The 67,830-nt window shown below is 56.6% G+C and overlaps 3 protein-coding genes across 3 annotated transcripts; all 3 read right to left on the bottom strand.

The window, feature by feature from the left end:
- Positions 1 to 40,835: 40,835 nt before the first annotated feature.
- Positions 40,836 to 45,735, bottom strand: LOC138100569 (serine/threonine-protein kinase PAK 3-like). The gene is made up of 10 exons (XM_068998436.1): positions 45,731 to 45,735; positions 44,912 to 45,108; positions 44,165 to 44,228; positions 43,522 to 43,570; positions 43,111 to 43,223; positions 42,737 to 42,854; positions 41,888 to 41,987; positions 41,410 to 41,606; positions 41,180 to 41,317; positions 40,836 to 40,937 (listed from the first exon to the last, which is right to left on the bottom strand). The coding sequence occupies exons 1-10, from the start codon at positions 45,733 to 45,735 to the stop codon at positions 40,836 to 40,838; spliced, it is 1,083 nt and encodes a 360-aa protein (XP_068854537.1).
- Positions 45,736 to 45,843: 108 nt separating this feature from the next.
- Positions 45,844 to 54,928, bottom strand: LOC138100567 (serine/threonine-protein kinase PAK 3-like). The gene is made up of 11 exons (XM_068998433.1): positions 54,858 to 54,928; positions 53,922 to 54,118; positions 53,175 to 53,238; positions 52,532 to 52,580; positions 52,121 to 52,233; positions 51,747 to 51,864; positions 50,898 to 50,997; positions 50,420 to 50,616; positions 50,190 to 50,327; positions 46,423 to 46,460; positions 45,844 to 45,970 (listed from the first exon to the last, which is right to left on the bottom strand). The coding sequence occupies exons 1-11, from the start codon at positions 54,926 to 54,928 to the stop codon at positions 45,844 to 45,846; spliced, it is 1,212 nt and encodes a 403-aa protein (XP_068854534.1).
- Positions 54,929 to 58,876: 3,948 nt separating this feature from the next.
- LOC138100568 (serine/threonine-protein kinase PAK 3-like) lies at positions 58,877 to 65,563 on the bottom strand. Its single transcript, XM_068998435.1, has 12 exons — positions 65,485 to 65,563; positions 64,464 to 64,501; positions 63,889 to 64,011; positions 62,953 to 63,100; positions 62,206 to 62,269; positions 61,563 to 61,611; positions 61,152 to 61,264; positions 60,778 to 60,895; positions 59,929 to 60,028; positions 59,451 to 59,647; positions 59,221 to 59,358; positions 58,877 to 58,978 (listed from the first exon to the last, which is right to left on the bottom strand). The coding sequence occupies exons 1-12, from the start codon at positions 65,561 to 65,563 to the stop codon at positions 58,877 to 58,879; spliced, it is 1,269 nt and encodes a 422-aa protein (XP_068854536.1).
- Between the last annotated feature and the right edge of the window lie 2,267 nt (positions 65,564 to 67,830).

Here is a 67,830-nt window from a genome sequence, read left to right as displayed (position 1 = left end):
GGCCACTTGTGTGGCCACTGGTGTCTCTGTGCCAGGCACAGCCGTGGTGTGTAACACCGGCTCTGGGTCCTTTGGCTGTGCAGGTGGCAGTCACGGCCTGGAGCAGGGCTGCTCCCGGGGGACAGCCTGGGGCAGGAGGCTGCTGGAGATTCATTCCCCACACTCCTTGTCATGAGGTGCTCAGAGTGATTGGAAAGGCTGTTGGCAGCAGGCAGTTCTCTGGGTTCAAGCTGTGGAGCTGTCAGCGGGAATGCAAAGGCCAAGCTGGTGAGCCTTTTGTCCTGGTGCCTTTAGTGTGTGAGCAGTCCCTGGTGCCGTTGTCTTTGGATCCTGAGTGTGGGAGAGGCAAGGCTTAGGATGGTGCGTAGAGCTGAGAAGGAAAGTGCCGAGAGCAGCGTGTGTGCTGCTGCTTTGAGGGGTGCAGTTGAAGTTGTAGGCAGCAAGAGCTTTCTCAGCTGGCCCTTTTGTGAGCTCTGCTTTTGCCAGATGACTTCCATCTTACCCTCTTACCATCTTAGCCTCTCATTTTTGCATATCCCAAACCCCCTTCCAAACATCCAGCAGCTGCTTGTAAAGAAGAAGTCCTAGAACAAAAAGCCAGTGCTGCCTTTCATAGCCCCTTTGCTGTCTATGAAGTAGAGGAAAGAAGCTAGTGAGACGCACTTTCTTTCTCAACTCCATAGAGCGCATCCTTCTCTCAAGGTGGCAGAGTCCTTGGCGGAAGTGAAGCATCTGCAGCTGCAGTTCAGACTGAGAGATGTGCCAGGACAGGAAACATTTGCTGACCTTCCCTGTTCCCTGTGCAACATGATTCTCGCATCCCAGTCACTTTCACATACCTTCGGTATCCCTGAGTCCAAGCAGCTAAAGCTCACAGAGACAGAAGTGTCAGGAAGGAAAACGTTCCAAAAGCACCCCCTTCTCTTATCAGCATATAAATTGTGCACAACAGGCTGCGGCACCGAACCTTCCTTCTCAGATAGACATGCCATCACACTTTTCACTCTTGCAGCTCGGTTGAAAAGCTCCAGCAGCTGCTCCCGCAATAGCAAAAGGTTCTAGAAGTGAAAGCCAGTTTGGGGCTGCACCTTCTCCTTGCCGCATGTAAGCCACACCAAACTCCCTGATGCACTCTGTCCTCCCCTTCTCAAAGGAGTAGACGGTGGCATCAGGACACACCTGTGTCCCAGCAGCTGGGTGCCCAGCCGGGAGCAGGAGCAGGGCTGGGGCTGCTCCCAAAGTTGCCCCGCCCCAATGCCAGAGCCGGACATATGCTGAGGGGGGGCTGGATCAGGCTTTATTGTCCAGCTGCATGCCAGGAGTGAGCACAAAATCTACCTGCATTCTCTGCAGCATGCCATCCTGGAGCAGAGCCATTGCCAAAGGAAGCCGTGAGCCCGTGCCAAGCCAGTGCCGGAGTGGGATCCTAGCAGCACCTGTGGAAGCCGGGAGAGAGGAGCCCACCTGGAGCAGGTTCGTGCAGGATTAATCATCCCGTGGCTTCCCACCAGGGTCCTGTTGCTTCCAAAAGGCCCCACAGTGTCACTGTGGCCCCTCGGTTCCACCAGGTTCCATAGCGTCACTGTGGTGCCCAGGGTTCCGTCAGCTTCGCCAGCATCCCCACGGTCTGCAGAGCTCCCCGAGCTTCTGTGGTGTCACAGTGGAGGCAGGGTTGCATCAGGTTCCATAGCATCAGCACGGTCTCCAGGGCTCCCAGAGGTTCTGTGGTGTCACAGTGGAGGCAGGGTTGCATCAGGTTCAATAGCATCACGACAGTCTCCAGGGCTCCCTGAGCTTCTGTGGTGTCACAGTGGAGGCAGGGTTGCATCAGGTTCCATAGCATCAGCACGGTCTCCAGGGCTCCCAGAGGTTCTGTGGTGTCACAGAGGAGGCAGGGTTGCATCAGGTTCCATAGCATCAGCACGGTCTCCAGGGCTCCCCTGAGCTTCTGTGGTGGTGTCACAGAGGAGCCAGGCTTCCTTGTAGTTCCCCAGCATCACAAAGGCTCTCCTGGGAGCCACGGGTCACAAAGCACCGTGGGCTCTGTGCAGCCCCGCTGTGTCACAATGGCCGCTGGCTTCCACGAGCCCCCGCAGTGTCCCAGTGGGCCCCGTGGCTTTAGGAGTGGGTGGCTGGGAGTTGGTGCCAGCGGCTGGGGGAGCAGCAGCAGGGACTGTGTGTGGACAGTGCCATGGCCACTTGTGTGGCCACTGGTGTCTCTGTGCCAGGCACAGCCGTGGTGTGTAACACCGGCTCTGGGTCCTTTGGCTGTGCAGGTGGCAGTCACGGCCTGGAGCAGGGCTGCTCCCGGGGGACAGCCTGGGGCAGGAGGCTGCTGGAGATTCATTCCCCACACTCCTTGTCATGAGGTGCTCAGAGTGATTGGAAAGGCTGTTGGCAGCAGGCAGTTCTCTGGGTTCAAGCTGTGGAGCTGTCAGCGGGAATGCAAAGGCCAAGCTGGTGAGCCTTTTGTCCTGGTGCCTTTAGTGTGTGAGCAGTCCCTGGTGCCGTTGTCTTTGGATCCTGAGTGTGGGAGAGGCAAGGCTTAGGATGGTGCGTAGAGCTGAGAAGGAAAGTGCCGAGAGCAGCGTGTGTGCTGCTGCTTTGAGGGGTGCAGTTGAAGTTGTAGGCAGCAAGAGCTTTCTCAGCTGGCCCTTTTGTGAGCTCTGCTTTTGCCAGATGACTTCCATCTTACCCTCTTACCATCTTAGCCTCTCATTTTTGCATATCCCAAACCCCCTTCCAAACATCCAGCAGCTGCTTGTAAAGAAGAAGTCCTAGAACAAAAAGCCAGTGCTGCCTTTCATAGCCCCTTTGCTGTCTATGAAGTAGAGGAAAGAAGCTAGTGAGACGCACTTTCTTTCTCAACTCCATAGAGCGCATCCTTCTCTCAAGGTGGCAGAGTCCTTGGCGGAAGTGAAGCATCTGCAGCTGCAGTTCAGACTGAGAGATGTGCCAGGACAGGAAACATTTGCTGACCTTCCCTGTTCCCTGTGCAACATGATTCTCGCATCCCAGTCACTTTCACATACCTTCGGTATCCCTGAGTCCAAGCAGCTAAAGCTCACAGAGACAGAAGTGTCAGGAAGGAAAACGTTCCAAAAGCACCCCCTTCTCTTATCAGCATATAAATTGTGCACAACAGGCTGCGGCACCGAACCTTCCTTCTCAGATAGACATGCCATCACACTTTTCACTCTTGCAGCTCGGTTGAAAAGCTCCAGCAGCTGCTCCCGCAATAGCAAAAGGTTCTAGAAGTGAAAGCCAGTTTGGGGCTGCACCTTCTCCTTGCCGCATGTAAGCCACACCAAACTCCCTGATGCACTCTGTCCTCCCCTTCTCAAAGGAGTAGACGGTGGCATCAGGACACACCTGTGTCCCAGCAGCTGGGTGCCCAGCCGGGAGCAGGAGCAGGGCTGGGGCTGCTCCCAAAGTTGCCCCGCCCCAATGCCAGAGCCGGACATATGCTGAGGGGGGGCTGGATCAGGCTTTATTGTCCAGCTGCATGCCAGGAGTGAGCACAAAATCTACCTGCATTCTCTGCAGCATGCCATCCTGGAGCAGAGCCATTGCCAAAGGAAGCCGTGAGCCCGTGCCAAGCCAGTGCCGGAGTGGGATCCTAGCAGCACCTGTGGAAGCTGGGAGAGAGGAGCCCACCTGGAGCAGGTTCGTGCAGGATTAATCATCCCGTGGCTTCCCACCAGGGTCCTGTTGCTTCCAAAAGGCCCCACAGTGTCACTGTGGCCCCTCGGTTCCACCAGGTTCCATAGCGTCACTGTGGTGCCCAGGGTTCCGTCAGCTTCGCCAGCATCCCCACGGTCTGCAGAGCTCCCCGAGCTTCTGTGGTGTCACAGTGGAGGCAGGGTTGCATCAGGTTCCATAGCATCAGCACGGTCTCCAGGGCTCCCAGAGGTTCTGTGGTGTCACAGTGGAGGCAGGGTTGCATCAGGTTCCATAGCATCACCACAGTCTCCAGGGCTCCCTGAGCTTCTGTGGTGTCACAGTGGAGGCAGGGTTGCATCAGGTTCCATAGCATCAGCACGGTCTCCAGGGCTCCGTGAGCTTCTGTGGTGTCACAGTGGAGGCAGGGTTGCATCAGGTTCCATAGCATCAGCACGGTCTCCAGGGCTCCCAGAGGTTCTGTGGTGTCACAGAGGAGGCAGGGTTGCATCAGGTTCCATAGCATCACCACGGTCTCCAGGGCTCCAAGAGCTTCTGTGGTGTCACAGAGGAGGCAGGGTTGCATCAGGTTCAATAGCATCAGCACAGTCTCAAGGGCTCCCCTGAGCTTCTGTGGTGGTGTCACAGAGGAGCCAGGCTTCCTTGTAGTTCCCCAGCATCACAAAGGCTCTCCTGGGAGCCACGGGTCACAAAGCACCGTGGGCTCTGTGCAGCCCCGCTGTGTCACAATGGCCGCTGGCTTCCACGAGCCCCCGCAGTGTCCCAGTGGGCCCCGTGGCTTTAGGAGTGGGTGGCTGGGAGTTGGTGCCAGCGGCTGGGGGAGCAGCAGCAGGGACTGTGTGTGGACAGTGCCATGGCCACTTGTGTGGCCACTGGTGTCTCTGTGCCAGGCACAGCCGTGGTGTGTAACACCGGCTCTGGGTCCTTTGGCTGTGCAGGTGGCAGTCACGGCCTGGAGCAGAGCTGCTCCCGGGGGACAGCCTGGGGCAGGAGGCTGCTGGAGATTCATTCCCCACACTCCTTGTCATGAGGTGCTCAGAGTGATTGGAAAGGCTGTTGGCAGCAGGCAGTTCTCTGGGTTCAAGCTGTGGAGCTGTCAGCGGGAATGCAAAGGCCAAGCTGGTGAGCCTTTTGTCCTGGTGCCTTTAGTGTGTGAGCAGTCCCTGGTGCCGTTGTCTTTGGATCCTGAGTGTGGGAGAGGCAAGGCTTAGGATGGTGCGTAGAGCTGAGAAGGAAAGTGCCGAGAGCAGCGTGTGTGCTGCTGCTTTGAGGGGTGCAGTTGAAGTTGTAGGCAGCAAGAGCTTTCTCAGCTGGCCCTTTTGTGAGCTCTGCTTTTGCCAGATGACTTCCATCTTACCCTCTTACCATCTTAGCCTCTCATTTTTGCATATCCCAAACCCCCTTCCAAACATCCAGCAGCTGCTTGTAAAGAAGAAGTCCTAGAACAAAAAGCCAGTGCTGCCTTTCATAGCCCCTTTGCTGTCTATGAAGTAGAGGAAAGAAGCTAGTGAGACGCACTTTCTTTCTCAACTCCATAGAGCGCATCCTTCTCTCAAGGTGGCAGAGTCCTTGGCGGAAGTGAAGCATCTGCAGCTGCAGTTCAGACTGAGAGATGTGCCAGGACAGGAAACATTTGCTGACCTTCCCTGTTCCCTGTGCAACATGATTCTCGCATCCCAGTCACTTTCACATACCTTCGGTATCCCTGAGTCCAAGCAGCTAAAGCTCACAGAGACAGAAGTGTCAGGAAGGAAAACGTTCCAAAAGCACCCCCTTCTCTTATCAGCATATAAATTGTGCACAACAGGCTGCGGCACCGAACCTTCCTTCTCAGATAGACATGCCATCACACTTTTCACTCTTGCAGCTCGGTTGAAAAGCTCCAGCAGCTGCTCCCGCAATAGCAAAAGGTTCTAGAAGTGAAAGCCAGTTTGGGGCTGCACCTTCTCCTTGCCGCATGTAAGCCACACCAAACTCCCTGATGCACTCTGTCCTCCCCTTCTCAAAGGAGTAGACGGTGGCATCAGGACACACCTGTGTCCCAGCAGCTGGGTGCCCAGCCGGGAGCAGGAGCAGGGCTGGGGCTGCTCCCAAAGTTGCCCCGCCCCAATGCCAGAGCCGGACATATGCTGAGGGGGGGCTGGATCAGGCTTTATTGTCCAGCTGCATGCCAGGAGTGAGCACAAAATCTACCTGCATTCTCTGCAGCATGCCATCCTGGAGCAGAGCCATTGCCAAAGGAAGCCGTGAGCCCGTGCCAAGCCAGTGCCGGAGTGGGATCCTAGCAGCACCTGTGGAAGCCGGGAGAGAGGAGCCCACCTGGAGCAGGTTCGTGCAGGATTAATCATCCCGTGGCTTCCCACCAGGGTCCTGTTGCTTCCAAAAGGCCCCACAGTGTCACTGTGGCCCCTCGGTTCCACCAGGTTCCATAGCGTCACTGTGGTGCCCAGGGTTCCGTCAGCTTCGCCAGCATCCCCACGGTCTGCAGAGCTCCCCGAGCTTCTGTGGTGTCACAGTGGAGGCAGGGTTGCATCAGGTTCCATAGCATCAGCACGGTCTCCAGGGCTCCCAGAGGTTCTGTGGTGTCACAGTGGAGGCAGGGTTGCATCAGGTTCCATAGCATCACCACAGTCTCCAGGGCTCCCTGAGCTTCTGTGGTGTCACAGTGGAGGCAGGGTTGCATCAGGTTCCATAGCATCAGCACGGTCTCCAGGGCTCCCAGAGGTTCTGTGGTGTCACAGAGGAGGCAGGGTTGCATCAGGTTCCATAGCATCACCACGGTCTCCAGGGCTCCAAGAGCTTCTGTGGTGTCACAGAGGAGGCAGGGTTGCATCAGGTTCAATAGCATCAGCACGGTCTCCAGGGCTCCCCTGAGCTTCTGTGGTGGTGTCACAGAGGAGCCAGGCTTCCTTGTAGTTCCCCAGCATCACAAAGGCTCTCCTGGGAGCCACGGGTCACAAAGCACCGTGGGCTCTGTGCAGCCCCGCTGTGTCACAATGGCCGCTGGCTTCCACGAGCCCCCGCAGTGTCCCAGTGGGCCCCGTGGCTTTAGGAGTGGGTGGCTGGGAGTTGGTGCCAGCGGCTGGGGGAGCAGCAGCAGGGACTGTGTGTGGACAGTGCCATGGCCACTTGTGTGGCCACTGGTGTCTCTGTGCCAGGCACAGCCGTGGTGTGTAACACCGGCTCTGGGTCCTTTGGCTGTGCAGGTGGCAGTCACAGCCTGGAGCAGGGCTGCTCCCGGGGGACAGCCTGGGGCAGGAGGCTGCTGGAGATTCATTCCCCACACTCCTTGTCATGAGGTGCTCAGAGTGATTGGAAAGGCTGTTGGCAGCAGGCAGTTCTCTGGGTTCAAGCTGTGGAGCTGTCAGCGGGAATGCAAAGGCCAAGCTGGTGAGCCTTTTGTCCTGGTGCCTTTAGTGTGTGAGCAGTCCCTGGTGCCGTTGTCTTTGGATCCTGAGTGTGGGAGAGGCAAGGCTTAGGATGGTGCGTAGAGCTGAGAAGGAAAGTGCCGAGAGCAGCATGTGTGCTGCTGCTTTGAGGGGTGCAGTTGAAGTTGTAGGCAGCAAGAGCTTTCTCAGCTGGCCCTTTTGTGAGCTCTGCTTTTGCCAGATGACTTCCATCTTACCCTCTTACCATCTTAGCCTCTCATTTTTGCATATCCCAAACCCCCTTCCAAACATCCAGCAGCTGCTTGTAAAGAAGAAGTCCTAGAACAAAAAGCCAGTGCTGCCTTTCATAGCCCCTTTGCTGTCTATGAAGTAGAGGAAAGAAGCTAGTGAGACGCACTTTCTTTCTCAACTCCATAGAGCGCATCCTTCTCTCAAGGTGGCAGAGTCCTTGGCGGAAGTGAAGCATCTGCAGCTGCAGTTCAGACTGAGAGATGTGCCAGGACAGGAAACATTTGCTGACCTTCCCTGTTCCCTGTGCAACATGATTCTCGCATCCCAGTCACTTTCACATACCTTCGGTATCCCTGAGTCCAAGCAGCTAAAGCTCACAGAGACAGAAGTGTCAGGAAGGAAAACGTTCCAAAAGCACCCCCTTCTCTTATCAGCATATAAATTGTGCACAACAGGCTGCGGCACCGAACCTTCCTTCTCAGATAGACATGCCATCACACTTTTCACTCTTGCAGCTCGGTTGAAAAGCTCCAGCAGCTGCTCCCGCAATAGCAAAAGGTTCTAGAAGTGAAAGCCAGTTTGGGGCTGCACCTTCTCCTTGCCGCATGTAAGCCACACCAAACTCCCTGATGCACTCTGTCCTCCCCTTCTCAAAGGAGTAGACGGTGGCATCAGGACACACCTGTGTCCCAGCAGCTGGGTGCCCAGCCGGGAGCAGGAGCAGGGCTGGGGCTGCTCCCAAAGTTGCCCCGCCCCAATGCCAGAGCCGGACATATGCTGAGGGGGGGCTGGATCAGGCTTTATTGTCCAGCTGCATGCCAGGAGTGAGCACAAAATCTACCTGCATTCTCTGCAGCATGCCATCCTGGAGCAGAGCCATTCCCAAATGAGGCTGCTGGGATGTGGGGGAATGCTGAGGGCAGGACAGGGGGCTGACAGTGCCCAGACTTTCTGGGGCTATTCCCAGGAGGCCCCAGGGCCTGAGGACAAGGTGTGTCCTCTAAGCCCTTGGTGGAAGATACGCTGCCATGACCCTGGGCACCAAGTCTTGGCTTCTCCTGGACACTGCCAGCCCTGCCAGGGCCCTTGGCCATGTCCAGCACAGCTTGTCCTGCGCTGTCCCACCGCTGCTGCTGTGTCCCTGCAGGCTGCACACTCCCATCTCACTGCCCCACCACCAGCTCTGCCCTGCCACCTCCAGCCCTGGCCTGAGCTGTGCCCAGCCTCACCCTCTGTGCCTTGGGCACACACACATGCCCTGAGCTCATCCTCCCTCTGGGTGCTTCTGCCCCCACGCTGCCCTGGGAGGGACATTTCCTCCTCCTCATGCCCAGTGTCCCCCTGCCCAGCTGCTCTGTGGGGCAGTGCGTGTCTCTCCTGCTGTTCCCTGCCTCCCAGGAAAGCTGTACCATGTGGGGCACGGCCCTTCCAGCAGCCTCCCAGCCCCTCAGCCTTGTTGGACCCTTTCCCCTGAGCAGACAGCAGCAGCATCTCCGTGCTCTGCCCAGCGTGCTCCTTTCGTCACCAAACTGCGGGAAAATAGAAACTGTCCTACACCATCTCTGAAGTGTTAGAGAATCAGGCCCTGTGGAACCAATGAGCCCTTGGGACACAGGAGGATCTCGTGTAACCAAGGGTCAGTTCTGACACTGTAGATCCAAGGAGATCCTTGTGACACTCTGGGGCCTTGTGGAACCCTTCTGCCCTGGTCTCTGCACCAAGGAGACCCTTGTGCCACTACGGGACCTTGTGCAGCCAAGGAGAGCATTGTGAGAGTGCGGGGCCATGGAACCAAGGGACCATTGTGACCTTGTGGGGCCTCATGGACTCAAGGGACCATTGCCACACTGTGGGGCCTCATGGAATGAAGGGTCCATTGTGACACTGCAGAACCAAGGACACCATGGTTACACTGTGGGGCCCATGGAACCAAGGCACCATTGGGACACCCCGTGGCCTCATCCTCTTGAATTTCAACAGATCTGAGGGATGGCAGGACCTGCAGGCAGCACTGAAGGATTCTGGGAAGAACCCTTGATCCCTGCTCCAAAGGAAATCAGAGAAAGACCCCTGGTAAGATAAAGGCACCTTTTCCTTTCCCAGTGTAAACTGTTGACCTGCCTGTAAGGTGCAGCAAAAGCTTTGCAGGGTTTGGTTCAAGGTACCCAAGGTTGGAACAGGGAAGTGTTCGAGTCCCTTCTAAGAGAAGGGTTGGAATCTTTGTGCTATGGCTGCCTGGGATCCATGGAACAAGTGTGTTCTGGCAGACTCTGGGACCTCGAGAGCAATCCCATCCAGGAGCCAGCACTGGACCTGCACCCTGGTGGGAGCAGCATGGTACGGATGGAAAACGGGCAGCTGGGTGTGCAGTGGGAACCTCAACCCAGGTCATAGAAGCCCAGGCTTTAGCTTTGAACACATCAGCACAAAAAGCAGAATGAATGACCTTTCCTAGAAATCACTGAAGGAAAAAAGGTGAACATATGGACTGATTTGAACTCTGGGTTTGGAATAATAGACGCCCAGGGAGCCACATGGAAGGAAAGGGCACAGAGGTCTCCAGTGAGTACAAAAAGAAATCAGTCACCTACTGCAGAGTGTGCCAAAACCAAAAGAAGTGGCCCTGATGCCCTTGTAAAGCCCATGGGTTTGGAGACTCCCCAGTTAATCCAGGGACTCCATTGGCTGACCAAACAGCTCAAGAGGGTGCTGAAAAAGCTCTCCTTGCACTAATACCTAGCAAAAACTTGAATGTTCTGCAACAAAAGCCAGATTCCAGTGATCAGGACAGGCAGTCAGCCCCATCAGCAGCAGCTACGGAAAATCCCAGCAGGTGATTGGTAACCCCGTGTGGGCAGGTAATTGGAGCTCCACAATTAATGTATAATGGAACTAAAACATCAGGAAACACATTAGGAAATGGAGAATATGGTGGCCAGTTTACAAAGGCATCTAGTAAGCACAAAAATGGCAAAAAATAATAGATCAGTTGTTGAGAAAGATGGGATTGGTTTTGAAGGAAGAAGGCTGCCTCCAGGGCTCGTTACATGGGAATCACCAGGTGATTTTGGCCAACTGATTTTGCAGAACTGCCCAGACAGAAGGGGGACTGGCACATTTTGGTATTGGTGGATCCTTTTTCTGGATGGCCAGAAGCTTTCCCATGTGGCACCAACAAGACAAGGGAAGTCTCAGAAGTTTTGCTGCAATGAATATTTAATAGCACTGGGACTAACTCTTGTAAGCCTTAAAAGGTGCATGGTTCTCAACAGATCATTGGGGCTGGACTCGCCTGTACATCCTTTCCAACCAGGAGATGCGGTGTACATCAGAACCTGGAATTTTGGAACAATCCAGCCAAAGTGGAAGGGACCATCTCAAGTCCTCCTGGTAACCTACCCTGCACTCAAGGTAGAAGGAATCAAACTCAGGGTTCATCACATGCGGGTAAAACCAGCAAGCACACATTAAACACAGCAGAAACAAGACTGTCTGACACCATGGAGTTTGGGGTTTTACATCAATCCTATTGTTTTAGGTATTGAATAGGATTTTCTAAGGGGATACTCTTTATTGGATCTAGATGATCAATTATTGTGTAACTATAATAAAAATAGAAACGATGTTCCTGACTTCTGGGAAGGGAAATGCGGTTTTCAAAGTCAGTGCAAGATGTTGGCAGATGACAGAATGTGACCCCTGTAACAGCTTGTTTGCCAACACCAACCTGTGCAGAAAATCCAGTTCCGTGGGGAGCTTCAGTCAGCAATTTGACAAAAATCTGGGAACACTTGTGGAAGGAAATAGCACCCAGGGCACCTGGACAGGGATGGAAGGAGAATATTCCTTACCATGGACACATAAGAACGATACTGCTGAGAATTGTAACATTTCCAAACTGGATCTGGAAATTACCTCAGGAAATATTGATCAGCTGACAGATTGCACTGATAGCCCCTGGAGCTGCCAAATTCCAGCAGTATGGAATCACCCTCAGACAGGACAATGGGAATGTTTCCAGCCAGTTCAGGGGTGTCTGGGCTGGGAAGGGAGCCCAGGCCTTCCACGGGACCCCTTACAGGTGGGTATAAAATATCCTGATTTAACAAGGTCAAGGCCAAAGGATCCCAGGACAAAGGAAAAGTGGGATTGCCCTGGGACAGACACTTGAGCTGTTTGGAATCCTGAGGTGCAGCAGCTCCTGGCTGTGGCCCAGGCTCTGAGGCTAGGCTGTGTTTGTAGAAATGATTCTGCCTTTCTCAGTGACACCTGGGCTCAGCCAACAAACAGCAAGCCTTGGAGAGGCACAGAGTGTCAGCAGGATGCGGTCAGATCCTTAGGAGCCCCAGGATGGGTGGGAAGTGATGGAATTTGGAGCACACGTTTGGCCCTGGGAGAATCAGGAGCACCATGGACACTGGGGGTATTAACGTTCCGTCCCTCGTGCAAGGAGTCACCACCGGGAACCCAACTGTGGGGAAAGGTTAAAGGGGATGGAACTTGGAAACATCCCAGTGCGGGAACTACAGCGGGATGGATTTTAGAATTCATCTCTGCTCCGCAAAGATCTGCCTTTAGGAACAGAGCAGCCACACACCATTGGGCTCTGCAGATGGAAACCTGAGTGAATGCAGCTCCTTTGGGGCTTGCTGAAATAAAGGAACAATTGCCAGCCACAGCTAAAATGACTTTACAGAGCAGATTGGCTTTAGCCCTATTGCTGTTACATGGACAGGGAGTATGTGGATTCTTGAACTGAAACAGCAACACTTGTTGTGTGCACATTCCAAATGTGATGCTGGATTGGATGATCGGGTAGAGAGGATAAAATCAGTTGCTGCATCCAGCAGGGAATTAAGGGGAGGATTAGACAGTAACTGGATAAAATATTTCAAGGACTTGGATTTTCTCTGACTGATGGTTGGCCTGACTTTTGCAAAGTCTAACTGGGATCCCAGCAATACTTGTGCTTGTGACACTTGCTTTGAGCTGTGTAAAGAACATGGTTGTGAAAGCAGCTGAGGAACTCGTGGGATGTGAGTAAAGGAGCAGAGTGAGGCTTACGAAGGCTTGAAGGGAAGAGAAGCTTCCCAACCCTCCAAGGGGGGAAATTTACCAGATGAAAAACCGTTTGCACCTGGTGGGTTCATACAATGCTTCTTCTCCAAAAGCCACTGGCCATGGAACCGCACAAGGCTGATTCTGTAGGCAGCAACCAGCCCAGGTGTGCCAACTTTCACCAGTTCACTGGGCAGTCAGGGCTGGCTTTGGGGTCACCGACCACCAGGGACCCCCAAAGAGAGCCCCAGGGCAGAAGAACGGATGTGCAAAGGGGTGGGGGAAATATGCAATGATTTTGGGGAAATGATTGTCGTGTGTGTGTTTATTGTGGGACAGTCTGGGAATGAGTCTGTGAAACACAGTCTGCAAACAGGAACATTCCTGACCTCGGCACACATGACTTTGGGAGGGGCTCTCCCCTCGTGCATCCGGCCCAATAAAGAATGCTGCTGCTTCGTGCTGCGCTGATGCTGAGGAGGTTTTGTTTCCCTGAAGTTTTGGTAACACCTCTGTGCCTGTGTCACAGAGCCACAGAGCAGCTGTGATGTCAGAAAGGGGCTGTGTGACATCACAGGGTGGCTGTATGACATCATAGAGTCTACGGCGACATCATGGAGCAGCTCTGTGACATCAGAGAGTGGTGCTGTGACATCATAGAGTTGGCTGTGACATCACAGATTGGGCTCTGACATCACAGGGCAGACTATGACATCACAGAGATGGCTGTGACATCACAGGGTGCTGGTGTGACATCACAGTGCAGAGTTGTGACATCACAGATAGGACTGTGACATCACAGGGTGCTTGTGTGACATCACAGAGTGGTTGTGTGACATCACAGGGGAGCTGTATGACATCATAGAGTCTGCTGTGACATCACAGAGCTATCACAGTGATATCACAGAGAGGACTGTGACATCACAGATGGGTGGCATGACATCACAGAGTGTCTATGACATCACAGGGTGTCTATGACATCACAGGGTGGCTATGTGACATCACAGAATGAGTTTTGACATCCCAGGTTGGCTGTGGGACATCCCAGGGTGGCTGTGTGACATCCCAGGGGGTTGGATGCCATGGCAACCCTCATCAGTTCCAGTTCCCTTGGAAACCCCCCCAGGACCCATTGCTGCACTCAGGGTCCGTGGCCACTTGCCCGCAGACCTGGGCTGCCCTCGGCTGCCATGGCAGCCCTCAGGACAGAGCGGTGCCGGGGCTGGTGCCAGCTACAATTGCACTGACACTCGCTGATGCCACGGCAGCGGCCACAGGGACCCGTTCCTCACTTTGGTGCCATGGACACCAACGCTTGGCCCCGCTGCCATGGGGATTGGCACGGTCACCTGCACTCAGGGCCCGTGGCTGGGCACTGCTGCCATGGACACGGGCACTGAGCCCTGGGCCACAGTCGGCTGCCATGGCCACCAGCCCAAGGTCCCGTGGCCAGGGCCGGGGCCATGGAAAGGAACCCGTGGAGCCGTGGTGATGGTGGATGGCCATGGGGTGCTGCTGTGGGCTGGGGCAGAGGGAATTTCCTTGCCAGGCCTTTCTCTGGGGCTGTGTTTGGCTCTGTGCTGAGCACAGCGTTGCTCACACGGAGATGGTTTTGTTCTTGCTGAGCTTGCACAGAGCCAAGGCCTTTCCTGCCCCTCGTCCGGCCACGCTGGGGAGGGGCTGGGGGTGAGGGGGAGCTTGGCAGGGGTCACAGCCAGGACAGGTGACCCCAACTGACCCCAGGGATATCCCAGACCACAGGACATCATGGCCAGTGTATAAAGTGGGGGGAACAAGGAGGAAGGGGGGGACATTTGGAGTGAGGGTTTTTGTCTTCCCAGGTAACACTCAGGCAGGATGGGGCCCTGTTTTGCTGGTGGGCAGGGTCAGCACCAAAGACACAGACCCTACTGAAGGGATTGTGCAATTTATAAAATGCAAATCTGCAAAGAATTACAAAAGCATAAGCTCAGCAAAGCACATAATCATTAGCAAAGAATCACAGCAGGAACAGCTCAGCAATGCCCCCAGTCATCAGTGCCAAAGATTGCCTGCAGTGATTAACCAAGATCCAGCCCCAGTGACCCTCAGACTTTACCATCACCCAGAGCCACCCATCAGCTGGGGGAAGCTGTCCCAGCCAAGGACTGGAGAGCCACTCCCGGACACTGGGAATTCCTGCAGCTGCCTCCAGCCACAGCTGAGGCTCCAACCCCGCTGGGAGAGGGCCCAGCTTTGACAGTGCTGGAGAAACAAACTGACAGCACTTCTAGTGCAGGAACATCTGCTTTCATCCTCCTCTTGGCTTCCTCCTAAGCCTGGCCAGGGCTCAAGGAGGAGCCAAGGGAGCTGACTTTGACCATACAGCCCCAAACAAGGCCAGATGTTGGATTTCACGGCCTTGTCCCAGCCGCCCGCAGTGCCCAGGCCGTGCTGGCTGTGCTCAGAGCAGGGCCCAAAGCTGCCCAGCATTGCTGCCTTTGGGAGCAGAGCAGGAGGGCAGGACATGTGCCCAGCCTGCAGCCAGCCATGGCACAGCCACCTCCTCAGCAGCTGCCCAGAGCCCAAAAGCAGTTTGGCAGCCACTGAAGAATTCCCTGCAGCCGCCCCAGCAAAGGGGGAACCTTTGGTGCCCGGCCAGGCCGTGCCATGCCCAGCTCTGGGAGCATCCCCCTGGCTCTGGACTCACCTGCACACTGGCCGTGGAGCGTGTCTTTGGAGAAGGTGCCAGAATCAAAGTCCATCATCTTCAGCTGCCACTGGCCAGCTCCAGGAAGAGGTTGTCGTCCTTGAGCTCGTCCTTGGTGGCTCCAGCAGCAGCAGCCCCACCTGGTACAGCTTCTCCAGGGGCTCCTTCTCCTTCCCTGGGGCCACACCAGGCTCTCAGGGTTCTGCCCAGGGCCCCAGCCATCAATGAACCAGACAAACAAAACCAGGGGGGATGGTGGCCACCAGTGCTTGCCAGAGCAGGCCTCCAGCTCAGCTGCAGCCCAAGAGCTGCGTGTTCCCTTCTGATGCTCCCTGCTCAGAGCTACAGACAGGACAAAATAGTCTGCTTTGCTTTGCCACTGATTGCCAAGAGCTGTGTGGGGCTGTTACCTGCCAGGCCCCTGGATCACACTGTGCCCGTGGGTCCCTGCCATCCTCTAGGGCACATGAACACCCTGCAGCCAAGGAGCACTGAAGAGCTCTTCCAAGGACGGCCTGTCCAAGGGCTGCATGGACAAGCACCTCTTAAGAACATCCTGGCACTCTGGGCACAGAAACCAGAAACCACCAGGCAGCTGCAGAAGGATCCCGCCCGCTTTGGCCCCCGTTCCCGTGCCCAGGCCATGCTGGCTGTGCCCAGAGCTGGGCCTAAACTTGCCCATGGATTCTGTGCTTTGGAGGGCAGCAGGAGAGCAGGACATGTGCCACCTGCTCAGAGCTGACAGAGCGGGATGCTCCTGAGCCCGCTGCTGGCTCCCAGCACTGCTATTCCCCCCGTGCCACAGAGATGAGGGATCCACACAAAAGCAACCAGACCAGGAGCCGACACTTTCATTGCCTGCCAGAAATGGGTCTCATTTTGCTCTGCATTCCTTTCCTAGCAGGTCTTATCTATTAAAAACAAGAGAAAAAAGAAAAGAACCAGAAAAAGTATGAGAGATAAAAACAAAACCCAAATGTGGAAAGAAAAGTCTTCTGCAACTTTGGATTCAGAGGGAATTGATATTTTTTAAAAGAGAACTCAGTTATTTATCTTTTTTTTGTTTCATTCAGTACTTGCATTGTTTTCCTTCCTTCCTTCCTTCCTTCCTTCCTTCCTTCCTTCCTTCCTTCCTTCCTTCCTTCCTTCCTTCCTTCCTTCCTTCCTTCCTTCCTTCCTTCCTTCCTTCCGTCCCTCACAAGCCACTTCTCACCCCATTGAAGGGGTGCAAAGCAGCAGGATCCCCTCCCAATTAGGGTCCTCTCACCCTCCCAAAATGTGGGGATTTCACCTCAGCCCCCCAAATTGCGGGGGGTTTATGGCACTTTCCCCAAATTCACTGCAACCTCCCAGAAGCCACTTAGAGGCCCTAAAATTGTCAAAAAGCAGCAGGTGCCTCCCCAAAAGCAGCTCCTGGTTTTCCTCCCTGGAGTGCCCCACTCCAAGTGTTCAAACCACCCCATCAATCCCAAACTTCATCCCACCCCCATGATGCAACCCCCATCCCATCCCATTCCATCCCATCCCATCCCATCCCATCCCATCCCATCCCATCCCATCCCATCCCATCCCATCCCATCCCATCCCATCCCATCCCATCCCATCCCATCCCATCCCTCCTGGACACCAATTCCCCTTCTGTGGCTCCTGACTCCCCACAGCCAGGCCTTGGGGCTGACGGATCGAGCCATTTGGGGCTGCCATCGACACATTGGGGCTGGGATTGAGTTTATTGGAGGCACCCGCTCAATCCCTCCATCCCAAATGGGAGCTTGGAACCTCTCCTCAGCCCTTGCTGTGCCCATGGGCTCACCTCAAGTCCCAAAATGAGAGCCAGGGCCCCACAGCCCATTCAGAACCTCTCAACATTGCCAGAAACAGCAGCATCCTTCCCAAAATGGGCTCCCCGGCTCCCTGACAATAGGTCCCCCTTCCAAGCACCAGAGCCCCCCTCTCAGAACCCCTCCCTAAGCATTGGGGGGCACCCCAAAAATGCCTCAGGAATGGGACATACCCTAAAATCCCTTCAGGAATGTGGGATACCCCAGAACCCACTCAGCAACGGGGTCCCCCCGGCCTCATCATGCGCAGCCTTCAGCTGGCTCAGCCAGAGCCCATCCCGCCCTCAGCAGCCCCAGCCCAGCCCAGCCCTCCTGGGCAGGAAGCCCCAATGGCCGAGCCGGCCTGGGACACTTGCAGGGATGCGGGGGCAGCCGCAGCTTCTCGGGCCAGCCTGTGCCAGGCCCTGAGCGCCCTGCCAGGGAACCATTGCTGCCCCACATCCCATCTCAGCCTGCCCTCGGGCAGCGGGAAGCCGTTCCCTGGGGCCCGGCCCCGCAGGCCCTTGGCAAGAGTCTCTCTCCCCCAGCAATTGCTGCTCCTCCCTGCTGCGGGGCCCGAGCTGCAAGTTGATTTTCTGCCGCTGGCCCCGGCCCAGCCCCGAGCCAGGGCCAGCACCTTGCCCTGGAGCTCTGCGGGCGCTGCGTTTGTGCGGCCGCAGCGCAGCGGCCGCAGCTCGGAGCTGCCCTTTGTGTCCCCGCCGGCAGCTGGCAGAACTGGCGGGGCCGGGCCAGGGCCGGGCCAGCCCCGGCCTTCCCGGCTCTGCGACACAGCGGCGGCAGCCCCAGCCTTCCAGCCCTGCACACGCTCCCACACAAGCGTCCAGAGCCGCGGCCACCCAACGCAACTGACCGGCCGCTGACCCCCCAGCCTGGCCTGATGGCCATTCCTCTGCCCACACCTCGGCCAAGCTCCCCTTGGCCACCTCCTGAGCCACAGTGCCACAGACAAGTGGCACATACAGCTACAGAGCTCTGCAGGGAAGAGCTGGCAGGGAACGTTCATTCAACAGAAAAACCACCAAGAAAAAGAGAACTCCCCCCAGCAGAGCTGTTCCCTCCTGCAGTAGTTACACCTGCACACGCACAGCACCTGAGACTGCAAGCAATGAGCATTCCCTGGGCACATGTGCAGCCCAAGCAGCTCGAGGACAGCCTTGCAGCAGGACTGCTCTCAGCTGAGCCAAAAAGGCCCCTCTGGCAGCTGCAGGGCCATTGCAAAGGGCAAGGGCCAGAGCCTCAGCCCACGGGGGAGGAAAGGGCTCTGAATTCCCCTGCCCTGGCACCTCAACCCTGTTCCCAGGCTGCTTCCCACACAGGATTCCTCTGGAGGACTGTGAAAAGCTGAGAAGCAGCTCTGGCTTCTCCACTTTCCATGTCCTAGAGCTGCCTGGCAGAAGAAATGGAGGGACAGCTCTGGTGGCACAATCCCTCCCGGCCCAGGGCACAGCGCTGGGAAGGTCTTTCCATGCTGAGGCTTTGCTGCGGCCAAGGAAAGCTCCTGGCTCAAGGTCACCTTTCCTGCTGGGCCAGACCCCCCGAGTGGCCCAGCAGCAGCAGAGAATTCCAGCACAGCCCCGGCACGGGCAGGGCGGCCCTGGGCGGGCTGCGGGAGCCGGCAGCGCCTGAGCTCAGAGCAGCTGAGCCCGGGGGCTCTTGGCCAAGGCTGAGGCCCAGCGAGCATTTCTCAGGTCACAGGGCGGCCTGGAAAGGTGCTGGGGGGGATAATTCACCCCTCAGTGCGGTCCCAGTGGCTCCCAGTATTTCCATGTCCCTGGTCCCAGTGCTGCTCCCAGCCCTGATCCGTGGGGATGGGAATGTCCCGCTCCCTTCCTGGGGCAGGCTCACACCTGAGCCAGGTGTGCAGGGCAGAACCTTGCCCTGAGCCCAAGCCCTGTCTCCCCTGCAGGATCTGCTTCCCATCGGCCTCTTCCTCCTGCGGCCCCACGCCCAGCTCGGTGCTGAACGAAGGGCGCTGGGCCGGGGTCATCCCCCGGCAGGGGCTGCGCACCCCCTCTGCCCCCTCCCCAAATTCCCTCCCGGGGCAGCAGGGGCTGGCTCAGGAGCCCTGGGGCTCCTGGGGCTTCGTGCTTTCCTTCCTAAGGAAAAGAACCGTCCTTCTCATCCAGGCTCCCATGGCCAAAACTGAAATTCTACCTCCCAAATTCTGTCTATCCAAGGATTGCTCCCAGACAAAAGCTGCCATGAGAGACAGGTCTGGCTGCCCTCACCCATGGTGGCCACCTCTCATCTTCTTCCTAAACTCTTGGACTTTGTGCTTTACTTTCATGTGGAATAAACCCATCCTTCTCAACAAGGTGCCCATGGCCAAAATTGGGATTCCACCTCCCAAATTCCCAATATCCAAGGGCTGCTCCCAGACAAACCTGCCAGGACAGACAGATGTGGCTGGCCTTGGCCTCTGGTGGCTGTGTCTCATCTGCCCCTGAAACCCTGGGGCTCGGTGCTGCCCTTCCTCTGGAGACCACTGTGACCCCGCGTGGCCTCGTGGAACCCAGGGGCCGTTGTGACCCTGCAGGGCTGGTGGCACCAAGGGAACCATTGTGACCCTGTGGCGTTCCATGGAGCCAAGGGGCCACTGTGGCACTGCTGGGCCCCAAAGAACCGAGGGGCCTTTGTGACAGGGCAGCTGGGGAGGTCCAGAGTGGACACCAGGAGAAAGGAATTTCCCTCCCAGGCAGGGCTGGGGTGCAACACGTCCCCCAGAAGGAGCCTGGAGCAGCCCAAGGCTTTGTGTGCCCAGGTAGAGGCAGGCAGGACGCAGAGCTGCCGGCAAAGGAAGGGGCCAGCCAGGTGGGGCAGCCGGGGGGATGAGGACAGCCTGCAGGGACAGAGGCGCAGGGCAGGGACAGCGTGGCACAGCCTGGGCTGCAGAGGGCAGAGGGATGGGCAGCAGCTGCAAGGCCCTGACAGAGCCAACTTGTGCAGCCCTTTGGCCACGGCTGCTGGCCCTGGCCCTGAGGCCAGCAGGAGACAAGTGACCCTTGCAGCCCTGGGGCCTCAGTGCCTCCTTGTCCCTGCCCAGCAGCCTGGCAGGGGCCGCCCCATGGTGCTGCCCTGGGCACTGCCCATCCCCACTTCCCAGTGCCCCGGCAAGAGCCCTGAGCACTGAGGGAGGGACAGGATCTGCCTTGCCAGGGGCTGGGGCTCAGGCCTTGGCCCTTTGCACTCAGGGAACACAGCCAGGTTTGCTCAGCACCAGAGACACCTTTCCCTTGCTTGTCCCCACCTGCCATCGCTGCCTCCAGAGTTCTGCTCTCACTGGAACCTGGGGACACTTTCACGTGAGTCGTGTCCTGATGGGACCCATTAAAAGTTCAAGAAACTTTGGACTTTGAATCTTTGAGTTCTTGAGAAGTTTTTTGAAGACGCTCTGAGGGACTGAGTCTGATGTGAACAACACCAAAGGCCTGAGAGGGTCATTAAAGTCCTTGTGCTGCTGCTGTGCTGCTGAGCTGGGCCGGGCTCCTGGCACAGAGGGAACTCTCAAGCTCCTGGCAACCAGCGAGAGCTTCAAAGAGGCAGCTCTGCTGAGGAGCAGCTCCTCTGCCTGCCCAGCAGGGCTGAGGGCACTGCCTGCAGGTACCTGGGAGGAGTGAGCAGAGAGCTAGCTAAAGCAGCTGGAAGGACAGCTCTGAACTCATTCGTGGAGAAACCTTCACAGCGTGGGACACAGTGAGTCTCTGGCTGCAGGGATCCTCTAGAGCTGGCCCATGACACGGCTGCCATGGCTGTGAGGATGGCTCTGCTGCCGTTCCTGCCTTGGGGGAGGATGTGCTGCAGAGCGGGGCTGCCCTGGGCACTGTCAGAGGGACAGGGCAGGACGGCTCCTGCTGCCAGGGCCGGCTGCAGGCTCTGAAGGTGGGCAGGAGCCAGGGGTGCCCAGGGCTGTCCTGCAGAGCAGCTCCTGCAGCCCTGAGGGCTCTTTGCCAGGCCAGGGCATCTGCCACCTGCCAGGGGCAGCTCTCAGCCTGCCTGGGAGCTCCCCATGGGCTGTGGGGAGGAGTTGGAGGTGGAAGGAGCGGCCCCCCTCAGGGCAGACTCCTCCTGCTGGGGAGGTGGTGCTGCATGGCCAGAGCTGCTCTCAGCTTTCTCCTCAAGGGAAGGGAAAGGGGCTCTCAGGTTTGTCTGTGTCACTGAGACTCCTGCACTGCTGCCCTGGGGATCAGCAGCTCTGCCTCAGATCTCCCTCAGGAAGTGCCTCCTCACACTCCTCTGCCTGCAGACAGCACCAGCAGCACCTTGGCTTGCAGCATCTCCCTTTGTCTGAGCTGCCCTTCAGGCCCTGCTGCCAGGGAGATGCCCCTGGGCAGTGCCCTGTGCTGGGAGGGCTCTGCAGGGCAGAGCTGAGCCCCCAGGGCTGGGCTGGGCTCTGGCAGCACTGGCAGGGACAAGCCTTGGACCCAGAGAAACAGCTGCCAGGAGGCACAACTGCAGGCAGCAGAGAGCCAGAGCAACCACAGCTGCACAGGGAAAGGAAGAAGGGTTTAGAGCAATGGTTTTGAAATTGGGGCCTTCAAAAAGTCACTTTATTTTTCAAGCCCATTTTAAGTACAATCACCAGGAAATAGAGGGAGGTGAAATGAGCAAAGGGCACCTGTGTGGGGACCAGCAGGTCCGACTGCACTGGGGCACAGGGAGCCCTGTTTTCCCTCTGGGCCCCCAGTGTTCAGGCTGAGAGCAACGCTGAGGATGAGGCAGCAGCACAAACCTGAGCTCAGAAATCAAAAAGCTTAGCCAAGTTCTGTCACAGGAGGAGAAGTTGTTTTGAGGGGATTCCTAAGAAAATAGCATAGGATTGACTCAGGGGAATCTGTCCCAGCTTGTCAATGCCTTCTTCCAACAGTCCAGAGTGCAGAAATGTCCAACAGCAGCTCCATCAGGCACTTCCTCCTGCTGGCATTGGCAGACACGCGGCAGCTGCAGCTCCTGCACTTCTGCCTCTTCCTGGGCATCTCCCTGGCTGCCCTCCTGGCCAACGGCCTCATCATCAGTGCCGGAGCCTGCGGCCAGCACCTGCCCAGCCCCGTGTTCTTCTTCCTGCTCAGCCTGGCCCTCAGCGACCTGGGCTCCATCTGCACCACTGTCCCCAAGGCCATGCACAATTCCCTCTGGGCACCAGGCACCTCTCCTACTCAGCATGTGCTGCTCAGGTGTTTTTCTTTCTGTTCTTCATCTCAGCAGAGTATTCCCTCCTCCTCATCATGTGCTACGACCGCTACGTGTCCATCTGCAAAGCCCTGCACTACGGGGCCCTCCTGGGCAGCAGAGCTTGTGCCCACATGGCAGCAGCTGCCTGGGCCAGTGCCTTTCTCTACACTCTCATGCACATGGCCAATACATTTCCCCTGCCCCTGTGCCAGGGCAATGGCCTGGGCCACTTCTTCTGGGAAATCCCACACATCCTCAAGCTCTCCTGCTCCAAATCCTACCTCAGGGAACTTGGGCTCATCGCTGTCAGTGTCTGTTTGGTATTTGGCTGTTTTGTGTTCATTGTTTTCTCCTATGTGCAGATCTTCAGGGCCGTGCTGAAGATCCCCTCTGAGCAGGGCCGGCACAAAGCCTTTTCCACGTGCCTCCCTCACCTGGCCATGCTCTCTCTGTTCCTCAGCACTGTTATATTTTCCTACCTGAAGCCCCCCTCCATCTCCTCCCCATCCCTGGATGTGGCAGTGTCAGTTCTGTACTCGGTGCTGCCTCCAGCCCTGAACCCCCTCATCTACAGCCTGAGGAAGCAGGAGCTCAGGGATGCCCTGAGGAAAAGGATCACGGCCGGTTTTCAGCAGCAATAAACTCTCATTCTCCTGCAGAGCTGCTCTGATGTGACTCATTAATGCCCACTCTGTGTCCTGTGTTTGTTGCTGCTGACACAGGTGTTACGCTGCTGTGAATTTGTTCACACAAAAATCTTTGTCTGTTCCATTTTTAATTTGGTATTTGCCTTTCCAGTGTGACCCAGAGACTGTAGAAACGGGGAGCTGCACTACAGTATGTGTGTGCTGGAACAAAAGAAAGAAGCCTGTGTTGTCTTGTTTCCCTGACATCTTTCCTCCCTGACTTCTCTGGAGCTGCAGGGTCGGTGCCTCTGGGCAGAGCTGGGGGAGAAAAGAGTCCCAGCAGGAGAGCACTGCCAGGGAGCCCCAGGACTTCTCCTCCGTAACTCCTCTTCCTTCCCTTCCACACTCCCCTGCAGAGCCCCTGTGTTGGTTTCAGGCCTCAGGGCTCTGTCAGCTGGGTCCCAGTCCTGCTGTGTGACTGCCCAGGGACTGCAGGCAGGGACAGGCCGTGGGCACTGCTGGGACAGAGCTGGGCTCTGCAGCAGCATTTCCATCATGCGAGGGCATCTCCCCAGTGCAGGGCCTGAAAGCTTCAATCTCCTTCCCAATTTTGTCTCCAGGATGTGCCCAACGCAGCACCCTGGAGAGGAAACCAGCCCTGAGCAGCAAAGGGTGGCAGTGCTCAGGGTGGGGGCACCCAGCAGTGCCCTGGCAAAGCCAGCGCCGCTGCCAGCAGGGGCCTCTCTGCCCAGCTCACAGAGGTTGTTCTTCCCTCCATGGAGGGACATCCAGGGACCGGGTCAGGGCTCCGTGTTTGCAGTGCACAGACAAGACACAGCCCTGAACACCCTGTGTGGGGGGGGGGACATAAACCCAGCGAGCACAAACACCTTCAGCTGTTCCTGGAGTTCCCAGAGAGTGCCGTCCCCTGGGAACCCCCTGGATGCGGGGCTGGGATGAGCTCCTGTGCACAGAGCTCCCCGTGCCCATCCCTGCGGCCGTGGGGCACCTCGGGCAGGGGCAGGGCAGGGTGACACCCGCAGGGCTGAGCTCCCTGCCAGGCTCTGGCAGCGGCAGCAGAGCCCAGGGAGCCCCTGCCCGTGCTGCAATGAACTGTCTGTGAGCGTGCCAGGGAAGGACTCGTGTCCCTGAGCAGCCCTGGGGCTGTGAGCAGGGCATGAGCCCAGCTCAGGGGTGGGCACCCGACAGAGCCCTGACGCTTCTGGGTGTGCCCATAAGAGAAGGCTTGGGCAAGGTGACCGTGGTAAAACCTCTCTGTCCATCAAGTGACAACCAAGTGTCTCTGGCACTGTCCCTCCCCAGCCAGGCACCGGGAGAAAATAAGCTGAGAAAACTGTGAGTCACCATGAAGAGAGATTAATGGTTAGGGAAAGGAAGTAAAGAGCAAAGGCCAAATGCAGAAGCAAAGAAACCACAGGGAGGCAAGAATTCAGTGCATGGAGTGGCTGCCTTGGAAGACAAATGGATCAATATAGAAAATCCAGACACCCTCTCGCCCCCTTCCTTTCCCCCAGTCCATTGCTGACCCTGACGTCCCATGGAATGGGAGATCCCTTGGGTCAGTCCAGCCCAGCTGTCCCCTCCCTGTGCCCTTGGGAACACTTGCCCACCCCCAGCCCATGGTTTGGGGGGGCTGCAGAGACGCCTCATGCGGGGCCAGCCCTGCTCAGGGACAGCCAAAGCCTTGGGCTGGGACCAAGCCCGCTGCAGCCACAAGTGGCAAGCACAGCAGCCCAGGGGCTGCTCTGGACAAAGGCAACTCCAGCCCAGCCACAGCCTGGCCAAGGGGGCTCAGGGGGCTCTTCCCACCTCTGTCATTCCATGAATCTTCTCCCTGCAGAGCTCTGTGGAGACACAAGTGACAGAGAGGCAGAAGCAGAGCTATAAAATGCACCAGTACAAACACAGCAGCTCCTGTGAGGAATGAACCCTCCCAGGGCAGCGCTGGGGCAGGAGAAGCACCCAGAGGGAGGATGAGCTCAGGGCATGTGTGTGTGTCCAAGGCACAGAGGGTGAGGCTGGGCAGAGGTCAGGGCAGGGCTGGCAATGGCAGCGCAGAGCTGAGGGCAGCGAGATTGTCCATTGGGACACGACGCAGCCTCATGGAACTCAGCAGGCCCCTGTGCCAACATGGAATCTCATGGAAACACGGCTCCACTGACAAGGCGGGGCCTCAGAGGACGCAGGTGCCACTGGGCCATTGCCAGCTCCTGTGGAATCCAGCGTCCATAGTGACAGCTGACAGCGCAGCCTCAGGGCTACATGGGGACCATTGTGACAATCTCATGGAACCAAGGGTCACTTGTGACAGAGAGGGGCCACATGGAACACAAGGGCCACTGTCGTGGTTTGACACTGTCTCAAATATCAGGTAGCCATGAAAATCATCACGAAGGGCTCATGAGTTGAGATAAGGATTGGGAGAAAAACATTCTAAGTTCAAAACAGGCTCAAACTTAAAGGCATAAAGTAAATTTATTATTAACGGAGTAGGATAATGAGGAAGAAAATAAGCCTTTCAAACACCTTTTTTCCTCTCCATCCCCTCCCTCTTTCCCTCCGACAGCGCAGGGAGACAGGGCCTGGGAGTGTTCAAGCCAGTTCATCACTCGAGATCTTTCTTCAGTTCCCTCAGGGAGGGGAGTCTCTTTCTTCTGCTCTGCCATGGGCTCCTTCCCACAGGAGACAGTTCTCTGTGCACTTCTCCAGCGCGTTTCTAATTTCACGAGTATCAATCCCTCCCAGCCTGCTGTAACGTGAGTCCCTCCCACGGGCAAAACGGTCTTCCCAAAACTGCAGGTGTGGTCATTAGTCCATGGGGTGTAGTCTTTTAAGGATCAGCTGCTTCAGTTCGGAAGCAAGAGCCCTCTTTCTCTATCTCTGGAAGCAGGAGCCCTCTCTCCCTGTTCAGGTCTCCCCCTGGATTACAGCTTTTGTAGCACCCAGCCGCTCCGCTGTGAGCACCTTTTCCCACGGGCTGGGAGTGGATCTCTGCATCCCCCCGTGGACTTCATGGATCCCAGGGAGACAGTTTGTTTTATCCCAGTCCTCAGCACGGCTTGCAGAGAAAATCTCGACTCCGACGCTGGGAGCATCTCCTGCCCCTCTTTCTTTCCACTGACCTTGGTGCCGTCAAGTTGTCTTTCTCTACATGTCCTCACTCCCTCCTCTTTCTACAACTAGGAGGAAAAAACTGCTGCTTGTAAATGATGTGTAAACATGTTAAGAATAACCTTTCTATGCAGATATTAACTAGTTAACATTATAACTGGGGTCAAAGTAACAAGATGCTAATATAGCTTGAGTTATAATGAAAAGCGGACAGAACTCCACTACTAAATAAGTAGTAAAGTAGGTGGGTATGCTTTATTCCAGCGCTGGGACGCACGGGGGATCGCTCCTCCAAAATCACGCGTGCCGACAGCTGCATTCAGCTCGGTATTTACTGGGTTACAAGTTCCATATTCATTAAGTTTCCTAACAAACTTATACATATTCATCACCTAGCCCCGCCCAGCCTCGCTTGGTTTTATTGTGAACTCAAAAGTCATTTACATCCGCGTAGCGCTTGTGCAGTGTTGTTTGGTGGTTGTGGTAGGGGTCTTCCGAGGGTCTTTTGATGAAGTCAGGGGGAGTCTTCCTCGTCTGAACTTTTCACCTTTCTCTCCTGCGCATGCTCTTTTATACCTTTGGCCTGGGTTTAAGCTTTGGCACTGGTTTGAGCTAGTTTTGGGATGAGGCAGGATGTCTGTCTGAGACTCCCGCTGGTCTTATCAGCGGTCTCCTATCTTTTCTTCCTGCTCTGCTATGCTGACCAAGCTAGATGCATTGCTCCTGACAAACAAATTCTTCTGCTCCCCATCCCCCTGATTCACTGGTCCCAGTGTATCCTGGTGTCCCATTCTCTCCCAGTTCATCCCATTCTGTCCCAGTCCTTTCCGGTCCCTTCCCGTCAGCCACCGCCGTTTCCTGTATCTGTGTTCCCCTCCCCCCCCAAGGCTGCCCCCCCACCCCCCAAGATGCTGACGGGGATCGGGGGCTTCGTGTTGGCCTTCGTCTTCCTGGCGCTGGGGCTCGGCTTCTACCTGCACAAGCAGGTGATGGGAGGGGCCCGGGGGTCGTGTCCCCCCTCTCCTGGAGCTCTGTGCTCCCCCGGGGCCCCCCAGCCCGGTGTCACCCCCTTTGCTCTGCCCACAGAGCTCCTGAGCCGCCGGTGGCCGCAGCCCCTCCCCGTGGCCTCGGGCCCGGCCAGGACCCCCCGCTCCATCCCCGCGCTGATTTTGGGGGTCGTGTGTCCCCCCCAGCCCCGCTGTCACTCTGCCCCTGCCCGGCTGCTCCCAGTGTTTCCAGGAAGGCTTCCCAGTTCGCCCCGGTCCCGTTTATTGGGAAACAGTGGGAAGGGACTTTGGGGGATCCCGCGGGGGGACCGAGAGTGGAGGGGGCAGAACCGGCCCCAGGATGGATCGAGAATGGGGACCCCCGTGTGTCACCCCTGTGTCACCCCCCCCCCAGGGGGCCCTTGGGAGGCACCTGAACCCCAAATCGGCACCCAGCGAACCCCAAAGGCGCAGAGACCCCCCCCTAAGCCGCCCCACAGCCCCCAACGACCAACCAAAATCCCCCGCGAGTATCAGATAATCAGAGAAGGCGTTGAACAACCTTCAGCCAATCAGAGCGCGCGGCGCTGGTGACTCACCAGTTGCCAGGCAGACCCGCAGCGCTCAGCGCTCCCCACCCGGACCCCGCCTGCGCCCCCCCTCGCTCCCAGCGCCCCCCGCCAGGGGAATTTGAGGAGGGGGCGCGTGGGGGGCGCCCAGGCCGGGCCCAGAGCCCAGCGCTGCCCCAGCCCGACCTCTCCCGGCTCCATCCCGGCTCCTCCCGCGGGATGCGACCGCGCTGGGAAAACGGGGGGCCAAGGGTGGGCGCTGGGCCCGGGGGGAGCAGGAGAAAGGATGGGAGAGGAGGAGAAGGAGAAGGAGAAGGAGGCACCTTTTAATGATATTTTATTGAGTCTCATTTTTTAGAGACCGGGATCAATACTCCCCAGCCGTCAAGGCGAGTCCCTCAGGGCTGCGGGGCCCTGCTGCCGGCTCACCCCGTGCCAGCCCAGCGCCAGCGCTCAGCGGGGCTTTGGCTTCCCGTGCCCTTTCCCGTGTCCCCAGCCCAGCGTCACCACCCCCGTGTCCCTAGGTCGTGCCCCACCCCTGCCCCCCTCCCCCTTTGTCGAGACACGGAGGATGAGAATTTCCCCATCATCCACCCCAAGAGTTCCCCCGAGCCCATTTCCTCTCGTGCTTTCCCTTGGCAGCAGAGCCCCACCCCTCCTGGCTGCCCCCTCCTGTCAGGGACTTGGAGAGAGCCAGGTCCCCCCTGAGCCTCCTTTCCTCCAGGCTCAGCCCCCTCAGATCCCTCAGCTGCCCCTCAGAAGTCCTCCAGAGCCTTCCCCAGCTCCATTCCCATCTCTGGACGTGCTCCAGCCCCTCCATGTCTTTCTTGCACTTTGAAGCCCAATCGCTGCCCTGTCGCTGCAGGTGCCAAAACCCCAGGGAGACTCCTTGGAAATGGGGGTAGAGAGGAGCCCTTCAAAGGGAAACGTGTGCAAAACTGCTCCCAATGGCCGAGCGGGTTTGGTGTGGCTGCGGGAGGAAGAGATGCTCCGGGACTCCGCCTCGGCCCCGGAGCGGAGCGGCCCGTGCTGCCCCGGGGCGCGCGGGGCTCGGCCGTGGGGCGCGCGGGGGAGAACGGACACACGGGCACCGGACACACGGACACGCGGACAAACGCTCCCAGCGCTTCAGCGGCAGCAGCGGCAGCAGCGGCAGCAGCGGCAGCAGCGGCAGCAGCAGCAGCAGCGGCAGCAGCGGCAGCAGCGGCAGCAGCGGCAGCAGCACAAAAGCAGCGAGTCCACGAACCCTCTGCGTCCCTTCTCCTGCTCCTCCTCTCCCTCTCCCAGTGTCTCGCACCCTCTCCCGCTCTCCCTTTCGTTCCCCAACCCCCCCTCCCGCGGCCTCCCTCTCCCCAGGCCCGGCCGGGCCATGCCCCCGGCCCCGGGCGGGGCTGCCCCCTCCCCGCCCCCGGGCGTCCCGCCGCGGTCCCGCCTCCGCCCGGCTCTCGCCGTCCTGGCTGTGGCGCTGCTGGGCGGGCATCAGTGCCTGGCTCCTGGGCAGCATCGCCAGCCCCTGGCTCCGGCTGGCCCGACCCCTACCCCGGCCCCGGCCCCGGCCCCGGTCCCGGCCTCGGCTCCTCCCGGGGCCCGCCGGGGACACAGGCGGCGCGGCCGCTCCCGCCGCCTCCGCAGCGTCTTCCCCGCTCCGAGCTCCGCCGCTCTTGAGCGCGGCCGCCGGCCCCGAGCCGCCGGTGGCCCCTCCAAAAGAGCCCCCATGTGGGGATGGCCGGCCCGGGGCGGTTGAGCGGCGCTCGGGGGCCGTTCCTGGCCCCGGGCCGAGCGCTGACGGCCGCGTCTCGCGGGCATGGAAGGCGCAGCAGGGCCTGAAGGAGCGCTACCGGCTGGGTTCGCTGCTGGGGCGCGGCGGCTTCGGCAGCGTCTTCGCGGCCACGCGGCTCTCGGACGGCGCCCCGGTGAGTGGCGGGGCCGGCGGCGGGCGCAGGAGGCGGGGGGCAAAGGAGGAGGAGAAGGAGCATGGGGCTGGGCACGGCGGGCGGCGAGCTCAGCCCGCTGCTCCCCTTGCCTTGCAGGTGGCCATCAAACGGGTGCCGCGGAACCGCATCGGCCATTGGGGCGAGCTGGTGAGTGAGCGAGGGGCAGCGGGAGAAGCCGGGGCGCGACGGGCGGGGATGAGCCGAGGCCCGGCAGGGTGGAAGCCGCCAGAACACTTCGAGGGAGAGCGGCCGTGGGGCCAGCGGAGCGCGCAGAGCGTCCCCGGCTGGCTGAGGGCTTCCCGAGCCCCGGCACGGCATCAGCTCCGCTGACAGCACCGTGCTCCTCCCACAGCCCGACGGCACCCGAGCACCACTGGAGATCGTGCTGCTGGACAAGGTGTCCGCTGGCTTCCCTGGCATCGTCCAGCTCCACGAGTGGCTGGAGCTCCCCAACAACGTGGTGATGGTGCTGGAGCGCCCGGAGCGGTCTCAGGACCTCCTTCACTTCATTTGGGCACGGGGCTTCCTGTGCGAGGAGGTGGCGCGGCACCTGTTCCGCCAGGTGCTGGAGGCCGTGCGGCACTGCACCAGCTGCGGGGTCCTGCACCGGGACATCAAACCGGAGAACATCCTGGTTGACCTGGCAACCGGGCAGGCCAAACTCATCGACTTTGGCTGTGGCACCTACCTGCAAGCCGCAGCCTACACCAGCTTTGCAGGTGAGCCCACGCAGGGGGAGGCTCCTGGTAGCGGCATCTCACAGCCCAACATCTCACGGCCCAACATCTCACAGCCCAAAGCCAGCTGTGGCAGGGGGGATTCTCCCTTTTGCTGCCAGTCATGGCAGCCGGAGTCTTCAGCTGAGCTGCTTTTGAGCGGCGCTGGCTGAAGGGCTATTTTCCAGCCTTGCTGGCAGCCTTCGCCAGCCACTCTGCCCAGGACTGGCGCTGGGGCTGGGGCAGCCAGCGTCACAGAAACACCCGTGGGTGGGAGTAGCAGAGAGGGGGGCCCAGAACCTGTGCTCCAGCCCGTTTGGTGTGCAGGTGAGACAGGGCTCGGACTGCTCTGCTGCCCGTGCTTGCCTTGGCTTAAGAATGGTTTCTGGGGCAGTGCAGGCAGGGAGGATGAAAGCGTGGTTTTTCCCCAGCACCAAGTGGGTTTTTCCTTTGCATGGAATGCTCGGGCCTTGCCAGGGCTTCCGCTGCCCTCTTGCGACACCAGCGGCTTCTTTTCCAACCCCCAGTTTGTACGCAAGTCCCAGGTGCTGGCAAGAGGGCAGCGGGTCACGCCGCGTGCCGCTGCTGCGGCCCCCGCATGCCCAGGGATGCTGGGGCGAGGCTCTGGGAGCAGGCAGCGTCCCCCTGAAGAACTCCACCTCTATTCCATAGGAACACCGTCCTACAGCCCCCCGGAATGGACCCTGTTAGGCTGGTACCACGGCGAGGCAGCGACCGTCTGGTCCCTGGGCATCGTGCTGCACCAGATGGTCTGCGGGGAGCACCCTTTCAGGAGGGGCTGGCACAGCACCTGGGGCCGGCTCTCGCTCCCACGACGGCTCTCTCCAGGTGGATCCTCGTCTCTGCAGCACGGGGGGAATAGCAGTGCTGGGAGACAGCAGCGGGCTCAGGAGCATCCCGCACTGGCAGCTGCTGAGCAGGTGGCAATGTCCTGCTCTCCTGCTCTCCAAAAGAAAGAATTGATGGCAAAGTTTAGGCACAGCCCTGAGCACACGCAGCACGGCCTGGCCATGGCAAGAGTGGGGCAAAGCGGACAGGAGCCTTCTGCAACTGACTGGCGCTTTCTGCTTTCTCTCCGCAGAGTGCCAGGATCTCATCCGACGGTGTTTAACCGTGCTCTCCTCGGAAAGGCCCTCATTAGAAGACCTGTCCTGTGATCCTTGGATGCAGGATATTCACATGCCATAGGAGAAGGGAGAGAGCCACGTGCACGCTTTGACCCAGGGAGCCGGTAAGTTCCAGCTGCACACGCGCCTTGGCAGGAAGCAGCAAAGAAAGGCAGAGATTTTGTCCTGCCTGAATCGCTGCGCAGGGCTCCTCAGCTGGGCACGCGCAGCCCTGCTGCTGGAGCTGAGCTGCTCTTCCCAGCACTGGTGGCCCCCATGCCAGCTGCTTTTGCTTGTTCTGCTTCAGCGACAGCCGGGGCCCTGGGCAGAGCACTGACAGCCTGCTCCAGCCCCAGGGAAGAAGGAGCCCCTGGAGAAGCTGTGGCAGGTGCGGCTGCTGCTGCTGGAGACATGGAGGGTGACATCAAGGATGACAAGCTCTTCCTCCACCTGGCAAGCTGAAGATGATGGACTTCAATTGTGGCACCTTCTCCAAAGCCAGGCTCCACAGCGAATTTGCAGATGAGTCCACATGCAGGGGGATGCTCCCAGATTTGTGCATTGCACAGCCTGGCCGGGAAGCAAAGGTTTCCCCCTTTGCTGGGGCGGATGCAACCAATTCTTCAGTCGGCTGCCAAGCTGCTTTTTGGCAGGGCTGGGGGGATGGGCTGGGCTGGTTTTGAACTGGGAGTCTGCTCCTGGCCCTGCCAACAGCCCCCAGCACCCACCGTGGCCCGCGCTGGGGCTGGGGCTGGGGCAGCCAGCCCGACACAAACAAAGCCCCATGGTGGGAGCAGAGGTTGGACACCAGAAGCTGTGCATGGGCTGCTTTGCTCTGCAGGCAAGGAAGGGCTTGGGCTGCTCCAGTGCCCTTGTTTGCTTTGGGCTCAGCATGACTTTTGGGGGCAGTGCAGGGGGAAGGCAGAAAGCGTGGGCTGCCCTGGCCCGTGGGTGGGGTTTTCCCTCGCATGGCAGGCTTGGACCTTCCTCAAGGCCCAGCAGGGAGAAGATTTTTTACCTTTTTCCTTGTTTTCCCTTTTTGTCTGTAATCTCTTTTCATTGATTTATGGTTTGTTTTTCCAAAGGAAGCATTCTAGGTGCTGTCTGGTCCGGATGGCAAAGTGCTTGGGAGCAGCTGTGGCATGGATGGGACATGCCCTTGGAGAAGGGCTGAGGACACCGTTTGGGAGCAGCTTTTCTTCTGGCGGCGGGAGGCGTGAGGTGGGTGCCCGTCCTCTTGGCACGGCTGGGATAAGGGCTTTTGGGAGACGGCAGCGAGCACAGCGGCATCCTGCTCTGGGCAGCTGCTGAGGAGGTGGCTGTGCCACGGCCGGCTGCAGGCTGGGCACGTGTCCTGCCCTCCTGCTCTCCTGCCAGAGGCAGCAATGCTGGGCAGCTTTGGGCAGCGCCCTGAGCGCGGCCAGCACGGCCTGGGCACCGCGGGCGGCTGGGACAAGGGGGACGGGAGCCTTCAGCTGACGGGTGCTTTCTGCTTTCTCTCCTTGCAGCCGGGCTCTGTGGATGCTGAGGCTGCTCTGGGCTCCACCAAGGCTCTGCTGCGGCTCAGCCCCGGGGCCACGAGAAGCCAAAGAAGAAACGCCGTGACCTGCAGCAGAGACGTGCTTGAGTAGCTCGGCAGTGCAGCTCAAGTTTGCAGAGTGTGCACCTCCGGGGGAAAATATGACACCCCCCCAATAACAAACTTGTTCAGTAACTTCTGAAATGAAATCAGTCTGGGATGACCCCCAATGCCATTTTTCAGCTTGCTCAAGCTGAAGCCCAGCCCTTCTCTGAACAGTTCTCTCCCCCACCTGCCTTTTGCTCCACAAGTGCTCCCTCTTTCCCCCAGTGAGTTCCCAGCTCACCGCAGTCCCCATTGCACTGTAGCCTTCCTTGATGGCCCTGGCCATGAGGAAGAATGAGCCCCAGGTTTAGGGACTCGTGTTGTCACTGGCTGAAGAACAGCAATGTCTCAAAGGTCTGGTGAGATTTGGGGGTCATTCAGAGCTGCTCTCCAGGCCTCAGCTCTGCTCACTGCTGGCTTCCCACTTCCTTTTCCTCATTCTTCACAAAGCAGGATGAGCTCTGTGAATGCCCTTGACCCTCGCCACCCTTCCCAGCCCAGCCACCCAGCCCAGTTAGGCTTAAGCTGGAGCTTCTCTGTCTCCTCTGGCACCCCAGTGCAGTCCCCTCTGTGGGGAGCAGCAGCCCCAGAGCACAGCACACAACAGTGCAGGCCACAGCCGGAGCAGCTCCCTGCAGCCATGGCTTGGCTCTTTGTGGCAACCAAATGCTCCCTGTTTGCAGCTGTCCCTGGAGGATGGCCCCAGGGCAGAGCCCAGCCGGGCTCCCAGTGCATCCCCTGGAGCCTGGGGCAGACAGCGCTCGCAGAGCTGAGGTTCATGGTGAGCACCCAGAGCTGTGGCTCGCAGTCGGTGTTTGCAAGCGTTGTGATCTCATCTCCTGCAACCTGTGGGGAAAACGAGCTGTGCGGCCAGGCCAGCACCGCCCCTCTTGGCAGGGACGAGGCTGAAGGCCTTTCCTGTTGCCGAGGAGGCGGCATTAAGCCTTAGCGGGGCCTGGCACCTGTGGAGCCGGATCTCGCCCGCTGTCCGGGACTCGCTGCCCACCAACCGCCCCCACCCGCCGCGCTCCCTTCTGCAGGGACAGAAGGCTCTGGCTGTACCAGGCTTTCCATCACGTCTGTGTACCCATAGCTGTGGAACGCACATGGAGAGGGAAAGTGTCAGTCACGGTGCTTGCACACTCCTTCCTTTCCATACAGGACACATTCCTGCGCACCCCCTGTCAGGGTCTATTCAAAGGAGAGGCATGGATAGAGATTTCCCACAGAGCTCTGACTCTGGCGGAACTCACCTTGTCAGCCAGCAGCCAGGGCATTTTTTTCCCAGCTCTGTGTCAGTCGGTGCCCAAGAGCTGAAGGGAGCAGCATTTAGAAGCAGTTTCCAGATTTCTAGGCAGGCAGTGGAGCTGACAAGCATCCGTGCAACTCGCCGTGTTCATCAGGAGGGGCTGCTGCTTCTTTGGGAATACGGCACAATAGAGACACGAGACTTGGAAAAATCCCAGCTCTCTGTGGATTTGCGCAGGAGGAGGAGCAGCAGAAACACTTTGTGTCTGCTTGTGGGGACACAAGGTCCAAGGAGCGGGGCTGGCAGAGGGTGACCTGGGCCGCTGGCAGCTCAAGTCCCGTGTGTTGGGTCTGCCTGAGGGAAAGTTCATGGGCCTTCCAGGGCTGTGCTTTGCATTGGTAGCTGGACGGGTGCTGATAATAGAGCGGTGTTCTGGCTACTGCCCAGCAGCGCTGTCCCTCTGCCATTCCTTCCCCCATCAGAGGGGATGGGAGTGGGCAGGATCCTGGCAGGGGACACAGCCAGACCAGCGGACCCAAATCAGCCAAGGGGATGTTCCAACCATATGACTCCAGCTCAGATGTATAAAGCAAAGGGAGAGAGGAGGAAGGGCACCTTTTCCCCCAGAAGCTGAAGTTTCCCTGAGGGTTCCAGTTCCAAACTGTTGACCCTTTTTGGAGGCATAAGATTGTCACCTCATAGTCTTCCAGTCACCCTCGAGTTGTAGAATTTTAGAGCAGTCAAATCAATCAAGTTCACATTTTCTAGATATTGCTGTGTCATTTTCTTGATATCCACGTGAGAGGGGACACAGTGATGGATGGGTTTGCATGGGAGCTCCAGAGCCCCGGAATGGAGAGCCTGAGTGTCCCAGCAGGATTTGCAGGAGTGTGGGGCAGCTGGAAAGAAGATCGTGGGCAATATTCTCCTGCCTCCATCTTCCAAGGCAACTTTGATTCAGTCCCTGTCTGCACCATGCCATGGGGCCTCCAGAGGCCCAGGGAGGTGTCTGGGTGGCCCCAGAAGGCACTTGCAGAACCCTGGGGCACCAGGGAAGGGGTAGGAGCATCCCTGTGGTGCTGGGAGAGACACGCAGAGGGGGCCACCCCTGGTGCCCAGGCAAGAGCTGCATTCAGGCAGCCAAATTCATGCAGGGTCTGCCCGGGCGCTGCCAAGGACCTGTCCAGTGAGCTCCTGTCCTCTTTCACCTCTTTGTATTTTCTCTGTATTTCTTTGTATTTATCCTTATTATTATCTTTGTATTTGTTGACCCTCAAAATGCCATTAGAAATCATTTTCCCTCAAAATAAATACTGACTTATTTTAGTGTGCTGCTTTGGACAAATTTGCAGGAAAATATCCTCTGACAGAAGGCAGGTTACAACCAGCCCTCTCCCACCAGGTCTGGGAAAAAAATATTTTCCTCTGAGGAAAGTGAAAGAGAACCTATTTATTTAACAAACACACAGGAAAAGGATAATAATGCTGAATACTAAAACCTCTCGCTGTGGAGAGAAACCTGGGAAGATTTCAGAGTCCTTCTGTAGGTGTGCTCTCTCTCCTCCTCCTTGGAGCTGGGTTGGTGTCCTCCAGGGCCTCGGTGGAAAATTCTCCCGGTGTGTTCTGATGTTGAAACAGTCCAGAAGTGAAGAAGGGAAAAAGCCCAAGTCCCAGGAAAACAAACTTCAACTCTCCATCTCCCTCTGGAGAAAAGGAGCCGAAAGCGGACTGGAAAGCAAGCAGGGCGCTCCCTCCGCTCTTCTCGCTGCTGCAGCAGAACACAGAGGCGTGTGTGTCTGTGTCCTTGAACAACTGCTTTGAAAAGTTTGCTCGGTTTTTTCTCTCTCCCCCGTCGGGCTCAGTTTAAAGGCACAGAAAGGCACAGGATTGATTTCTGGGCAGAGAGCAGCGATAGGGGATACACATCATAAACTCACCCCCAGACAGGAATGTACAGAGTTGGAGAGCTCTACAGTCCTGTGTCTTTAGTTCCAAGGGTATGGAAGTGTCGATGGGTCCTTTGGTAATCGCACAGTTCTGTATCGGTTCCCGCCATGTGGAGCCATTTTTATACAGAAGTCAGTGTATTCACACAGCACAGATTGTTGTGTTTTCCTGTGTATCAATTTCTGTGTAAACCTGCATCCCGTTGTACAGTTTTATCGATGTATGAATTTCTGTGTAAAGCTGCGTGGCCTTGTAGAGTTTGGTTCAGGCTCTGTGGGTGTTGAGAGAGTTCGATGGATGTTTGGCTTTCTCTCCAGATGTGTATCTGTACAGGTATCACCGTGTGACCCATCAGACATTTAACTGTGTGAACCAAAAGGGATCTTTGTATCTTTCCATATGGAGAGCAGAGATGGAACAATCTGCAGGAAGCTTGTAACAGAATGTTGGGGTTTTGGGAGTTCTCCTGGGGTTTTCTTCTGTTAAAGGAATTTTCCCCATCCATGTTGCCACGGGGACAAATTACTGGGTGCTTAAGAAAAACAGAAAACCTGGCCATAGGGGTGGGGTGCATCTTGCTACTCTTTTTTTCACCTGGCTGTGTGGGCAGTCAGTCCCTGGCGTTTTGGATGACGGAGAGAGAGGCTGCTTCTTCGGCTGCTTTCCTTCTACCGGAGAGACCCCGGGATTCCCAAGCCCGCCTTCCCTGCCCCGCTGGGAGCCAGGCTGCGGCCGCCCTGCCGCTGCCATTGCTTCAAGCCTTCGCTGCTCTGTAGCCCGGCTCTCCCTGCCTGCCGAGACCTCCGGGGGTTCCCACCGCAGCTCCGGAACTTTGATACATCTTGTCTGCCATGCAGGATTTGTGCTCATCCCTGCTGTTCCAGCCTGCCGTTCCAGCCTGCCATTCCAGCCTGCTGTTCCCGAGGGTCCGGCTGGACATCGGGATCGGCTGCCCAGGGGGTTTTTGAAATCTTTGTTCCATCCCTTCCCGGGATCCCAGGCCGTCAGTGCCGTGTGCTCCCCGAGCTCGCTCCGGAGCGCCCCCTGCAGCCGTGGGGGAACCATCGCACCTGCCCTGCTCACCAGGAGCCGCCAGCGCCACTGCTGGCTGAGAGCAGAACTGCACCCAAGGGGAAACGGCCTGACAGCCAAGAAGGCTGGGACTGGGTTTGTGATTGTTTGCTGTTACTGCCATAGCTATTGCTGTTTGTTTGACTGGTTATACACATATAGATATATATTAGTAAAGAACTGTTATTCCTGTTCCTCATATCTTTGCCTATAAAGCTCCTTAATTTCAAAATTATAATAATTCAGAGGGAAGGGGGTTGCAATTTTTTTTCCTTCCATTTCAGGAGAGACTCCTGCCTTCCTTGGCAGACACCTGTCTTTCAAACCAAGACACTGGGAGCAACTGGGACCACAGTGGGGGCAAATGCTATCATACAGGGAGTGACTGGGTTCATACTGGAAGTGACTGGAGCCACATTGGACTCTTACTGAGAGTGAAAGCAACCATACTGGGTGTGACTGGGAGCCACTGGGACCACGCTGTGTGTGAGAAATGAGACAACTCTTAGTTAAAAATTAAAATAATTTATTAAAAATGGAAAAATTGAAAAATTACAAAAATTAGCAAAATATAAAAATTTGGGATCCTATGGCTCGATAGATGGTATGCCCCAGGAGCGCAGGGATTTTAGATCTTCTGGCTGAAACAGCACTAGAGCTCAGGTAGAGAAAAAGGACTTACAGTGCTAGGCTGGCTTTTGGCTGGTCCAAAAGCAAAAAAATATTTCTAAAGGCTCCTTAATAGGAGTAGGCTTTCCCACCACTATTTTTTTGTTTGTTTGTTTGTTTTAATAAATTGCATGCACTAATTCCCATCCATTTGCTGCAAATGATCCCCCAGGAAAGCTTCCACAAAGGGCCCCATAGCTGTGGCGGTTCTCTTCTAAAGCAGCCCAGGAACAGCTCCTGGGTTCAGGAGCAAAGCCTAAGCGGTTAGGAGCTTGCACTTCATTGCCAAGGGAATTGCTCTCTTGGCACACCGTCAAGGGTCACAGCAGAGAGCCAAGGCCTCTAATGGCAGGATTTGGAGCAAGAAAGTGCTTTCCCTCACTCCTGGGCAAGTTTTAGAAGTACTTGTGAGGCTCCCTGCCAGCCTGCAATTTGCAGGTTGTCTCGGCTGAAGCAGCAAGCTGAGGAAATGACAGTGTCCAATGCCACGCGCTCTCCCGTGGAGGGAACGCAACCCCTGCAGGTTACGTTGCAAATACTCTCCAGCCGCCAGCGAGTGCAGACACCCCCTTTTTAGCTGATGCTGTTGGCAGGAGCTTTAGCAAAGGAGCGGCACCTTAATGGCACTTTTGCTCCCAAATCTGCTTCATCACTACAAACGAGCATCAAGAGCAAAGTGAAGCAAAAGCCGTGTGATGGCTACCCCCAGGATAAACCTTTACTTACGAGTCAGGTGGGTCAGGAAGTAGCCGGAATACGCCACAGAAAAAACCGTGCAAACCGCGGCACAGACTTGCCCGATCATTCTAGCAGTGCTGTGCGGGTTTGCACACTGAATGCCACCCGGGGGAAAAACCAAGACTCCTCTCGGGGTGCAGGCCGTCTGCTGAGAACGCCTCAGTCACGAGGGTCCTCCTGCAGCGAGCGAGCCAAAGAGCTGCTCTGGACAAGGAGGCCTCGCGCGCGCCGGGACAACGTCGCGCTGACAGCACTGTGATGCGGCCCGGCTCCCTTGACGTCACAATAGCAGCCGCTCTGGCTCTGTTGGCGTAGTTACGCCCGGCAACCGAAATCTTCTGTACAGCTGACGCAAAAGAAAAGCCTGGGAAGATCTCCTCAGTCATAAAGCAGGAGAAAAAATCCTTACCGTCCATAAGCCAGTGCTCAAGGCATCCCGGGGTAACTCCGAAAATGCACCGATCCAGCAGGCCCCCAAGAAATCCAAGCAAACGTGGCTTTTCCTCCCCAAGGCTTTGACTAAAAGCAAGTGTGCTTGTTCCTGCTGGCATCTTTGTTGCTTCTGAAAGCCCTAACTGCTTTGATGACATTTAGGGGACAAAAGAAGCCAAGGAAATCAGTTTCCAGGAGTACTGCAGTGCGCAGTTGCTTCTTGAGCACGTAGGTGCATGCTGACCTTTGCTCGGACTCACTTTGGAGCCTGACCTCCCTTTCTGGCAGGGAGGTGTTGGCTTGTCTCCTGACACAAAGCTCCTCTCTTCCTGCTTGCTCTTTCTTTGGCACCTTAACGTCGGACAACATGCAGAAGAGCTGCGCGCTGATTCTCGGGCTGCCACAGTTTTGTTGTGTTGCAGCTCTGGCAGCAGCCTGCGGCTACCGCTCTGCGGTGGCCTGCAGGTGCCGAGCCCAAAGAAGGCCCGTTTCAAGCAGTCAAAAGCTGCAGCCTCACAGATGTTTGCCCAGGCTCCATGCTCCCTGTAAGATTCCTTGCAGACATTTGGATAGCCACATCCCAAAGAAAATGAGATGCAGTCATTCCCTTCTCTGTCAAAAGCTCCAGTTAAAGGCAGGAGCCAGCTTGAAAGAGGAGAGCAAGTACTGAGTGGGAGAGGGAAACGAGTGCATGCAACTCCTCTGGAAACCAACTCTGCTTGCCCATGCACGAATGACTCTGGGCTTAGCTCTCTTTTCTGGTGACTCAGCACAGACACGTCCTGTCTGCTGGGGGACAACTGCTGCAGTGTCTTTGAGGAGCTTCACACTGGGCTCTTCACACGTCGGATGCTGCGGGTGCCATTTGAAAATCGATGCAATGGCTGAAAGGCCCAGCTGCACCTTGAAATTCTGTTGCTGAAAAACTGCAGTAATTTACCAGGGTAATTCCCCCAATTTGAAAGCGTCTCGTTTTCCCCATCTCCTAGAGAGCTAACGTCAACCAGCCAGTTGTAGAGCTTACAGAAGGAAGAATGAGGCCTTAGCAGGGAAAGCCGAGCGTAGGCCCTCGGACTCCCTTGAGCAGAGCGCGTTAGTGCCCCAAAAGGACCAGAGAGGGAAGCGTTTGGGGGACGTGCCATTTCAGCCCTCCTTGGCTCTTGGATGCCACGTGACCGCCAGGAAAGGGGAACAAGCGGGGCCTGCTCCCTCCTCCTGCCCCTCCCTGAGGGGCGGCTGGCGCTGGGGGATGCCAGGGCACGGGGGGCGGGTGGGGGGGCAACATCTCCGCAGGGCGGGCGGAGCGGGAGCGGCCACGGGGCGCGTGGGGCGGGGCAGGGCCCCTCTGTGAGGGGGGAGAGCCTTGGGCCGCTGGGAAGCAGCGCAAAGCCATGAACAGGACAGCCCGTCCAGAGCGCACGGCTTCGAAGGCGCTGTCCAGCTTAGGCCCAGTGTGGCAAGGAAGGGAATCTTCCAGGGTTCTGAAGGTTTTACAGCCTTTTATTGCCAGTCCTGCTGAAACCAAGGGCTGAAACCAAGGGTCTTCCAGCTACTTCTTCATCTTCATCTTCATCTTCATCTTCATCTTCATCATTCTGTCCTCCTGGTGACCTGTTCAGGCTGACAGCTCATGCCTGGTCCAGTTCTGCTGAGTCCCAGCTTTTTCTTTCATAGCTTAATCATCAGGATGACGATTGGTCCATTTCTAGCTCCAGGATAGTTCTCAGCTTCCCTACATCAGCAATACTCTACTCTTAGCTAAACAATGCTCCTTTAATGAAACTTTCTGGGGACTGGAGTCCTAACGAAAACCAGCTAAGCTAAGAAAATCTCAAAACCATAAACTTCCTAACTATGGAACAGCTAAATTATAAAACTCAGGGGATGGCCGAATCTTCTCTTAAATACGGTACATCCCCTCTTCACTCCTCTGGGCTGGCGGGGCACCAAGGCCTCCTCAGGCGCAAGCGTCTCCTCTCCAATCTTCCTGCACTTGCTTGGCTGAGATGATCAGAGCAGCCAGGCTGGAGGCAGGATCGCCTGAGGTCACAAATGGATGCTGCCCAAAGGAAAAACACAACCAAAAGGAACCATGACTTCCCAAGATCACGTCCAACAGGCTCAAGCAGGGCTCCTCTGCTACCAGGAAGACGCGCAAAGAGGACCGAGGGCACCATCTGCCCCTCCGCCTTCCGCTCCCGGACCTGTCTCGCCCAGGCCCACGTGGCCCACAGTCCTCTTCGGCCCTTCATGCAGGTGTCCACAGCTCGCAGGGCTTTTTGCCGCTTTGCTTTTTCTTACCTTCAGGAGTTCCTGGGCAGACCAGCGCCTGTCCTCGTCTGTCTGCAGGCAGCAGCGGAGAAAGTCGCGCAGGAGAGCCGAGTGGTGCCTGGGGTTTTGCAGTTTTGGGGCCCCGTTCCTTTCTATCAGTTCAAAAACCTACCAAAAAGGGAAGCGGACACTCTACCTGCTCCTTTCCTAGCCACAACAGCTCTCTCTGCACAGAGCCACACTTTGAAGCTGCACCTTACCCTGAGACGGGGTTCCCTCTGGTAAGGAGCTTCCCCTTCCACCATTTCCAGCCCCACGATCCCCAGTGACCAGATGTCCACTTTGGGGCCGTAGGCTTCTCCTCTCACGACTTCTGGCGCCATCCAGCTGGGAGTGCCGACGCTGGAGCTGCACTTGTCGTGCTCAGGGGTGAGCTGAGCACAGAGGCCAAAGTCAGCTGCGGAGAAAAACAAACCCTGTCAAAGCCAGCTACAACTGGCAAACCCAGCCAAAGAATTGCCCGCTCAAAGCCTGACAAGGCCACGGTGAATCTAGCTGGAAAAGCAGCAGTGCTCTGCTTCCGCGGGGCTGTAGCCAGGGAAACAAGGCATTGGCCTCTTCAAAAACGCCCTCAGGTTTGGCGCACTGGCCAAGCAGTGCTTCTGGAGAACTGGCAGTTACCCCAGAGCAGCCCCAGAGCGCATCCCGGGAACGCTGCGCCGGACCAAGGATACCCACCCAGTTTGACAGATCCGTCCGTGCTCACAAGAATGTTGCAGCTTTTGACGTCTCTGTGGATGACTCGGCGGGAATGAAGGAAATGCAGTCCTTGCAGGCACTGAGAGAGAGAGGAGAAAGGGAAGGGTGAAGGTTCAGGACCTGATTTCATCCCGCAAGAAAGGAACGGGCTGGACGAGAGTGACAGCTTTCTCAGGGAATTGGGAGCCAGGGCGCAGCATCCTAGTGCTGTCAAGAGGAAGAGCTTGCTGCTTCAACACTCTTACGCGTGTTCTATCTTTCCAAGCAAAGGCACATCTGAGCTTCCAAAAGCCCCTCCTCCCTTCGGTACGTAGCGCGTGCCCTTTGGCTGGGGGGCGGCATGGCAAAGATTTTCTTGGTAGCCTTGTGGCAGCAGAGGAGGAAGCAGCACGTTAGACCTGTTCCAGAATCCAACGCCATCTGGGCTGCAATGCTATCCTTTGAAGCTGAGGACATCTCCTTTGCCCTTAGCTTGAAATTCTGCCACCAGCGTTCAGGCTTGGAGCGGCAAGGAATGCAGGACACACAGACAGGCTCCAGGCAAACGTTGAGAGGCAAAGCTGGCAAGAGGAAACAAGTGCGACACAGCGAGCGAGCCAGCGAGCCAGCGAGCGCGAGCGCCCCAGCACAACGGCAGCACGTAAGAGTGCGAGAACGGAGCCTAGGAAGTGCGGGGACACTGGCAGGCAGTTGGCTTCAGATGTTCTTTCTTCTGCGTGTCGTGACAGCAACAGCAAAGCAAGGCCGTGAGCAAGAAATCTCTGCTGTTCTTAACCACCAGTTGACAAGGGCCAACAGGCCAGGGGAAGCACAAGCGGCATCCCTCACCTCCCGACAGACAGCGCCTATCTGTCCTTCCTCGAGGTACACTGCCCCGACTACATCATACAACGTGCCGCCGTCCATGAACTCCATCGCCAGCCAGAGCTCTCCATCGACCAGGTAGCTGAAAGAAGAAAAGCCCGGCATGGAGAGAGAGGACCTGGGCACAGCCCAGTCACCCGAGGGGCTGACCCAGCTTTCTGGAAGTGCTCTCCAAGCTGCATTTGCCAGAGGAGATTCTTGCAGACCAAGTGCAACCTCCTCCCACGCACTGGAGGAGAGAAATCCTAAACAGCTCCATTTTCTGCCAGTGACCAAAGGGGTTTGCCACTTTGGGCTTGCAGTATCCTAAAGGAACACTGACATGAGAATAGCCCCACCTGTCTAAGTAGGACACAATATTGGGGTTCCTACTGTCCCTCATGGCCACGATTTCATTGACAGCCAGCTCCTCGGACATCTCCTCTTGAAGAGCCATTTTCTTGATGGCCACCTAAAAGGACATTGAGAGACCGTTGACTTGAGAAGCCGCTCGTCGCACGAGATCCCCAGGAACACGCAGCGAGTGCTTGTGCAATGACGCAGCCCAGCTGTGCCAAAGGGCAGAGCTTAGGAGAAGGACCGAAGCCCGTCCCAAATGCCGTCTGCAGGCTGCTGAGCCTAGGCTGTGCTTCAGAGGAGCAGCCTCTGCCGCAGAGATGGAGCGGCCACCCAAAGCTCCAGCCAAGGCTCGCAGCCGCGGCGAAAGCGTTCCAGAGCTGCAAAATCTGCTGGGGGCATTGACACTTTACCTGTTGTCCTGTGCTGGCGTCGAGGGCTTTATAAACAGCTCCAAAACCCCTAGAAAGAAAACGGCAGCAGAAAAAGCCCTTTAGTCCCTGGCGGTGAAAGCCAGCCTAGGCGGGAGATCTCCCCAGGCTGCCTGGAGCATTTGGAAAACGCCTGGCTGCAGCGCCTCCCCCGCCAATAGCACAAGAGCCCAGCAGCCCTCTGCCACGCAGGGTGTCCAGGAGAAAACTGAGGCCCAGTGTGAACACCAAGGGCTGCTACAAATCTCCAAGGCACACGCCCGATTGCTTCCGTTCCCAGCCTAAGGGGGACCCTTTGGAAAAACTGGAGAAGAAGAACTTGGAAAACTCTGCCTTTGAGAAGTGTTATCTGCCAGCTCTCGGGTGACAAGGTGCTCTGGTAGGCCGGCAGGGGCGGGACATCTTCCAGGCCCTGCTCCTTGCTGCAAGCAAGGCAGACCTTGCCAGCACCAGGTTGTCTTTGATGATGCCTTCTGACTGCTCTGACTGAGCAGTCCTGAGAGGTGGCAGGAAGGTAAAGCCGGAGTCTGACCGTGTTCGCAGCTTGCCTGACTTCACGCTTGACGCTGCACCGGCCAAATGACCGGGCCCGTGGTTTTGCGTAAGGAGCAGGCGTCAGACTTACCCTCGTCCGAGTTCTTCAAACGCCGAGTATTTCCTCCTCGGCTCGCCCAGACTCACAATGCTCCCTGAAAGACAAAAGCAGTGCAAGGTGCTCACTTTCAAAGGGAGATGCCGCTCCCCAGACGATCCAAGATGCAGCCCCACTGTCGGGAGCTCTGTGCCCATTGCAGTCACTTGGCTTCCAGCCGCTGAGAACAGCGAGCGGGAGGGCCATCTTCTCTGCCTTTCAGCAGTTGGCCTTTCCAAGAAGGACTTCACGGCTCTCAAGCACAGCAGCTCATGTGATAAGCCAGAACGAAGGGCCTTTAGGAACTGGGCCCTCCGAGTTAAGGAAGGGCCTCCGCGGCCTCTGCAGTGGCACCTGCCGTCACCGGCAGGGCCACTTAGGAGAACAGTGTGCAGCAGTGAGAGGAGGAGCGAGAACAGTCGTAAAAAGGGCAGCCAGAGAAGAGCTGGGGCCCGAGAGCTCCCTGGGGCCCAGTCACCCGCTAGGTGCCAGCCTTCTGCTCAACAGAAACAATCTCTGCTTTTGTCTTTGGCACAGAGGGCAGCCCAGGAAAAGTCAAGCCAGTGCCAGCTGCCCTCAGAGGCAGCGGGAACACGCCGAGCGCTCTCTTGCTGCCTCAAAGCACAGCAACAGGTTCTTGGAGGGAGGCCTAAATGCCTCTGTGACACTAAAGCGAGGAGGAACTTCAGAGACCCGCAGAAAACACACCGCTCTGGCAGACCAGAAATACACCAGACGTACTCAGTCTCTTCAGGCTCTGCTCCTCTCTCATCTCCGGCTGCTGGGCTGGGCTGCTGAACGAAGTGCTGGCACGTGGGGGAGTGCTGGCTGCTGCAGAGCGCGCCGGTGAAGCGGCACGTTGGACGGCAGAGCGCGCGTCAAGAGAGAGCTGGGACAAGAAAGGATTGCCCGTCAGAAAGGCGGCTGGCACAGATGCCCTGCAGAGCACACGGCAAAAGGAAGGCTGTCAGCCACCGCCAGGCCTCTTTGGCTGGGGGGGTTTTGCATGTCCCCTTCTCAAAGGCAACGGGCAAAGCCCAAAGGCTGCTGTGATACAGCAGCACATGGCCAGGTTCATGCTACATTTTATCGATTTTCTGCAAGACCACTGCAACAAGGTATTGACGAGCTTGCAAAGATCCAGCAAGAGGTGGGAGCAGGGCCCCAGAGCCTTGTTGCTTTCCTCCTGCTGTGTTCCCCTGGGCAATGAAGTCACCCTCGAGTGGGCATGGTAGCGTCTGACCAGAAGGCCAGTCTGCTCTATGTTGTGCCTGAAGCTAATTGGTCCCTCCCAGGGGCCAGTGTCTCCTAAGTATCCTGCAAGGCTCTCAACTGAGTCTTTGGACCGTCTCTGTCCACTGACCACGGGGAGCCTGCACGGACACCGTGCACCGAGGGGCTCACTTCTACGCTGGCAACAATTGAAAGGCACAATGCTGCCTCTCGTCTGATCCCAAAGACATTCTCAGGCCCTCTCAGCGTCCCAGCAAAATGGCGCTCAAATGGGAAAGTTCAGAAGCCATTTGCCAGGGGTGCCTGGCCTGGCTGAAGCAGCACTACGTCATGGCAGGCACACAGCCCCCAGCATCTTCAGGCACGAGCGGCAAGGGCTGGCTCGTCAGAAACTTGAAGCTCGGCCCTCCACCAAAGGCAGTGCCAACCACAGGCGCCACTTACTGGCTCTGCACGTTCAGGCCGTGGATGGACACCAGCTGGAGGCTTCTTGTCATTTGGCTCCTCTTCCGCATCTTCCTCAGCAAGAGAGGGAGCCAGAGGAGCTGCTGACCCTGCTGGTGAGCCCTGCAGACAGACAGCAGTGAGAGGGACAGGGAGCAGCCAGTCCTTTAGGAGCTGCTTTCTTGTCAGCTCCGTAAGCTGCTTTCTTTTCACCCAGACTAAGGGGAAATCAGAAACTTTGATCAAAGTGGGATTCTGAGTCGTGAAATTCACCCTCTTAAGGTGGGCAAATTAGGTGGTGCTCCGTCTTGCTGTGCATTTGATCCTCCACCCTGGCTAGAATCAGCAAGACACCTTTGGCCTGCCACACTTGCCTTTCATCTCTTGAAAGGCTCTTCAATGGAAAATTAGGAAAGAGCCAGTGCTCCCTTTGCTGCTGCTGATGCCAACACCGACTTGGCCTTTCTTTCCGCCTCCCAGGCTGGCACTCTACACTCTACCACAACAGGCCAAGCTCACAGCTTGCCGCACAATTCTTACATGCCAGCAAGGTCAGAGGTTCCTTTGCCACTCACCAAAGGACGGGCTTGTCTCCATCCGCGTGTGAGGTGACCTGCAGAGAGCAAGGCAAAAGGAACCAGATGCCGTTAGAAAAGTGCCTGTGCTGGGGAGTCCCACAGGACAAGTCAGTCCCAACAGAGAGCATTTTCCTTTCCCAACATCCCTCCAGGAGCAACACAAGATTTTCCCACTGCAAGCAAGAGAACAACAAGGACACTATACTAGGCTCTCTCTACTTTTGTCGCTGAAGAAACAGAAACACGATCACAGAAATGCCAAGTGGCCTTTAAGTCAGAGCTTCTGTTTTGCCCAACAGCTCAAGCAGCTTTTTCCTCTTCTCTTTTCTGCAACCTTTCTTTTCTGGTTTTTTGTTGTTGTTGTTGTTGTTGGGTTGTTTTTAATTTGGTTTTTGTTTGTTTGTTTGTTTTTTAAATAAATTGCATGCACTAATTCCCATCCATTTGCTGCAAATGATCCCCCAGGAAAGCTTCCACAAAGGGCCCCATAGCTGTGGCGGTTCTCTTCTAAAGCAGCCCAGGAACAGCTCCTGGGTTCAGGAGCAAAGCCTAAGCGGTTAGGAGCTTGCACTTCATTGCCAAGGGAATTGCTCTCTTGGCACACCGTCAAGGGTCACAGCAGAGAGCCAAGGCCTCTAATGGCAGGATTTGGAGCAAGAAAGTGCTTTCCCTCACTCCTGGGCAAGTTTTAGAAGTACTTGTGAGGCTCCCTGCCAGCCTGCAATTTGCAGGTTGTCTCGGCTGAAGCAGCAAGCTGAGGAAATGACAGTGTCCAATGCCACGCGCTCTCCCGTGGAGGGAACGCAACCCCTGCAGGTTACGTTGCAAATACTCTCCAGCCGCCAGCGAGTGCAGACACCCCCTTTTTAGCTGATGCTGTTGGCAGGAGCTTTAGCAAAGGAGCGGCACCTTAATGGCACTTTTGCTCCCAAATCTGCTTCATCACTACAAACGAGCATCAAGAGCAAAGTGAAGCAAAAGCCGTGTGATGGCTACCCCCAGGATAAACCTTTACTTACGAGTCAGGTGGGTCAGGAAGTAGCCGGAATACGCCACAGAAAAAACCGTGCAAACCGCGGCACAGACTTGCCCGATCATTCTAGCAGTGCTGTGCGGGTTTGCACACTGAATGCCACCCGGGGGAAAAACCAAGACTCCTCTCGGGGTGCAGGCCGTCTGCTGAGAACGCCTCAGTCACGAGGGTCCTCCTGCAGCGAGCGAGCCAAAGAGCTGCTCTGGACAAGGAGGCCTCGCGCGCGCCGGGACAACGTCGCGCTGACAGCACTGTGATGCGGCCCGGCTCCCTTGACGTCACAATAGCAGCCGCTCTGGCTCTGTTGGCGTAGTTACGCCCGGCAACCGAAATCTTCTGTACAGCTGACGCAAAAGAAAAGCCTGGGAAGATCTCCTCAGTCATAAAGCAGGAGAAAAAATCCTTACCGTCCATAAGCCAGTGCTCAAGGCATCCCGGGGTAACTCCGAAAATGCACCGATCCAGCAGGCCCCCAAGAAATCCAAGCAAACGTGGCTTTTCCTCCCCAAGGCTTTGACTAAAAGCAAGTGTGCTTGTTCCTGCTGGCATCTTTGTTGCTTCTGAAAGCCCTAACTGCTTTGATGACATTTAGGGGACAAAAGAAGCCAAGGAAATCAGTTTCCAGGAGTACTGCAGTGCGCAGTTGCTTCTTGAGCACGTAGGTGCATGCTGACCTTTGCTCGGACTCACTTTGGAGCCTGACCTCCCTTTCTGGCAGGGAGGTGTTGGCTTGTCTCCTGACACAAAGCTCCTCTCTTCCTGCTTGCTCTTTCTTTGGCACCTTAACGTCGGACAACATGCAGAAGAGCTGCGCGCTGATTCTCGGGCTGCCACAGTTTTGTTGTGTTGCAGCTCTGGCAGCAGCCTGCGGCTACCGCTCTGCGGTGGCCTGCAGGTGCCGAGCCCAAAGAAGGCCCGTTTCAAGCAGTCAAAAGCTGCAGCCTCACAGATGTTTGCCCAGGCTCCATGCTCCCTGTAAGATTCCTTGCAGACATTTGGATAGCCACATCCCAAAGAAAATGAGATGCAGTCATTCCCTTCTCTGTCAAAAGCTCCAGTTAAAGGCAGGAGCCAGCTTGAAAGAGGAGAGCAAGTACTGAGTGGGAGAGGGAAACGAGTGCATGCAACTCCTCTGGAAACCAACTCTGCTTGCCCATGCACGAATGACTCTGGGCTTAGCTCTCTTTTCTGGTGACTCAGCACAGACACGTCCTGTCTGCTGGGGGACAACTGCTGCAGTGTCTTTGAGGAGCTTCACACTGGGCTCTTCACACGTCGGATGCTGCGGGTGCCATTTGAAAATCGATGCAATGGCTGAAAGGCCCAGCTGCACCTTGAAATTCTGTTGCTGAAAAACTGCAGTAATTTACCAGGGTAATTCCCCCAATTTGAAAGCGTCTCGTTTTCCCCATCTCCTAGAGAGCTAACGTCAACCAGCCAGTTGTAGAGCTTACAGAAGGAAGAATGAGGCCTTAGCAGGGAAAGCCGAGCGTAGGCCCTCGGACTCCCTTGAGCAGAGCGCGTTAGTGCCCCAAAAGGACCAGAGAGGGAAGCGTTTGGGGGACGTGCCATTTCAGCCCTCCTTGGCTCTTGGATGCCACGTGACCGCCAGGAAAGGGGAACAAGCGGGGCCTGCTCCCTCCTCCTGCCCCTCCCTGAGGGGCGGCTGGCGCTGGGGGATGCCAGGGCACGGGGGGCGGGTGGGGGGGCAACATCTCCGCAGGGCGGGCGGAGCGGGAGCGGCCACGGGGCGCGTGGGGCGGGGCAGGGCCCCTCTGTGAGGGGGGAGAGCCTTGGGCCGCTGGGAAGCAGCGCAAAGCCATGAACAGGACAGCCCGTCCAGAGCGCACGGCTTCGAAGGCGCTGTCCAGCTTAGGCCCAGTGTGGCAAGGAAGGGAATCTTCCAGGGTTCTGAAGGTTTTACAGCCTTTTATTGCCAGTCCTGCTGAAACCAAGGGCTGAAACCAAGGGTCTTCCAGCTACTTCTTCATCTTCATCTTCATCTTCATCTTCATCTTCATCATTCTGTCCTCCTGGTGACCTGTTCAGGCTGACAGCTCATGCCTGGTCCAGTTCTGCTGAGTCCCAGCTTTTTCTTTCATAGCTTAATCATCAGGATGACGATTGGTCCATTTCTAGCTCCAGGATAGTTCTCAGCTTCCCTACATCAGCAATACTCTACTCTTAGCTAAACAATGCTCCTTTAATGAAACTTTCTGGGGACTGGAGTCCTAACGAAAACCAGCTAAGCTAAGAAAATCTCAAAACCATAAACTTCCTAACTATGGAACAGCTAAATTATAAAACTCAGGGGATGGCCGAATCTTCTCTTAAATACGGTACATCCCCTCTTCACTCCTCTGGGCTGGCGGGGCACCAAGGCCTCCTCAGGCGCAAGCGTCTCCTCTCCAATCTTCCTGCACTTGCTTGGCTGAGATGATCAGAGCAGCCAGGCTGGAGGCAGGATCGCCTGAGGTCACAAATGGATGCTGCCCAAAGGAAAAACACAACCAAAAGGAACCATGACTTCCCAAGATCACGTCCAACAGGCTCAAGCAGGGCTCCTCTGCTACCAGGAAGACGCGCAAAGAGGACCGAGGGCACCATCTGCCCCTCCGCCTTCCGCTCCCGGACCTGTCTCGCCCAGGCCCACGTGGCCCACAGTCCTCTTCGGCCCTTCATGCAGGTGTCCACAGCTCGCAGGGCTTTTTGCCGCTTTGCTTTTTCTTACCTTCAGGAGTTCCTGGGCAGACCAGCGCCTGTCCTCGTCTGTCTGCAGGCAGCAGCGGAGAAAGTCGCGCAGGAGAGCCGAGTGGTGCCTGGGGTTTTGCAGTTTTGGGGCCCCGTTCCTTTCTATCAGTTCAAAAACCTACCAAAAAGGGAAGCGGACACTCTACCTGCTCCTTTCCTAGCCACAACAGCTCTCTCTGCACAGAGCCACACTTTGAAGCTGCACCTTACCCTGAGACGGGGTTCCCTCTGGTAAGGAGCTTCCCCTTCCACCATTTCCAGCCCCACGATCCCCAGTGACCAGATGTCCACTTTGGGGCCGTAGGCTTCTCCTCTCACGACTTCTGGCGCCATCCAGCTGGGAGTGCCGACGCTGGAGCTGCACTTGTCGTGCTCAGGGGTGAGCTGAGCACAGAGGCCAAAGTCAGCTGCGGAGAAAAACAAACCCTGTCAAAGCCAGCTACAACTGGCAAACCCAGCCAAAGAATTGCCCGCTCAAAGCCTGACAAGGCCACGGTGAATCTAGCTGGAAAAGCAGCAGTGCTCTGCTTCCGCGGGGCTGTAGCCAGGGAAACAAGGCATTGGCCTCTTCAAAAACGCCCTCAGGTTTGGCGCACTGGCCAAGCAGTGCTTCTGGAGAACTGGCAGTTACCCCAGAGCAGCCCCAGAGCGCATCCCGGGAACGCTGCGCCGGACCAAGGATACCCACCCAGTTTGACAGATCCGTCCGTGCTCACAAGAATGTTGCAGCTTTTGACGTCTCTGTGGATGACTCGGCGGGAATGAAGGAAATGCAGTCCTTGCAGGCACTGAGAGAGAGAGGAGAAAGGGAAGGGTGAAGGTTCAGGACCTGATTTCATCCCGCAAGAAAGGAACGGGCTGGACGAGAGTGACAGCTTTCTCAGGGAATTGGGAGCCAGGGCGCAGCATCCTAGTGCTGTCAAGAGGAAGAGCTTGCTGCTTCAACACTCTTACGCGTGTTCTATCTTTCCAAGCAAAGGCACATCTGAGCTTCCAAAAGCCCCTCCTCCCTTCGGTACGTAGCGCGTGCCCTTTGGCTGGGGGGCGGCATGGCAAAGATTTTCTTGGTAGCCTTGTGGCAGCAGAGGAGGAAGCAGCACGTTAGACCTGTTCCAGAATCCAACGCCATCTGGGCTGCAATGCTATCCTTTGAAGCTGAGGACATCTCCTTTGCCCTTAGCTTGAAATTCTGCCACCAGCGTTCAGGCTTGGAGCGGCAAGGAATGCAGGACACACAGACAGGCTCCAGGCAAACGTTGAGAGGCAAAGCTGGCAAGAGGAAACAAGTGCGACACAGCGAGCGAGCCAGCGAGCCAGCGAGCGCGAGCGCCCCAGCACAACGGCAGCACGTAAGAGTGCGAGAACGGAGCCTAGGAAGTGCGGGGACACTGGCAGGCAGTTGGCTTCAGATGTTCTTTCTTCTGCGTGTCGTGACAGCAACAGCAAAGCAAGGCCGTGAGCAAGAAATCTCTGCTGTTCTTAACCACCAGTTGACAAGGGCCAACAGGCCAGGGGAAGCACAAGCGGCATCCCTCACCTCCCGACAGACAGCGCCTATCTGTCCTTCCTCGAGGTACACTGCCCCGACTACATCATACAACGTGCCGCCGTCCATGAACTCCATCGCCAGCCAGAGCTCTCCATCGACCAGGTAGCTGAAAGAAGAAAAGCCCGGCATGGAGAGAGAGGACCTGGGCACAGCCCAGTCACCCGAGGGGCTGACCCAGCTTTCTGGAAGTGCTCTCCAAGCTGCATTTGCCAGAGGAGATTCTTGCAGACCAAGTGCAACCTCCTCCCACGCACTGGAGGAGAGAAATCCTAAACAGCTCCATTTTCTGCCAGTGACCAAAGGGGTTTGCCACTTTGGGCTTGCAGTATCCTAAAGGAACACTGACATGAGAATAGCCCCACCTGTCTAAGTAGGACACAATATTGGGGTTCCTACTGTCCCTCATGGCCACGATTTCATTGACAGCCAGCTCCTCGGACATCTCCTCTTGAAGAGCCATTTTCTTGATGGCCACCTAAAAGGACATTGAGAGACCGTTGACTTGAGAAGCCGCTCGTCGCACGAGATCCCCAGGAACACGCAGCGAGTGCTTGTGCAATGACGCAGCCCAGCTGTGCCAAAGGGCAGAGCTTAGGAGAAGGACCGAAGCCCGTCCCAAATGCCGTCTGCAGGCTGCTGAGCCTAGGCTGTGCTTCAGAGGAGCAGCCTCTGCCGCAGAGATGGAGCGGCCACCCAAAGCTCCAGCCAAGGCTCGCAGCCGCGGCGAAAGCGTTCCAGAGCTGCAAAATCTGCTGGGGGCATTGACACTTTACCTGTTGTCCTGTGCTGGCGTCGAGGGCTTTATAAACAGCTCCAAAACCCCTAGAAAGAAAACGGCAGCAGAAAAAGCCCTTTAGTCCCTGGCGGTGAAAGCCAGCCTAGGCGGGAGATCTCCCCAGGCTGCCTGGAGCATTTGGAAAACGCCTGGCTGCAGCGCCTCCCCCGCCAATAGCACAAGAGCCCAGCAGCCCTCTGCCACGCAGGGTGTCCAGGAGAAAACTGAGGCCCAGTGTGAACACCAAGGGCTGCTACAAATCTCCAAGGCACACGCCCGATTGCTTCCGTTCCCAGCCTAAGGGGGACCCTTTGGAAAAACTGGAGAAGAAGAACTTGGAAAACTCTGCCTTTGAGAAGTGTTATCTGCCAGCTCTCGGGTGACAAGGTGCTCTGGTAGGCCGGCAGGGGCGGGACATCTTCCAGGCCCTGCTCCTTGCTGCAAGCAAGGCAGACCTTGCCAGCACCAGGTTGTCTTTGATGATGCCTTCTGACTGCTCTGACTGAGCAGTCCTGAGAGGTGGCAGGAAGGTAAAGCCGGAGTCTGACCGTGTTCGCAGCTTGCCTGACTTCACGCTTGACGCTGCACCGGCCAAATGACCGGGCCCGTGGTTTTGCGTAAGGAGCAGGCGTCAGACTTACCCTCGTCCGAGTTCTTCAAACGCCGAGTATTTCCTCCTCGGCTCGCCCAGACTCACAATGCTCCCTGAAAGACAAAAGCAGTGCAAGGTGCTCACTTTCAAAGGGAGATGCCGCTCCCCAGACGATCCAAGATGCAGCCCCACTGTCGGGAGCTCTGTGCCCATTGCAGTCACTTGGCTTCCAGCCGCTGAGAACAGCGAGCGGGAGGGCCATCTTCTCTGCCTTTCAGCAGTTGGCCTTTCCAAGAAGGACTTCACGGCTCTCAAGCACAGCAGCTCATGTGATAAGCCAGAACGAAGGGCCTTTAGGAACTGGGCCCTCCGAGTTAAGGAAGGGCCTCCGCGGCCTCTGCAGTGGCACCTGCCGTCACCGGCAGGGCCACTTAGGAGAACAGTGTGCAGCAGTGAGAGGAGGAGCGAGAACAGTCGTAAAAAGGGCAGCCAGAGAAGAGCTGGGGCCCGAGAGCTCCCTGGGGCCCAGTCACCCGCTAGGTGCCAGCCTTCTGCTCAACAGAAACAATCTCTGCTTTTGTCTTTGGCACAGAGGGCAGCCCAGGAAAAGTCAAGCCAGTGCCAGCTGCCCTCAGAGGCAGCGGGAACACGCCGAGCGCTCTCTTGCTGCCTCAAAGCACAGCAACAGGTTCTTGGAGGGAGGCCTAAATGCCTCTGTGACACTAAAGCGAGGAGGAACTTCAGAGACCCGCAGAAAACACACCGCTCTGGCAGACCAGAAATACACCAGACGTACTCAGTCTCTTCAGGCTCTGCTCCTCTCTCATCTCCGGCTGCTGGGCTGGGCTGCTGAACGAAGTGCTGGCACGTGGGGGAGTGCTGGCTGCTGCAGAGCGCGCCGGTGAAGCGGCACGTTGGACGGCAGAGCGCGCGTCAAGAGAGAGCTGGGACAAGAAAGGATTGCCCGTCAGAAAGGCGGCTGGCACAGATGCCCTGCAGAGCACACGGCAAAAGGAAGGCTGTCAGCCACCGCCAGGCCTCTTTGGCTGGGGGGGTTTTGCATGTCCCCTTCTCAAAGGCAACGGGCAAAGCCCAAAGGCTGCTGTGATACAGCAGCACATGGCCAGGTTCATGCTACATTTTATCGATTTTCTGCAAGACCACTGCAACAAGGTATTGACGAGCTTGCAAAGATCCAGCAAGAGGTGGGAGCAGGGCCCCAGAGCCTTGTTGCTTTCCTCCTGCTGTGTTCCCCTGGGCAATGAAGTCACCCTCGAGTGGGCATGGTAGCGTCTGACCAGAAGGCCAGTCTGCTCTATGTTGTGCCTGAAGCTAATTGGTCCCTCCCAGGGGCCAGTGTCTCCTAAGTATCCTGCAAGGCTCTCAACTGAGTCTTTGGACCGTCTCTGTCCACTGACCACGGGGAGCCTGCACGGACACCGTGCACCGAGGGGCTCACTTCTACGCTGGCAACAATTGAAAGGCACAATGCTGCCTCTCGTCTGATCCCAAAGACATTCTCAGGCCCTCTCAGCGTCCCAGCAAAATGGCGCTCAAATGGGAAAGTTCAGAAGCCATTTGCCAGGGGTGCCTGGCCTGGCTGAAGCAGCACTACGTCATGGCAGGCACACAGCCCCCAGCATCTTCAGGCACGAGCGGCAAGGGCTGGCTCGTCAGAAACTTGAAGCTCGGCCCTCCACCAAAGGCAGTGCCAACCACAGGCGCCACTTACTGGCTCTGCACGTTCAGGCCGTGGATGGACACCAGCTGGAGGCTTCTTGTCATTTGGCTCCTCTTCCGCATCTTCCTCAGCAAGAGAGGGAGCCAGAGGAGCTGCTGACCCTGCTGGTGAGCCCTGCAGACAGACAGCAGTGAGAGGGACAGGGAGCAGCCAGTCCTTTAGGAGCTGCTTTCTTGTCAGCTCCGTAAGCTGCTTTCTTTTCACCCAGACTAAGGGGAAATCAGAAACTTTGATCAAAGTGGGATTCTGAGTCGTGAAATTCACCCTCTTAAGGTGGGCAAATTAGGTGGTGCTCCGTCTTGCTGTGCATTTGATCCTCCACCCTGGCTAGAATCAGCAAGACACCTTTGGCCTGCCACACTTGCCTTTCATCTCTTGAAAGGCTCTTCAATGGAAAATTAGGAAAGAGCCAGTGCTCCCTTTGCTGCTGCTGATGCCAACACCGACTTGGCCTTTCTTTCCGCCTCCCAGGCTGGCACTCTACACTCTACCACAACAGGCCAAGCTCACAGCTTGCCGCACAATTCTTACATGCCAGCAAGGTCAGAGGTTCCTTTGCCACTCACCAAAGGACGGGCTTGTCTCCATCCGCGTGTGAGGTGACCTGCAGAGAGCAAGGCAAAAGGAACCAGATGCCGTTAGAAAAGTGCCTGTGCTGGGGAGTCCCACAGGACAAGTCAGTCCCAACAGAGAGCATTTTCCTTTCCCAACATCCCTCCAGGAGCAACACAAGATTTTCCCACTGCAAGCAAGAGAACAACAAGGACACTATACTAGGCTCTCTCTACTTTTGTCGCTGAAGAAACAGAAACACGATCACAGAAATGCCAAGTGGCCTTTAAGTCAGAGCTTCTGTTTTGCCCAACAGCTCAAGCAGCTTTTTCCTCTTCTCTTTTCTGCAACCTTTCTTTTCTGGTTTTTTGTTGTTGTTGTTGTTGTTGGGTTGTTTTTAATTTGGTTTTTGTTTGTTTGTTTGTTTTTTAAATAAATTGCATGCACTAATTCCCATCCATTTGCTGCAAATGATCCCCCAGGAAAGCTTCCACAAAGGGCCCCATAGCTGTGGCGGTTCTCTTCTAAAGCAGCCCAGGAACAGCTCCTGGGTTCAGGAGCAAAGCCTAAGCGGTTAGGAGCTTGCACTTCATTGCCAAGGGAATTGCTCTCTTGGCACACCGTCAAGGGTCACAGCAGAGAGCCAAGGCCTCTAATGGCAGGATTTGGAGCAAGAAAGTGCTTTCCCTCACTCCTGGGCAAGTTTTAGAAGTACTTGTGAGGCTCCCTGCCAGCCTGCAATTTGCAGGTTGTCTCGGCTGAAGCAGCAAGCTGAGGAAATGACAGTGTCCAATGCCACGCGCTCTCCCGTGGAGGGAACGCAACCCCTGCAGGTTACGTTGCAAATACTCTCCAGCCGCCAGCGAGTGCAGACACCCCCTTTTTAGCTGATGCTGTTGGCAGGAGCTTTAGCAAAGGAGCGGCACCTTAATGGCACTTTTGCTCCCAAATCTGCTTCATCACTACAAACGAGCATCAAGAGCAAAGTGAAGCAAAAGCCGTGTGATGGCTACCCCCAGGATAAACCTTTACTTACGAGTCAGGTGGGTCAGGAAGTAGCCGGAATACGCCACAGAAAAAACCGTGCAAACCGCGGCACAGACTTGCCCGATCATTCTAGCAGTGCTGTGCGGGTTTGCACACTGAATGCCACCCGGGGGAAAAACCAAGACTCCTCTCGGGGTGCAGGCCGTCTGCTGAGAACGCCTCAGTCACGAGGGTCCTCCTGCAGCGAGCGAGCCAAAGAGCTGCTCTGGACAAGGAGGCCTCGCGCGCGCCGGGACAACGTCGCGCTGACAGCACTGTGATGCGGCCCGGCTCCCTTGACGTCACAATAGCAGCCGCTCTGGCTCTGTTGGCGTAGTTACGCCCGGCAACCGAAATCTTCTGTACAGCTGACGCAAAAGAAAAGCCTGGGAAGATCTCCTCAGTCATAAAGCAGGAGAAAAAATCCTTACCGTCCATAAGCCAGTGCTCAAGGCATCCCGGGGTAACTCCGAAAATGCACCGATCCAGCAGGCCCCCAAGAAATCCAAGCAAACGTGGCTTTTCCTCCCCAAGGCTTTGACTAAAAGCAAGTGTGCTTGTTCCTGCTGGCATCTTTGTTGCTTCTGAAAGCCCTAACTGCTTTGATGACATTTAGGGGACAAAAGAAGCCAAGGAAATCAGTTTCCAGGAGTACTGCAGTGCGCAGTTGCTTCTTGAGCACGTAGGTGCATGCTGACCTTTGCTCGGACTCACTTTGGAGCCTGACCTCCCTTTCTGGCAGGGAGGTGTTGGCTTGTCTCCTGACACAAAGCTCCTCTCTTCCTGCTTGCTCTTTCTTTGGCACCTTAACGTCGGACAACATGCAGAAGAGCTGCGCGCTGATTCTCGGGCTGCCACAGTTTTGTTGTGTTGCAGCTCTGGCAGCAGCCTGCGGCTACCGCTCTGCGGTGGCCTGCAGGTGCCGAGCCCAAAGAAGGCCCGTTTCAAGCAGTCAAAAGCTGCAGCCTCACAGATGTTTGCCCAGGCTCCATGCTCCCTGTAAGATTCCTTGCAGACATTTGGATAGCCACATCCCAAAGAAAATGAGATGCAGTCATTCCCTTCTCTGTCAAAAGCTCCAGTTAAAGGCAGGAGCCAGCTTGAAAGAGGAGAGCAAGTACTGAGTGGGAGAGGGAAACGAGTGCATGCAACTCCTCTGGAAACCAACTCTGCTTGCCCATGCACGAATGACTCTGGGCTTAGCTCTCTTTTCTGGTGACTCAGCACAGACACGTCCTGTCTGCTGGGGGACAACTGCTGCAGTGTCTTTGAGGAGCTTCACACTGGGCTCTTCACACGTCGGATGCTGCGGGTGCCATTTGAAAATCGATGCAATGGCTGAAAGGCCCAGCTGCACCTTGAAATTCTGTTGCTGAAAAACTGCAGTAATTTACCAGGGTAATTCCCCCAATTTGAAAGCGTCTCGTTTTCCCCATCTCCTAGAGAGCTAACGTCAACCAGCCAGTTGTAGAGCTTACAGAAGGAAGAATGAGGCCTTAGCAGGGAAAGCCGAGCGTAGGCCCTCGGACTCCCTTGAGCAGAGCGCGTTAGTGCCCCAAAAGGACCAGAGAGGGAAGCGTTTGGGGGACGTGCCATTTCAGCCCTCCTTGGCTCTTGGATGCCACGTGACCGCCAGGAAAGGGGAACAAGCGGGGCCTGCTCCCTCCTCCTGCCCCTCCCTGAGGGGCGGCTGGCGCTGGGGGATGCCAGGGCACGGGGGGCGGGTGGGGGGGCAACATCTCCGCAGGGCGGGCGGAGCGGGAGCGGCCACGGGGCGCGTGGGGCGGGGCAGGGCCCCTCTGTGAGGGGGGAGAGCCTTGGGCCGCTGGGAAGCAGCGCAAAGCCATGAACAGGACAGCCCGTCCAGAGCGCACGGCTTCGAAGGCGCTGTCCAGCTTAGGCCCAGTGTGGCAAGGAAGGGAATCTTCCAGGGTTCTGAAGGTTTTACAGCCTTTTATTGCCAGTCCTGCTGAAACCAAGGGCTGAAACCAAGGGTCTTCCAGCTACTTCTTCATCTTCATCTTCATCTTCATCTTCATCTTCATCTTCATCTTCATCTTCATCTTCATCATTCTGTCCTCCTGGTGACCTGTTCAGGCTGACAGCTCATGCCTGGTCCAGTTCTGCTGAGTCCCAGCTTTTTCTTTCATAGCTTAATCATCAGGATGACGATTGGTCCATTTCTAGCTCCAGGATAGTTCTCAGCTTCCCTACATCAGCAATACTCTACTCTTAGCTAAACAATGCTCCTTTAATGAAACTTTCTGGGGACTGGAGTCCTAACGAAAACCAGCTAAGCTAAGAAAATCTCAAAACCATAAACTTCCTAACTATGGAACAGCTAAATTATAAAACTCAGGGGATGGCCGAATCTTCTCTTTACGGTACATCCCCTCTTCACTCCTCTGGGCTGGCGGGGCACCAAGGCCTCCTCAGGCGCAAGCGTCTCCTCTCCAATCTTCCTGCACTTGCTTGGCTGAGATGATCAGAGCAGCCAGGCTGGAGGCAGGATCGCCTGAGGTCACAAATGGATGCTGCCCAAAGGAAAAACACAACCAAAAGGAACCATGACTTCCCAAGATCACGTCCAACAGGCTCAAGCAGGGCTCCTCTGCTACCAGGAAGACGCGCAAAGAGGACCGAGGGCACCATCTGCCCCTCCGCCTTCCGCTCCCGGACCTGTCTCGCCCAGGCCCACGTGGCCCACAGTCCTCTTCGGCCCTTCATGCAGGTGTCCACAGCTCGCAGGGCTTTTTGCCGCTTTGCTTTTTCTTACCTTCAGGAGTTCCTGGGCAGACCAGCGCCTGTCCTCGTCTGTCTGCAGGCAGCAGCGGAGAAAGTCGCGCAGGAGAGCCGAGTGGTGCCTGGGGTTTTGCAGTTTTGGGGCCCCGTTCCTTTCTATCAGTTCAAAAACCTACCAAAAAGGGAAGCGGACACTCTACCTGCTCCTTTCCTAGCCACAACAGCTCTCTCTGCACAGAGCCACACTTTGAAGCTGCACCTTACCCTGAGACGGGGTTCCCTCTGGTAAGGAGCTTCCCCTTCCACCATTTCCAGCCCCACGATCCCCAGTGACCAGATGTCCACTTTGGGGCCGTAGGCTTCTCCTCTCACGACTTCTGGCGCCATCCAGCTGGGAGTGCCGACGCTGGAGCTGCACTTGTCGTGCTCAGGGGTGAGCTGAGCACAGAGGCCAAAGTCAGCTGCGGAGAAAAACAAACCCTGTCAAAGCCAGCTACAACTGGCAAACCCAGCCAAAGAATTGCCCGCTCAAAGCCTGACAAGGCCACGGTGAATCTAGCTGGAAAAGCAGCAGTGCTCTGCTTCCGCGGGGCTGTAGCCAGGGAAACAAGGCATTGGCCTCTTCAAAAACGCCCTCAGGTTTGGCGCACTGGCCAAGCAGTGCTTCTGGAGAACTGGCAGTTACCCCAGAGCAGCCCCAGAGCGCATCCCGGGAACGCTGCGCCGGACCAAGGATACCCACCCAGTTTGACAGATCCGTCCGTGCTCACAAGAATGTTGCAGCTTTTGACGTCTCTGTGGATGACTCGGCGGGAATGAAGGAAATGCAGTCCTTGCAGGCACTGAGAGAGAGAGGAGAAAGGGAAGGGTGAAGGTTCAGGACCTGATTTCATCCCGCAAGAAAGGAACGGGCTGGACGAGAGTGACAGCTTTCTCAGGGAATTGGGAGCCAGGGCGCAGCATCCTAGTGCTGTCAAGAGGAAGAGCTTGCTGCTTCAACACTCTTACGCGTGTTCTATCTTTCCAAGCAAAGGCACATCTGAGCTTCCAAAAGCCCCTCCTCCCTTCGGTACGTAGCGCGTGCCCTTTGGCTGGGGGGCGGCATGGCAAAGATTTTCTTGGTAGCCTTGTGGCAGCAGAGGAGGAAGCAGCACGTTAGACCTGTTCCAGAATCCAACGCCATCTGGGCTGCAATGCTATCCTTTGAAGCTGAGGACATCTCCTTTGCCCTTAGCTTGAAATTCTGCCACCAGCGTTCAGGCTTGGAGCGGCAAGGAATGCAGGACACACAGACAGGCTCCAGGCAAACGTTGAGAGGCAAAGCTGGCAAGAGGAAACAAGTGCGACACAGCGAGCGAGCCAGCGAGCCAGCGAGCGCGAGCGCCCCAGCACAACGGCAGCACGTAAGAGTGCGAGAACGGAGCCTAGGAAGTGCGGGGACACTGGCAGGCAGTTGGCTTCAGATGTTCTTTCTTCTGCGTGTCGTGACAGCAACAGCAAAGCAAGGCCGTGAGCAAGAAATCTCTGCTGTTCTTAACCACCAGTTGACAAGGGCCAACAGGCCAGGGGAAGCACAAGCGGCATCCCTCACCTCCCGACAGACAGCGCCTATCTGTCCTTCCTCGAGGTACACTGCCCCGACTACATCATACAACGTGCCGCCGTCCATGAACTCCATCGCCAGCCAGAGCTCTCCATCGACCAGGTAGCTGAAAGAAGAAAAGCCCGGCATGGAGAGAGAGGACCTGGGCACAGCCCAGTCACCCGAGGGGCTGACCCAGCTTTCTGGAAGTGCTCTCCAAGCTGCATTTGCCAGAGGAGATTCTTGCAGACCAAGTGCAACCTCCTCCCACGCACTGGAGGAGAGAAATCCTAAACAGCTCCATTTTCTGCCAGTGACCAAAGGGGTTTGCCACTTTGGGCTTGCAGTATCCTAAAGGAACACTGACATGAGAATAGCCCCACCTGTCTAAGTAGGACACAATATTGGGGTTCCTACTGTCCCTCATGGCCACGATTTCATTGACAGCCAGCTCCTCGGACATCTCCTCTTGAAGAGCCATTTTCTTGATGGCCACCTAAAAGGACATTGAGAGACCGTTGACTTGAGAAGCCGCTCGTCGCACGAGATCCCCAGGAACACGCAGCGAGTGCTTGTGCAATGACGCAGCCCAGCTGTGCCAAAGGGCAGAGCTTAGGAGAAGGACCGAAGCCCGTCCCAAATGCCGTCTGCAGGCTGCTGAGCCTAGGCTGTGCTTCAGAGGAGCAGCCTCTGCCGCAGAGATGGAGCGGCCACCCAAAGCTCCAGCCAAGGCTCGCAGCCGCGGCGAAAGCGCTCCAGAGCTGCAAAATCTGCTGGGGGCATTGACACTTTACCTGTTGTCCTGTGCTGGCGTCGAGGGCTTTATAAACAGCTCCAAAACCCCTAGAAAGAAAACGGCAGCAGAAAAAGCCCTTTAGTCCCTGGCGGTGAAAGCCAGCCTAGGCGGGAGATCTCCCCAGGCTGCCTGGAGCATTTGGAAAACGCCTGGCTGCAGCGCCTCCCCCGCCAATAGCACAAGAGCCCAGCAGCCCTCTGCCACGCAGGGTGTCCAGGAGAAAACTGAGGCCCAGTGTGAACACCAAGGGCTGCTACAAATCTCCAAGGCACACGCCCGATTGCTTCCGTTCCCAGCCTAAGGGGGACCCTTTGGAAAAACTGGAGAAGAAGAACTTGGAAAACTCTGCCTTTGAGAAGTGTTATCTGCCAGCTCTCGGGTGACAAGGTGCTCTGGTAGGCCGGCAGGGGCGGGACATCTTCCAGGCCCTGCTCCTTGCTGCAAGCAAGGCAGACCTTGCCAGCACCAGGTTGTCTTTGATGATGCCTTCTGACTGCTCTGACTGAGCAGTCCTGAGAGGTGGCAGGAAGGTAAAGCCGGAGTCTGACCGTGTTCGCAGCTTGCCTGACTTCACGCTTGACGCTGCACCGGCCAAATGACCGGGCCCGTGGTTTTGCGTAAGGAGCAGGCGTCAGACTTACCCTCGTCCGAGTTCTTCAAACGCCGAGTATTTCCTCCTCGGCTCGCCCAGACTCACAATGCTCCCTGAAAGACAAAAGCAGTGCAAGGTGCTCACTTTCAAAGGGAGATGCCGCTCCCCAGACGATCCAAGATGCAGCCCCACTGTCGGGAGCTCTGTGCCCATTGCAGTCACTTGGCTTCCAGCCGCTGAGAACAGCGAGCGGGAGGGCCATCTTCTCTGCCTTTCAGCAGTTGGCCTTTCCAAGAAGGACTTCACGGCTCTCAAGCACAGCAGCTCATGTGATAAGCCAGAACGAAGGGCCTTTAGGAACTGGGCCCTCCGAGTTAAGGAAGGGCCTCCGCGGCCTCTGCAGTGGCACCTGCCGTCACCGGCAGGGCCACTTAGGAGAACAGTGTGCAGCAGTGAGAGGAGGAGCGAGAACAGTCGTAAAAAGGGCAGCCAGAGAAGAGCTGGGGCCCGAGAGCTCCCTGGGGCCCAGTCACCCGCTAGGTGCCAGCCTTCTGCTCAACAGAAACAATCTCTGCTTTTGTCTTTGGCACAGAGGGCAGCCCAGGAAAAGTCAAGCCAGTGCCAGCTGCCCTCAGAGGCAGCGGGAACACGCCGAGCGCTCTCTTGCTGCCTCAAAGCACAGCAACAGGTTCTTGGAGGGAGGCCTAAATGCCTCTGTGACACTAAAGCGAGGAGGAACTTCAGAGACCCGCAGAAAACACACCGCTCTGGCAGACCAGAAATACACCAGACGTACTCAGTCTCTTCAGGCTCTGCTCCTCTCTCATCTCCGGCTGCTGGGCTGGGCTGCTGAACGAAGTGCTGGCACGTGGGGGAGTGCTGGCTGCTGCAGAGCGCGCCGGTGAAGCGGCACGTTGGACGGCAGAGCGCGCGTCAAGAGAGAGCTGGGACAAGAAAGGATTGCCCGTCAGAAAGGCGGCTGGCACAGATGCCCTGCAGAGCACACGGCAAAAGGAAGGCTGTCAGCCACCGCCAGGCCTCTTTGGCTGGGGGGGTTTTGCATGTCCCCTTCTCAAAGGCAACGGGCAAAGCCCAAAGGCTGCTGTGATACAGCAGCACATGGCCAGGTTCATGCTACATTTTATCGATTTTCTGCAAGACCACTGCAACAAGGTATTGACGAGCTTGCAAAGATCCAGCAAGAGGTGGGAGCAGGGCCCCAGAGCCTTGTTGCTTTCCTCCTGCTGTGTTCCCCTGGGCAATGAAGTCACCCTCGAGTGGGCATGGTAGCGTCTGACCAGAAGGCCAGTCTGCTCTATGTTGTGCCTGAAGCTAATTGGTCCCTCCCAGGGGCCAGTGTCTCCTAAGTATCCTGCAAGGCTCTCAACTGAGTCTTTGGACCGTCTCTGTCCACTGACCACGGGGAGCCTGCACGGACACCGTGCACCGAGGGGCTCACTTCTACGCTGGCAACAATTGAAAGGCACAATGCTGCCTCTCGTCTGATCCCAAAGACATTCTCAGGCCCTCTCAGTGTCCCAGCAAAATGGCGCTCAAATGGGAAAGTTCAGAAGCCATTTGCCAGGGGTGCCTGGCCTGGCTGAAGCAGCACTACGTCATGGCAGGCACACAGCCCCCAGCATCTTCAGGCACGAGCGGCAAGGGCTGGCTCGTCAGAAACTTGAAGCTCGGCCCTCCACCAAAGGCAGTGCCAACCACAGGCGCCACTTACTGGCTCTGCACGTTCAGGCCGTGGATGGACACCAGCTGGAGGCTTCTTGTCATTTGGCTCCTCTTCCGCATCTTCCTCAGCAAGAGAGGGAGCCAGAGGAGCTGCTGACCCTGCTGGTGAGCCCTGCAGACAGACAGCAGTGAGAGGGACAGGGAGCAGCCAGTCCTTTAGGAGCTGCTTTCTTGTCAGCTCCGTAAGCTGCTTTCTTTTCACCCAGACTAAGGGGAAATCAGAAACTTTGATCAAAGTGGGATTCTGAGTCGTGAAATTCACCCTCTTAAGGTGGGCAAATTAGGTGGTGCTCCGTCTTGCTGTGCATTTGATCCTCCACCCTGGCTAGAATCAGCAAGACACCTTTGGCCTGCCACACTTGCCTTTCATCTCTTGAAAGGCTCTTCAATGGAAAATTAGGAAAGAGCCAGTGCTCCCTTTGCTGCTGCTGATGCCAACACCGACTTGGCCTTTCTTTCCGCCTCCCAGGCTGGCACTCTACACTCTACCACAACAGGCCAAGCTCACAGCTTGCCGCACAATTCTTACATGCCAGCAAGGTCAGAGGTTCCTTTGCCACTCACCAAAGGACGGGCTTGTCTCCATCCGCGTGTGAGGTGACCTGCAGAGAGCAAGGCAAAAGGAACCAGATGCCGTTAGAAAAGTGCCTGTGCTGGGGAGTCCCACAGGACAAGTCAGTCCCAACAGAGAGCATTTTCCTTTCCCAACATCCCTCCAGGAGCAACACAAGATTTTCCCACTGCAAGCAAGAGAACAACAAGGACACTATACTAGGCTCTCTCTACTTTTGTCGCTGAAGAAACAGAAACACGATCACAGAAATGCCAAGTGGCCTTTAAGTCAGAGCTTCTGTTCTGCCCAACAGCTCAAGCAGCTTTTTCCTCTTCTCTTTTCTGCAACCTTTCTTTTCTGGTTTTTTGTTGTTGTTGTTGTTGTTGGGTTGTTTTTAATTTGGTTTTTGTTTGTTTGTTTGTTTTTTAAATAAATTGCATGCACTAATTCCCATCCATTTGCTGCAAATGATCCCCCAGGAAAGCTTCCACAAAGGGCCCCATAGCTGTGGTGGTTCTCTTCTAAAGCAGCCCAGGAACAGCTCCTGGGTTCAGGAGCAAAGCCTAAGCGGTTAGGAGCTTGCACTTCATTGCCAAGGGAATTGCTCTCTTGGCACACCGTCAAGGGTCACAGCAGAGAGCCAAGGCCTCTAATGGCAGGATTTGGAGCAAGAAAGTGCTTTCCCTCACTCCTGGGCAAGTTTTAGAAGTACTTGTGAGGCTCCCTGCCAGCCTGCAATTTGCAGTTGTCTCGGCTGAAGCAGCAAGCTGAGGAAATGACAGTGTCCAATGCCACGCGCTCTCCCGTGGAGGGAACGCAACCCCTGCAGGTTACGTTGCAAATACTCTCCAGCCGCCAGCGAGTGCAGACACCCCCTTTTTAGCTGATGCTGTTGGCAGGAGCTTTAGCAAAGGAGCGGCACCTTAATGGCACTTTTGCTCCCAAATCTGCTTCATCACTACAAACGAGCATCAAGAGCAAAGTGAAGCAAAAGCCGTGTGATGGCTACCCCCAGGATAAACCTTTACTTACGAGTCAGGTGGGTCAGGAAGTAGCCGGAATACGCCACAGAAAAAACCGTGCAAACCGCGGCACAGACTTGCCCGATCATTCTAGCAGTGCTGTGCGGGTTTGCACACTGAATGCCACCCGGGGGAAAAACCAAGACTCCTCTCGGGGTGCAGGCCGTCTGCTGAGAACGCCTCAGTCACGAGGGTCCTCCTGCAGCGAGCGAGCCAAAGAGCTGCTCTGGACAAGGAGGCCTCGCGCGCGCCGGGACAACGTCGCGCTGACAGCACTGTGATGCGGCCCGGCTCCCTTGACGTCACAATAGCAGCCGCTCTGGCTCTGTTGGCGTAGTTACGCCCGGCAACCGAAATCTTCTGTACAGCTGACGCAAAAGAAAAGCCTGGGAAGATCTCCTCAGTCATAAAGCAGGAGAAAAAATCCTTACCGTCCATAAGCCAGTGCTCAAGGCATCCCGGGGTAACTCCGAAAATGCACCGATCCAGCAGGCCCCCAAGAAATCCAAGCAAACGTGGCTTTTCCTCCCCAAGGCTTTGACTAAAAGCAAGTGTGCTTGTTCCTGCTGGCATCTTTGTTGCTTCTGAAAGCCCTAACTGCTTTGATGACATTTAGGGGACAAAAGAAGCCAAGGAAATCAGTTTCCAGGAGTACTGCAGTGCGCAGTTGCCTCTTGAGCACGTAGGTGCATGCTGACCTTTGCTCGGACTCACTTTGGAGCCTGACCTCCCTTTCTGGCAGGGAGGTGTTGGCTTGTCTCCTGACACAAAGCTCCTCTCTTCCTGCTTGCTCTTTCTTTGGCACCTTAACGTCGGACAACATGCAGAAGAGCTGCGCGCTGATTCTCGGGCTGCCACAGTTTTGTTGTGTTGCAGCTCTGGCAGCAGCCTGCGGCTACCGCTCTGCGGTGGCCTGCAGGTGCCGAGCCCAAAGAAGGCCCGTTTCAAGCAGTCAAAAGCTGCAGCCTCACAGATGTTTGCCCAGGCTCCATGCTCCCTGTAAGATTCCTTGCAGACATTTGGATAGCCACATCCCAAAGAAAATGAGATGCAGTCATTCCCTTCTCTGTCAAAAGCTCCAGTTAAAGGCAGGAGCCAGCTTGAAAGAGGAGAGCAAGTACTGAGTGGGAGAGGGAAACGAGTGCATGCAACTCTTCTGGAAACCAACTCTGCTTGCCCATGCACGAATGACTCCGGGCTTAGCTCTCTTTTCTGGTGACTCAGCACAGACACGTCCTGTCTGCTGGGGGACAACTGCTGCAGTGTCTTTGAGGAGCTTCACACTGGGCTCTTCACACGTCGGATGCTGCGGGTGCCATTTGAAAATCGATGCAATGGCTGAAAGGCCCAGCTGCACCTTGAAATTCTGTTGCTGAAAAACTGCAGTAATTTACCAGGGTAATTCTCCCAATTTGAAAGCGTCTCGTTTTCCCCATCTCCTAGAGAGCTAACGTCAACCAGGCAGTTATAGAGCTTACAGAAGGAAGAATGAGGCCTTAGCAGGGAAAGCCGAGCGTAGGCCCTCGGACTCCCTTGAGCAGAGCGCGTTAGTGCCCCAAAAGGACCAGAGAGGGAAGCGTTTGGGGGACGTGCCATTTCAGCCCTCCTTGGCTCTTGGATGCCACGTGACCGCCAGGAAAGGGGAACAAGCGGGGCCTGCTCCCTCCTCCTGCCCCTCCCTGAGGGGCGGCTGGCGCTGGGGGATGCCAGGGCACGGGGGGCGGGTGGGGGGGCAACATCTCCGCAGGGCGGGCGGAGCGGGAGCGGCCACGGGGCGCGTGGGGCGGGGCAGGGCCCCTCTGTGAGGGGGGAGAGCCTTGGGCCGCTGGGAAGCAGCGCAAAGCCATGAACAGGACAGCCCGTCCAGAGCGCACGGCTTCGAAGGCGCTGTCCAGCTTAGGCCCAGTGTGGCAAGGAAGGGAATCTTCCAGGGTTCTGAAGGTTTTACAGCCTTTTATTGCCAGTCCTGCTGAAACCAAGGGCTGAAACCAAGGGTCTTCCAGCTACTTCTTCATCTTCATCTTCATCTTCATCTTCATCTTCATCATTCTGTCCTCCTGGTGACCTGTTCAGGCTGACAGCTCATGCCTGGTCCAGTTCTGCTGAGTCCCAGCTTTTTCTTTCATAGCTTAATCATCAGGATGACGATTGGTCCATTTCTAGCTCCAGGATAATTCTCAGCTTCCCTACATCAGCAATACTCCACTTTTCACCACCGTCACCTCTCGCCGCTCTCTCGGTGCAACTCTTCAGTGACACGGGGCTGCGGAGATTCCCTGGTGTGGGTCTTTTATTGCATTTTATTCTATTCTCCCTACTGTTTTTTTCTATTCTCACCTCTCACCCTCCTCGGCAC

This window comes from Aphelocoma coerulescens, unplaced genomic scaffold (genome assembly GCF_041296385.1).
Source record: "Aphelocoma coerulescens isolate FSJ_1873_10779 unplaced genomic scaffold, UR_Acoe_1.0 HiC_scaffold_109, whole genome shotgun sequence".
Lineage (NCBI taxonomy): Eukaryota > Metazoa > Chordata > Aves > Passeriformes > Corvidae > Aphelocoma > Aphelocoma coerulescens.
This window is presented reverse-complemented; position numbering and strand designations above follow the sequence as displayed.

Coding starts and splice junctions, on each gene's coding strand:
- LOC138100568 (XM_068998435.1), bottom strand. CDS start 65,563: ATGATCGGGCAAGTCTGTGCCGCGGTTTGCACGGTTTTTTCTGTGGCG. Junction 62,270..62,952: donor GCAGAGCCTGAAGAGACTGA/GTACGTCTGGTG, acceptor TTTGTCTTTCAG/GGAGCATTGTGAGTCTGGGC. Junction 59,648..59,928: donor GGACGGATCTGTCAAACTGG/GTGGGTATCCTT, acceptor TTTTCTCCGCAG/CTGACTTTGGCCTCTGTGCT.
- LOC138100567 (XM_068998433.1), bottom strand. CDS start 54,928: ATGCGGAAGAGGAGCCAAATGACAAGAAGCCTCCAGCTGGTGTCCATC. Junction 52,234..52,531: donor ACGCCAGCACAGGACAACAG/GTAAAGTGTCAA, acceptor ATGTCCTTTTAG/GTGGCCATCAAGAAAATGGC. Junction 45,971..46,422: donor GGAGACAAGCCCGTCCTTTG/GTGAGTGGCAAA, acceptor GTCTGTCTGCAG/GGCTCACCAGCAGGGTCAGC.
- LOC138100569 (XM_068998436.1), bottom strand. Junction 44,229..44,911: donor GCAGAGCCTGAAGAGACTGA/GTACGTCTGGTG, acceptor TTTGTCTTTCAG/GGAGCATTGTGAGTCTGGGC. Junction 42,855..43,110: donor ATTGTGTCCTACTTAGACAG/GTGGGGCTATTC, acceptor TTCTTCTTTCAG/CTACCTGGTCGATGGAGAGC.